Source organism: Oncorhynchus nerka, linkage group LG10, assembly GCF_034236695.1.
Source record: "Oncorhynchus nerka isolate Pitt River linkage group LG10, Oner_Uvic_2.0, whole genome shotgun sequence".
NCBI classification, from domain to species: Eukaryota; Metazoa; Chordata; class Actinopteri; order Salmoniformes; family Salmonidae; genus Oncorhynchus; species Oncorhynchus nerka.
The window spans coordinates 16,254,907-16,326,995 of NC_088405.1; the positions used below are offsets into that span (position 1 = coordinate 16,254,907).

General features: G+C 43.3%; 2 protein-coding genes across 6 annotated transcripts in view; both read right to left on the reverse strand.

Moving 5' to 3' along the window:
- LOC115117071 (lysyl oxidase homolog 4-like) overlaps positions 1-3,318 on the reverse strand; it is a 59,502-nt gene extending 56,184 nt beyond the window's left edge. Inside the window, exons 1-2 of the mRNA XM_065023056.1 lie at positions 3,119-3,318; positions 1,378-1,722 (exon numbers count right to left, since the gene is read on the reverse strand). Of these exons, the coding sequence (XP_064879128.1) occupies positions 1,378-1,702 (325 nt within the window). The 5' untranslated portion in view covers positions 1,703-1,722; positions 3,119-3,318. The remainder of the gene's footprint in view (positions 1-1,377; positions 1,723-3,118) is intronic.
- A 14,799-nt stretch (positions 3,319-18,117) lies between these two features.
- On the reverse strand, positions 18,118-51,379 carry zgc:123010 (uncharacterized protein LOC641500 homolog). Of its 5 annotated transcripts, none has more exons than XM_029645517.2 (15): positions 51,182-51,379; positions 35,534-35,616; positions 34,868-34,945; positions 34,708-34,764; positions 34,315-34,518; positions 33,919-34,035; positions 25,302-25,347; positions 25,078-25,168; positions 23,634-23,775; positions 23,365-23,469; positions 22,300-22,426; positions 22,093-22,126; positions 21,748-21,928; positions 21,515-21,630; positions 18,118-20,764 (listed from the first exon to the last, which is right to left on the reverse strand). In XM_029645517.2, exons 1-15 carry the CDS (start codon positions 51,237-51,239, stop codon positions 20,629-20,631), a joined length of 1,575 nt encoding a protein of 524 aa, XP_029501377.2. In that variant the 5' UTR covers positions 51,240-51,379; the 3' UTR covers positions 18,118-20,628. The 5 variants fall into 5 exon arrangements, with proteins under 5 accessions (XP_029501377.2, XP_029501376.2, XP_029501378.2 ...); XM_029645516.2 differs by having other exon boundaries at positions 34,868-34,951; positions 51,182-51,378; XM_029645518.2 differs by having other exon boundaries at positions 22,336-22,426; positions 34,868-34,951; positions 51,182-51,377.
- Between the last annotated feature and the right edge of the window lie 20,710 nt (positions 51,380-72,089).

Sequence of the window (72,089 nt, forward strand, 5' to 3'; positions counted from 1 at the left end):
GTGGGACTGGGAGCCTGTCTCCCCAGCTTCTGTAGGCCTCCAACACCCAACTGTGGGACTGGGAGCCTGTCTCCCCAGCTTCTGTAAGCCTCCAACACCCAACTGTGGGACTAGGGAGCCTGTCTCCCCAGCTTCTGTAGGCCTCCAACACCCAACTGTGGGACTGGGAGCCTGTCTCCCCAGCTTCTGTAGGCCTCCAACACCCAACTGTGGGACTGGGAGCCTGTCTCCCCAGCTTCTGTAGGCCTCCAACACCCAACTGTGGGACTGGGAGCCTGTCTCCCCAGCTTCTGTAGGCCTCCAACACCCAAGTTTACATCACCAATTACATCACCAAAATAACCCTGCAGTGAATGAGCTGAGCCTGCCACCATCATAAAGACACAAAGAAAACTTATGGGACTTCACTGCACTCCTCATTACAGTCGCTGCCTGGCAGGCTGGCGTGGCAATATACGGCCTGAGAGGAACATTTGTTTTAGAGTAATGACAGCCTTGCCCTGCCAGCGATGTGCTACACTTGCCTTGTTTTATAGACATGCTTTATTTCCAACTTTAAATTACAATTAAAGGGAAGGGTGAGTGAACCGACAAGGCAGTAGCTAGGCTAGCTGTCTAGCACTGCCATCCTATCCTCGGATAGGCTACTGCTGTTGTGAAATATCTATTCACTAATCATGCCTGCCAGTAAAAGTCAAGTGCTTTAGAAACTGAAAGGTTTAGGAACTGAATTTTAGTTAGAATGCAGGCGCCCTCTTCACAGAATTGGAAAGATAGGCCTATGGATTAAAGTTCACCCAAATTACTCAATTATATATTGGCTTCCTTACCGTGTAAGCAGTCTATGGATGAGGAATGACAGCAATCCATGCTTTGGTTTAGTTTCCCTGGTTCTGTTTCCACATGCTAACATTTTAGAATTTGTGTCACAAATCCCACAGATCGATATGAGCTTTTTCTGCACATCATGTTCATATTATCTATAACTGACTTTGTTAAGCTTCACAATAAATGTTTGATACTTGCAGATGATTCGGACATGATGCGTGAAAAATGCTAATATCGGTCCAATGACTTGAATGGGATTAGTGCAACAAATGCTAAAACGTTAGCACATGGAAACAGTGACAGGGAAATTAAAGCATGTATTCCTGTCATATGTTGTTCATAGACTGCTTACAGGGTAATTTTGTAATTTGTGTAATTTTGGTGAACTATCCCTTTAACATGTGACAGCCATATAAAAATAATGGAAGCTGACTGTCTTCTTTTAATGTACCTTTCGATTTTAAAGAGTATATTATCTGTATTACATTACAGAAATAAAGATGCGTTTTGATCATTGCGAAAATGCAGAAACTGCTCTGGAACGCTTACCATCACCCTCTCCATATTTGGCACTGTGCGCCCACGTGATGCCGGTCTGAAAGCCCAGCTCGCGGCAGACGACTTTGGCTAGTTTGATATCCACTTCGTCGTCACACACCGTCCCCCACGTGCTGTTGTGAAGCACTTCCACGCGACCCTCGTTCAGTCCCCGGGCGAAGTTTCCCGCCAGGCGCACCTTGGAAACCGGAGCGCGCGCGGTCCTGCTGCGTGGTGAGGATGACGACCATCGGCGGGGTTCCGAAAGCGCGGAGGAGGAGAGGAAGAGGAGGAGGAGCAGAGAACTCAAGCAGATGAGGAAGATGCGATGCATCATGTCTGTGTATGGAGTGTCGTCTAGGAGATAGAGAGAGAGGGATTGGGTTAGTAGAGTCATCAACATAATTGACTGAAGGTAATCAGTTGTTTATTAATTGAGTAGATTTGATAGTGTGATCAATAGTATTTTATTGAGAGATGATTCATCCCAATTCAATATTTTGCTACCCTAAAAGAAGAGGCATTCTTTTGGCTCATAACCAGCAGTGGAATTGTAAGGGAGTAAGAGAAGAGATGGCTATCTTCAAACAGGCCAATACTGACATCATCTGGACAGAGTTGGCCTATTCTGTCCTATTCAGAGCTGGAAGACAGGTAGGCTACAGGTAAGTGGACAGGTTAGTCTCTCTCGCTCTCAAAATACATTTGAACAACATAAAAATAAGCTTAATCCAAAGTTTACAGATACAATGAAGAGGACCTGATAGAAACCAGTCTGATATGAGCAGGATATGATGAAACTCTTTGTCGTTCCAGACATTAAAATCTGAAGTTCAACCACAGAACCATGGTTGCATTTCACATAGACATATAATTAGTCTAGAAATATTTCAGTTCTTAAGTTCTTTCAGCCCCAGATATGTACAAGTATCACCCTGGAGCTATTGAAACGTATTTCACCCCTTCACAGACACAGCGAGACAGGCAGGCAGACAGACAGACAGACAGGCAGGCAGGCAGACAGGTGGGCAGAAAGACAGGCATGCAGGCAGATGGACGGACAGCATTGCATAATACTATAAATCGACTAAATAACTCCACAAATGTTTGAGACATTCACTGTATCCTCAGAAACACATGAGAATACACTAGATCACATTGAGTTGCACAGAAGCCATAACTTTCTTTGTGTAATTACATATCAGAATACAGAATAGAGCTATTATCATAAAGGATGATAATTACATTTGGAACAAAATTCCGCATTTGAATGAAACGTAATCTTAAAAAATGGATGAGGTTGATGTTCATCAAATCATGTTTATTCTTTAATCAACTAATCCAGAAAGAAGCAACCACTCACGTTTAACTACCTGATCATCCCTGTATGAGAAGACACAACCAGATAAAAGCCAACATGTCAACTTAACATAAATGACCTAGACTAATATATTTCTCTGAAAATGTGTATTTGAATTATACATCAAAAGCACTGCAAGGTCAATAAAAAGGGAATAAAATGAGAATAAAAGAGCAGGAGAAGGTACAAGTCTGTCGTTCTGCCCCTGAACAAGGCAGTTAACCCACTGTTCCTAGGTCGTCATTGAAAATAAGAATTTGTTCTTAACTGACTTGCCTACTAGTTAAATAAAGGTGAAATAAAATACACCTGATAGAAAGCTAGAGAAACACATGTCCTACACGTCCCAGACCGGGAGAGGAGAGAGTGACTGAGTAAGGAGGAGGGACTCACCTGATAGAAAGCTACAGACACAGCTGTCCTACACGTCCCAGACCGGGAGAGGAGAGAGTGACTGAGTAAGGAGGATGGACTCACCTGATAGAAAGCTACAGACACAGCTGTCCTACACGTCCCAGACCGGGAGAGGAGAGAGTGACTGAGTAAGGAAGTGTGCCTGCTAGATGAGGTCTCTGGTCAATCTTTCTCTTTCTTCTCCTGCCTCCCTCATTCCCTCCCACATTTCTTCTCTCTCTCTTTTTAAGAATTTTCCTGCTCACTCAGAAATGCTGACACACACACACACAATTGTTTAATTGCATTTTGATTTAACTATAAACATAGTTTGGGGTGTGTGTGCATTTTAAATGGTGCTGTTGGGAAATAATGATCTGTTTTCAGATACTGTCTGTGTATAATTTCACTGTTGTACATACTCCCACACATCTCTTGTACCAATAGAGATAAAATGTAGTCACATGTAACAAATAAAGTCTCTTCTCACAACCCACTGCATCTCCTATAAACTCACAGGGAGACAAATCTCACTTGATAGACGGTGAAGTGATGAAACAGTTCAGTTTGTATCCTTGATTTTTCCCGATCACATGAATAACAATCTGCAGTACGGGAGGAGAGTCAACAGTGGATCTGAGTCATCTTTCAAACAAAAACATCCAGGTTGAATGACTGTAAATGATGTCTTACGCCTTCTTAATGGGTTCAACTAATGCAAAAGTATTCCATCCTCCGTGTTCTGTATTGACAGCATGGTGCTGTTGTCTCTACGGGGAGGAGAGATAGGATTCTATCTTAATAATGTCAAAAACAATCCAAACGTTTTATCTCAGAAACATAATGAAATACTGGGGTAATACCTTTGACATGAAAGAAGAATCCGTGTCTGTCCTTTGAATTTATTAATCAATTTAACCATTCAAATAATTCAACATGAGAGCGTATATGTCCTGTACATTCAAGACTGATTATGTGTCATGAATGAATGAATGAATAAATGAGTGAATGAACCTAATCATCAAATCATTCACATTTAGAGTCACATGTTTCTGCTAGTGACACCATCAAATTCTCTTCTCTGATAGGCTGACGGTTGCCTTTACACAACCTCGTTCCAGAATGTTTTACACAACAAGTCTTCGAGGAGGCCAACATGATGTAAGTCTGTGTGTGTGTGTTGTGTAAATGCTACCAACAGGAAGTTGCTATGTCAGGAATAGTTCCAAAATGTCAAGTTCCAAGTATCCCAAAGAAGCTGCGTAAACCACAGGGTATATATTTCCTTGTTGAGCCCAACCGCAAACCAGCGTTTTAAAATAGGCCCAGCCTCCTTGTCTCTCTCTCTCTGCTAGTGTAAGGGTGGTAGTCAGAGATGGGAGTATTGATGAGGGTATAGAACCAGTGAGGAACGTGTGATACGTGAGAGGTGGATTTCTAAGGTCACTTGCCCTCACTTCACTGTTTACCTAAGTGTGGCCGCAATTTCCTGATAAAGCAGGAAGAATAAAAAGCTGTTGTTTGACTCTTTGACTTCAAATTGCAAGGTTTTGATAGACAATTGGAATCACAGCTGTTGTCTTTTATACAGCGTAGTAGGCGTATATCTTCTGTATCTAAGACTATGCATGTCGTTTCCAAGGGAGACATCTCCATGGGATTGTTCAGTCAATCATCATGTGTCTTTATAAGTTAGGGATTCTTCTGTTCTTCCCCTATGAATGATACATTTTCTAGAACTAATTTGTATATTAGCTTTCACCCTTACACTGTATGACATACAGCATGTCTTTATGGCTTCTATATGTAATACAGCAAGTTAGTCTGTTCTGGGATCAGTTCAGTGTTCAGTAGATCACGGTTGTGTTCATTAGGCTATGCAATGGAAAATGTTTTAAAACGTTTTGCAATGGAAACAAACGTTGTTTGTGTTTCCTATTGGGCATTTCCGATAAGAAGTCCCACAGTCCCTACCTGTTTCAGTAAATGTTCTTCTATTTGGTCCCTTCTCCAGGTGTCCAGGTTTGTTTGTCTGCTTGTTTGGAAAGGTGTTTATTTGATTTCTTACAGAATTAGCCACCTGGAATATTCTGCCCCTGACTGCTGTGTTGATAAAGGTATTTCAGTGCAAGCACAAACCTCAGAGCTCCATTTTGAGAAGGACAGGGTGTATTCATAGGATTCATATTCTCATCGGCGATGACCGTAAATTCACAGGTAGACAGACACAGATGGCATGGCTCTACAGATTTCTAAAATATTTATAAAACAGATGTTTTCATATAAATTTCACACAAAAAACACATGTTTCCATTGTAAAACATTTTCCATTGCATGCCCTAATGAACACAACCGTGATCTACTGAACACTGAACAAAATGTAAATTGATGGTACCATGTTTCATGAGCTGAAATAAAAGATCCCAGAAGGTTTCTGTATGCCAAAAAGCTTATTTCTCTCAAATTTTGTGCACAAATGTTTACATCCTTATAAGCATTTCTCCCTTGCCAAGATAACCCATCCACCTGACAGGTGTGGAATATAAAGAAGCTGATTAAACAGCATGATCATTACACAGGTACACCTTGTGCTGGGGCAATAAAAGGCCACTAAAATGTGCAGTTTTGTCACACAATGCCACAGATGTCTCAAGTTTTGAGAGAGCATGCAATTGGCATGCTGACTGCAGGAATGTCCACCAGAGCTGTTGCCAGAGAATTTAATATTCATTTCTCTACCATATGCCACCTCCAATATAATTCTAGAGAATTTGGCAGTACGTCCAACCGGCCTCACAACCACAAACTACATGTATGACTTTGTGTGGGTGAGCGGTTTGCTGATGTCAACATTGTGAACAGAGTGCCCCATGGTGGCTGTAGGGTTATGGTATGGGCTACGGACAATGAACACAATTGCATTTTATAGATGGCAATTTCATTGCACAAAAATACTGTGACAAGATCCTGAGGCCCATTTTTTTTTTTAAAGGTATCTGTGACCAACAGATGCATATCTGTATTCTAGTAATTTGAAATCCATAGGTTAGGGCCTAATGAATGTATTTCAACTGACTGATTTCCTCATATGAACTGTAACTCAGTAAAAATCGATGAAATTGTTGCATGTTGAGTTTATATCTTTTTTCAGTATATTTTTGATTCCGTTTTAGTCGATGTGTCTGTGTGTGTGTGTCAAAGATAAAAACTCAGTGGTTAGGATGTGTGGTGAAGGATGGATGCAGCAGGGAGAATGTGTAACCACTAACCAGGGGGAGAAAGATAAACGTAGATTACAGTAATATTGAATGCGTGGGAAAAAATCAACTGCAAGAACACATGCCGCCTAGGGTAGGGTGTGTGTGTGCACGTGCCTGCCTGCATGCATGTCCCTGTGACTGTGTGAATCTAGAACCAGCAATCTAGTTGTTTGTGCCAGCCAGGCAGGCCGGGACAGGGTGTGTGAGACTGGATGCTTGAGTGGCGGTCCCTCCCTGCATGGCCGGTAAACCAACACCGGAATAACCTAACGTAGCAGCAGTGGTGGAAAAAGTACTACATTGTCATACTTGAGTAAAAGTAAAGATATCTTAATAGAATAAGACTCAAGTAAAAGTCACTCAGTAAAATACTACTTGAGTAAAAGTCTAAAAGTATTTGATTTAAAAAAAATACTTAGGTATCAAAAGTAAATGGGATTGCTAAAATGTACTTAATTAAAACTATTCAGTTTTCACCTGAAATGACATACCCAAATCTAACTGCCTCTCGCTCAGGATCTGGAGCAAGGATCTGCATATTATTGATACCATTTGAAAGGAAACACTTTCAACTTTGTGGAAATGTGAAATGAATGTAGGAGAATATAACACATTAGATCTGGTAAAAGATAATACACAGAAAAAAACAGGTGTTTTTTAATATTTTTTTTGTACCATCATCTTTGAAATGCAAGAGATAGGCCATAATGTATTACTCTAGCCCAGGCACAATTTAGATTTTGGCCACTAAAATCTAAATTGTTTATCAGAGAGGTTTATCAAAGAGATCACACTGGAGGAACAGGCCCCTGTCAGAGAGATCACACTGGAAGAACAGGCCCCTATCATAGAGATCACACTGGAAGAACATGCCCCTGTCAGAGAGATCACATGGAAGAACAGGCCCCTGTCAGAGAGATCACATGGAGGAACAGGCCCCTATCAGAGAGATCACACTGGAAGAACAGGCCCCTATCAGAGAGATCACATGGAAGAACATGCCCCTATCAGAGAGATCACACTGGAAGAACAGGCCCCTGTCAGAGAGATCACACTGGAAGAACAGGCCCATATCAGAGAGATCACACTGGAAGAACAGGCCCATATCAGAGAGATCACATGGAAGAACATGCCCCTATCAGAGAGATCACACTGGAAGAACAGGCCCCTATCAGAGAGATCACACTGGAAGAACAGGCCCCTGTCAGAGAGATCACACTGGAAGAACAGGCCCCTGTCAGAGAGATCACACTGGAAGAACAGGCCCCTATCAGAGAGATCACACTGGAAGAACATGCCCCTGTCAGAGAGATCACATGGAAGAACAGGCCCCTGTCAGAGAGATCACATGGAGGAACAGGCCCCTATCAGAGAGATCACACTGGAAGAACAGGCCCCTGTCAGTGAGATCACACTGGAAGAACAGGCCCATATCAGAGAGATCACATGGAAGAACATGCCCCTATCAGAGAGATCACACTGGAAGAACAGGCCCCTATCAGAGAGATCACACTGGAAGAACAGGCCCCTGTCAGAGAGATCACACTGGAAGAACAGGCCCCTATCAGAGAGATCACATGGAAGAACAGGCCCCTATATCAGAGAGATCACACTGGAAGAACAGGCCCCTATCAGAAAGATAGGAAAATAGGGATAGGGAAAGCAGCCAAATATACATGTCCGGGACATGTAGCTTACAAATTGGATTAATAACTCATGATACATTTTGAAGGACGTATAGTATTATACATCTTTCTCTGTTACCAGGTTGCTTGTTGCGCTATGACAACAAAGGAAAATGACAGGAAGAATTTATGTTAGCAGTTAAGGGAACTAACAACAATGGTTAGGATAATTTACAGTTAAGGTTAGAACTACAATGACAAAGGTTAGGTCATTTAGGTAGCAAGTTAGGTGAATTGGGTTAAGTTTAGAATAAGGGTTAGGGGAAAGGTTAGCTAAAATGCTACTGTTGTCACCGACGTGACTCGAACATGCAATCTTTGATTGCTAGACGGTCACAGATTACGCCCACCCATCCTCCCCAACCAACCTCCCTACTTTCGTCTCTGTCTAAAGTAACTAGACCATTAGTAGGTATCATACATCTTGGAGGTGCTCAGAAATACGTAGAGAGAGAGATAAAGAGAGAGAAACATCTATGAAGACAAAGAGGAACTGACTGTGTGAGCAGTGTATGTGTAGCTAATGTGCCTGACCTAAAGATTGGAAGAGGAGGTTGCAGAGTGTGTGTGTGTGTGAGAGAGTGAGAAAGAGAGAGCGAGAGACACACACAGTCTTTAAGGGTATAGTTGCTGTGGCTGAGCTCTCTCGCCATCTCCACCTCTCTAATTACGCAGCCCGGCCCTGCTCTGCCCTTAGCCACAATCAGCCAAGGCAGGCCAGAAATACATGCTCTCTCTCGCTCTTTCAGATACACAAAAGCATGCACACGCACACCTTTGTTTAAAAAAAATTGGAATTAGGGTATGCAGTTGATTTCCCCCATGCTTTTAACAATACTGTAATCTGTATGTCTGTCCTTCTCCACCTGGTTAGTGGTTACATACTCCCTACTGCATCCACCTCACATACTAACCACAAACTTTTATCTGTGACAAACACACACACACACAATCCATCCTCCATCACGCATACTAACCACCATACGCTTTTATCTTGCTTACATACACATTCCTCCATTGTTTCCACTCAGCTTCCTTCTGTGTGTGATGATATGGCCACCATATAGCACATCTGATCATCAGCAGCTCTGAATTCGAATAGTGAGTGTCACAGGAGTGACTTAAACCAAAATGTCAATGTCTTTTCTGGAAAACTAAATATACAAGGTATATATAAACGCTCACTCTCCCTTCAGTTTGTGTGGAGTTTAGTATTAATAGATTTTACTACGCCCCCTGGTGTTAAGCAAGCTAAACCACACTCTGCGAACATAAAATAAACTCAGCAAAAAAAGAAAGGTCCTAGCACTGTCAACTGCGTTTATTTTCAGCAAACTTAACGTGTAAATATTTGTATGAACATAACAAGATTCAACAACTGAGACATAAACTGAACAAGTTCCACAGACATGTGACTAACATAAATGGAATAATGTGTCCCGTAACAGAAGTAACAGTCAGTATCTGGTGTGGCCACCAGCTGCTTTAAGTACTGCAGTGCATCTCCTCCTCATGGACTGCTCCAGATTTTCCAGTTCTTGCTGTGAGATGTTACCCCACTCTTCCACCAAGGCACCTCCATGTTCCTGGACATTTCTGGGGGGAATGGCCCAAGCCATTCCGGGCTCTTCGCTGGCCATAGCAGAACACTGACATTCCTGTTGTGCAGGAAATCATGCACAGATCGAGCAATATGGCTGGTGGCAGTCATGCTGGAGGGTCATGTCAGGATGAGCCTGCAGGAAGGGTACCACATGAGGGAGGAGTCTTCCCTGTAACGCACAGTGTTGAGATTGCCTGCAATGACAACAAGCTCAGTCCGATGATGCTGTGACATACCGCCCCTGACCATGACGGACCCTCCACCTCCAAATCGATCCTGCTCCAGAGTACAGGCCTCGGTATAACGCTCATTCCTCCGACCATCACCCTGGTGAGAGAAAAACCGCAACTCGGCAGTGAAGAGCACTTTTTGCCAGTCCTGTCTGGTCCAGCGACAGCTAACGTTGTTAGCAGTGATGTCTGGTGAGGACCTGCCTTACCACAGGCCTACAAGCCCTCAGTCCAGCCACTCTTGCGGACAGTCTGAACACTGATGGAGGGATTGTGCGTTCCTGGTGCAACTCGGGCAGTTGTTGTTGCCATCCTGTACCTGTCTCGCAGGTGTGATGTTCGGATGTACCGATCCTGTACATGTGTTGTTACATGTGGTCTGCCACTGTGGGGACGATCAGCTGTCCGTCCTGTCTCCCTGTAGTGCTGTCTTAGGAGTCTCACAGGACGGACATTACAATTTATTGCCCTGGCCACATCTGCAGTCCTCATGCCTCTGTCGTGTCTTTGGCTATGCCGGATTAAGTGAAAGGACATGCTATTCTATAAAATAATTTTTCCGTAATTAATATTACCTGATTGAGATAATCATGTAAATGTAATTAACTAGAGAGTCGGGGCACCACGAACAATTATATTTATAGAGCTGTTATCTTCCGAATAAACTCTTAAAGACCTAGTAATATTTTACATCAATAGCAGTCAATATTAATCCTCACCTTAATTCAGTCTCATCTGAAAGTTGCAAATTCTTGGTTATCTGCATGAACCCTGTCTAACAAGTTGAATCAGCAATACGAAATTGGGTTGAATTATTTATTTACTAAATACCTAACTAATCACACAGAATTACACATACACATAATTAAGTCATAACTTGATTACAAATTACGTCATAAAGGAAACGTCCCTAGTGGGCGGAACAGATATGACAGCTGGTTACGCAAAAGAAAGGGCTGGGTTTGAGTGAAAGAGCGGGAAGACTGAGGAACAAAGGGCGAAGCTGTGCTATCGTAAATACAGAATCTTATGAATTCTAAATTACCGCTCATTTGGAAAAGGAAAATGCAACAAATATTTACTCTGAGCTGCGCTTCGGTAGGTTGGTGGTAGATGGAAGGCCGTGTTGCCCAACCGAGTCCTTTGAAGAATGTCTCTGCTGGTAAATTGGATACATTGTATTAACATTGTTGTGTGGTAAACGGGATACTCTGTCTGTTCCTTCCTAACCTGCGTTTGCAGCTGCTGTTGCTAACTCAACGGCTAGGAGGTATCACTTCTGTCGTGAATAAGAGTTCAAAGTTCATACCATTCGCAACCAAAGCTCACGCTGATGTTGGCTTCATTCTGTGGTTATTATCTGAACCATTCTGACATCGGACCGTCGTCTTCACATCCTCGGAACAAAAGGTTATATTGTCGTCAAGGCTTTATATAGGAAGGGAGAGAAGGGCGTGTTTGAAAAGTTGTATAGCCCATGCCCCTCGACAGGGACGGGCCGCTAGCTAACGCCCACCGTCTACATAGCTAGCTACATAGCCGTCTCTGTATCAAAGATAATTGTGTAGATAATTGTGTAGTCTAGAGCGATTTTCTAGGTTACCTAGCCAGCTATTGTCATTCTTTTAACACAACGTAACGTAATCAACACTGCTAGCTAGCTAGCCAGCTAGCCCCTGAATCAACAACGCAGCCAGCTATTTGTCGTCCTTAACGTAGGAGACACTGCTAGCTAGCCAACAGCTAGCCAACGTCTACCGATTAGAACTCAACAACCCGGTCGCATTCCGCCTCGCTCCACAGGTAGTATCACATTTTCATTTCATTTCATTACAGTACAACGGTTTGATTTGTTTGATCGTAGCTAGCTACATAGCTAGCTACATAGCCGTCTCTGTATCAAAGATAATTGTGTAGTCTAGAGCGATTTTCTAGGTTACCTAGCCAGCTATTGTCGTTCTTTTAACGCAACGTAACGTAATCAACACTGCTAGCTAGCCAGCTAGCCCCGAATCAACAACGCAGCCACTGCCAGCTAGCCTACAAAGTCAACAACGCAGCCACTGCCAGCTAGCCTACTTCAGCAGTACTGTATCATTTTTAATCATTTTAGTCAATGAGATTCTTGCTACGTAAACTCAACTTTCTGAACATTCGAGACGTGTAGTCCACTTGTCATTCCAATCTCCTTTGCATTAGCGTAGCCTCTTCTGTAGCCTGTCAACTATGTGTCTGTCTATCCCTGTTCTCTCCTCTCTGCACAGACCATACAAACGCTCCACACCGCGTGGCCGCGGCCACCCTAATCTGGTGGTCCCAGCGCGCACGACCCACGTGGAGTTCCAGGTCTCCGGTAGCCTCTGGAACTGCCGATCTGCGGCCAACAAGGCAGAGTTCATCTCAGCCTATGCCTCCCTCCAGTCCCTCGACTTCTTGGCACTGACGGAAACATGGATCACCACAGATAACACTGCTACTCCTACTGCTCTCTCTTCGTCCGCCCACGTGTTCTCGCACACCCCGAGAGCTTCTGGTCAGCGGGGTGGTGGCACCGGGATCCTCATCTCTCCCAAGTGGTCATTCTCTCTTTCTCCCCTTACCCATCTGTCTATCGCCTCCTTTGAATTCCATGCTGTCACAGTTACCAGCCCTTTCAAGCTTAACATCCTTATCATTTATCGCCCTCCAGGTTCCCTCGGAGAGTTCATCAATGAGCTTGATGCCTTGATAAGCTCCTTTCCTGAGGACGGCTCACCTCTCACAGTTCTGGGCGACTTTAACCTCCCCACGTCTACCTTTGACTCATTCCTCTCTGCCTCCTTCTTTCCACTCCTCTCCTCTTTTGACCTCTCCCTCTCACCTTCCCCCTACTCACAAGGCAGGCAATACGCTCGACCTCATCTTTACTAGATGCTGTTCTTCCACTAACCTCATTGCAACTCCCCTCCAAGTCTCCGACCACTACCTTGTATCCTTTTCCCTCTCGCTCTCATCCAACACTTCCCACACTGCCCCTACTCGGATGGTATCGCGCCGTCCCAACCTTCGCTCTCTCTCCCCCGCTACTCTCTCCTCTTCCATCCTATCATCTCTTCCCTCTGCTCAAACCTTCTCCAACCTATCTCCTGATTCTGCCTCCTCAACCCTCCTCTCCTCCCTTTCTCCATCCTTTGACTCTCTATGTCCCCTATCCTCCAGGCCGGCTCGGTCCTCCCTCCCGCTCCGTGGCTCGACGACTCATTGCGAGCTCACAGAACAGGGCTCCGGGCAGCCGAGCGGAAATGGGGGAAAACTCGCCTCCCTGCGGACCTGGCATCCTTTCACTCCCTCCTCTCTACATTTTCCTCTTCTGTCGCTGCTGCTAAAGCCACTTTCTACCACTCTAAATTCCAAGCATCTGCCTCTAACCCTAGGAAGCTCTTTGCCACCTTCTCCTCCCTCCTGAATCCCCCTCCCCTCTCCCCCTCCTCCCTCTCTGCAGATGACTTCGTCAACCATTTTGAAAAGAAGGTCGACGACATCCGATCCTCGTTTGCTAAGTCAAACGACACCGCTGGTTCTGCTCACACTGCCCTACCCTGTGCTCTGACCTCTTTCTCCCTCTCTCTCCAGATGAAATCTTGCGTCTTGTGACGGCCGGCCGCCCAACAACCTGCCCGCTTGACCCTATCCCCTCCTCTCTTCTCCAGACCATTTCCGGAGACCTTCTCCCTTACCTCACCTCGCTCATCAACTCATCCCTGACCGCTGGCTACGTCCCTTCCGTCTTCAAGAGAGCGAGAGTTGCACCCCTTCTGAAAAAACCTACACTCGATCCCTCCGATGTCAACAACTACAGACCAGTATCCCTTCTTTCTTTTCTCTCCAAAACCCTTGAACGTGCCGTCCTTGGCCAGCTCTCCCGCTATCTCTCTCAGAATGACCTTCTTGATCCAAATCAGTCAGGTTTCAAGACTAGTCATTCAACTGAGACTGCTCTTCTCTGTATCACGGAGGCGCTCCGCACTGCTAAAGCTAACTCTCTCTCCTCTGCTCTCATCCTTCTAGACCTATCGGCTGCCTTCGATACTGTGAACCATCAGATCCTCCTCTCCACCCTCTCCGAGTTGGGCATCTCCGGCGCGGCCCACGCTTGGATTGCGTCCTACCTGACAGGTCGCTCCTACCAGGTGGCGTGGCGAGAATCCGTCTCCTCACCACGTGCTCTCACCACTGGTGTCCCCAGGGCTCTGTTCTAGGCCCTCTCCTATTCTCGCTATACACCAAGTCACTTGGCTCTGTCATAACCTCACATGGTCTCTCCTATCATTGCTATGCAGACGACACACAATTAATCTTCTCCTTTCCCCCTTCTGATGACCAGGTGGCTTAATCGCATCTCTGCATGTCTGGCAGACATATCAGTGTGGATGACGGATCACCACCTCAAGCTGAACCTCGGCAAGACGGAGCTGCTCTTCCTCCCGGGAAGGACTGCCCGTTCCATGATCTCGCCATCACGGTTGACAACTCCACTGTGTCCTCCTCCCAGAGCGCTAAGAACCTTGGCGTGATCCTGGACAACACCCTGTCGTTCTCAACTAACACCAAGGCGGTGGCCCGTTCCTGTAGGTTCATACTCTACAACATCCGCAGAGTACGACCCTGCCTCACACAGGAAGCGGCGCAGGTCCTAATCCAGGCACTTGTCATCTCCCGTCTGGATTACTGCAACTCGCTGTTGGCTGGGCTCCCTGCCTGTGCCATTAAACCCCTACAACTCATCCAGAACGCCGCAGCCCGTCTGGTGTTCAACCTTCCCAAGTTCTCTCACGTCACCCCGCTCCTCCGCTCTCTCCACTGGCTTCCAGTTGAAGCTCGCATCCGCTACAAGACCATGGTGCTTGCCTACGGAGCTGTGAGGGGAACGGCACCTCAGTACCTCCAGGCTCTGATCAGGCCCTACACCCAAACAAGGGCACTGCGTTCATCCACCTCTGGCCTGCTCGCCTCCCTACCACTGAGGAAGTACAGTTCCCGCTCAGCCCAGTCAAAACTGTTCGCTGCTCTGGCCCCCCAATGGTGGAACAAACTCCCTCACGACGCCAGGACAGCGGAGTCAATCACCACCTTCCGGAGACACCTGAAACCCCACCTCTTTAAGGAATACCTAGGATAGGATAAAGTAATCCTTCTCACCCCCCCTTAAAAGATTTAGATGCACTATTGTAAAGTGGCTGCTCCACTGGATGTCATAAGGTGAATGCACCAATTTGTAAGTCGCTCTGGATAAGAGTGTCTGCTAAATGACTTAAATGTAATGTAATGTAATGATTGAGCAGATAACCCAAAGCTCACATTTTAGAAGCTAAAATCACATTTCATCCCATCACGAATAATTTCATATTCAAACATTTAATTTGAACAACAATTCCATGTGAATCCGATAACTCTGATGTGTAGACTTTCCACTGTAGAGTTTGTCATCTTATCAATTGATGAGAATGTCTCAGATGACAACTGAACTGACATCATATTCATTAAGTACCACCGCATATGTTCAATTGTTCAGATTACCAGAATATAGTTAATTTCCCCCCACCTTCTGATGTTCCCAGAATCTCTATGTTAACCAAGGGTTTGGCAAATGTAACATCAGTAGGGTAGAGAGGAAAAAGGGGGGAAGAGGTATTTATGACTGTCATAAACCTACCCCCAGGCCAACGTCATGACACCTCCTTGCAGCATGCCTAAGGCATGTTCACACAGATGAGCAGGCACCCTGGGCATCTTTCTTTTGGTGTTTTTCAGAGTCAGTAGAAAGGCCTCTTTAGTGTCCTTAGTTTTCATAACTGTGACCTTAATTGTAAGCTGTTAGTATCTTAACAACCGCATGTTCATTAATTGTTTACGGTTCATTGAACAAGCATGGGAAATAGTGTTTAAACCCTTTACAATGAAGATCTGTGAAGCTATTTTTTTTTGTGTGTGTGTGTTTTGTTGAATTTTTTACCCCTTTTTCGTGGTATCCAATTGTTTTTAGTAGCTACTATCTTGTGTCATCGCTACAACTCCCTTACGGGCTCGAGAGAGACGAAGGTTGAAAGTCATGCGTCCTCCGATATACAACCCAACCAAGCCGCACTGCTTCTTAACACAGCTCCATTCAACCCGGAAGCCAGCCGCACCAATGTGTCGGAGGAAACACTGTGCACCTGGCAAACTTGGTTAGCGCGCACTGCGCCCGGCCCGCCACAGGAGTCGCTGGTGCGCGATGAGACAAGGATTTCCCTACCGGCTAAACCCTCCCTAACCCCAATGACGCTAGGCCAATTGTGCGTCGCCCCACGGACTTCCCGGTCTCAGCCGGTTATGACAGAGCCTGGGCGCGAACCTAGAGTCTCTGGTGGCACAGCTGGCGCTGTGTTATTTGGATTTTTACAAATGATCTTTGAAAGACAAGGTCCTGAAAAAGAAACGTTTCTTTTTTTGCTGATTTTACTTCCTTACCCACTATCATCAGTCATCCGTGTGTTTACCATACCTTTATCCAGCTTCAGCACCTGTGCATGGCTTTCTCCGCCTCACTGTACCTCTCCACACAGACAAGCACACTTACCTTCAGTGGTCTGCATAACCATATTTTATAGTTGATAAATAACCACAAGTGCAGAATATGTACCAGAATAGGACAGTTGTGTGGTGCCATGAATACAGTGAATAGAATAGGGTGTGTACTTGTGTGAGGAGGATGACTCCACTGGTTAACATACAGTGCATCTGGATAGTGTTCAGACCTCTAGAATTTTCCCATTTTTTGTTACGTTACAGCCTTATTCTAAAATTGATTTTTTTTTTTAAAAATCCCCCTCATCAATCTACACACAATACCCCATAATGACAAAGCAAAAACAGGTTTAGACATTTTTGCTCATTTATTTTTGAAAAATACAAAACTGAAATATCACCTTTACATAAGTATTGAGACCTTTTACTCAGTACTTTGTTGAAGCACCTTTGTCAGCGATTACAGCCTCGAGTCCTCTTGGGTATGACGCTACAAGCTTGGCACACCTGTGTTCGGGGAGTTTCTCCCAATCTTCTCTGCAGATCCTTCAAGCTCGGTCAGGTTTGATGGGGAGCAACGCTGCACAGCTATTTTCAGGTCTCTTCAGAGATGTTTGATCGAGTTCAAGTCCGGACTCTGGCTGGGCCACTCAAGGACATTCAGAGACTTGTCCTGGGATCTCTGTACTTTGCTCAGTTCATCTTTTCCTCGATCTGGACTAGTCTCCCAGTCCCTGCCGCTGAAAAACATCCCCACAGCATGATTCTGACACCACCATGATTCACCATAGGGATGGTGCCAGGTTTCCTCCAGGCCAAATAATTCAATCTTGGTCTCATCAGACCTGAGAATCTTGTTAATCAAGGTTTGAGAGTCCTTTAGGAGACTTTTGGCAAACTCCAAGCGGGCTGTCATGTGCCTTTTACTGAGGAGTGGTTTCCGTCTGGCCACTCTCCCATAAAGGCCTGATTGGTGGAGTGCTGCAGTTGGTTGTCCTTCTGGAAGTTTCTCACATCTCCACAGAGGAACTCTGAAGCTCTGTCAGAGTGACCATCAGGTTTTTGGTCACCTCCATGATCAAGGCCTTTCTCCCCCAATTGCTCAGTTTGGTCAGGCAGCCAGCTGTAGGAAGTCTTCTTCCATTTATTAATGGAGGCCACTGTGTTCTTGGGGACCTTCAATGCTGAAGAAATGTTTTGGTACCTTTCCCCAGATTTGTGCCTCGATGGACAATTCCTTCAACCTCATGGCTTGGTTTTTGCTCTGACATGCACTGTCAACTGTGGGATTTGTATATAGACATGTGTGTGCCTTTCCAAACCCTGTCCAATCAATTGAATTTACCACAGGTGGACTCCAATCAAGTTGTAGAAACATCAAGGATGATCAATGAAAACAGGATGCCCCTAAGCTCAATTTAGTCTCATAGCAAATACTTATGTAAATAAGGTATGTCTTTTTTGTTGTTGTTATAAATCAGCTAAACATTCTAAAAACCTGTTTTTGCTTTGTCATTGTAGGGTATTGTGTGTAGATTTATGAATATGTTCTTTAAAAAAAATGTTTTAGAATAAGGCTGTAACGTAACAAAATTAAGAAATATTCAAGGGTTCTTAATGCACTGTATACCATAACGGCAGGAAGAAAACAGAAAAATTGACTGAGAGGCTGAAATTATTTGAATGAATATATTATGTACAAAAGGACTCTTTGGCAGACTTTCACACTTAAAATATTTTGTCAATTTGGAATGAACAGAGATTACATTGCTTGAGTTAAAAGTTTTGGGGAGTACATAGTCATTAAAAAACACTTTCTCCTGAAATTGGGACTAGAGAGAAATGGACTCATACTAAAACTGGGCTTCGCACATAAATACTTTATTATTAATTTCTATCAAACTCATAAAACATGCATTTGCCCAAATGAGTCAATACTGTCTACTTGGGATCACTGAACTAAGAAAACACACTTCTGTGAGTCTTTTAAAGATAATAGTATAGTGTTTTCTCATGTGACTTTATCCTAATAAGAAGTTCTGATTTCTTTGACCAATCTCTACGAGGCCGAAAACCAGGCAACCACAAAAAAAGCAGAAACTTCCACCACATTTAATAACAATTCTTTCTCTCAACAGTTACTAAACAGATCGGGCTGATTTCCCAAACTAAGCTTAGTCCTGGACTAAAAATCACTTCAATGGAGAATATCCATTGTACTACTACAAACCGGCCCGGAAAGTTCTAGCGTCTGGGGAGTCATCATTTGAATCATATACCAACCAACCACTATGGTCTCACAGGTAAAGCAAATATACATATAAATACGCAAATAAATAGCCTGCACTCGTCTGTACACACAGTTTGAGATATAGAGTAGTGTGGACTAAGAAAAATAACTTTTCCATTTCTAGTGGCAGCTACAGCTCCTCACCACGAGAGGCTTGTTTTGATTCACTGGGTCTCGGAGAAGTTATCCATTTGCATTTGAAGGCTTGAGTGACAGAATAAAGAAACAGCTTACACGTATTGCCAGTGCAGACAGCCTTTGGTTGTCTACAAGCATTCTTTGGTTCAGACTAAATACTGAATGGAAGCCTTGGGTCTACAGAATGGTGAAAATCTGAAGAGGAACACAAAAATGGGAAAGTAGGTGTAGTTCCGTGTCCAAAGCCTCTCTCCTACTGAGTTGAGTGTCACCCTCACTCGGACAGCTTAAAAATGACACAGGGACAGAATGACAGCCTAACGCTGCAGGGACAAACGATAGTGTGAGAAGAGCCTAAGAGGGCTTTACTGCAAAGTGGTGAACCCATTCCTGAAAAGCAACCTCCTACTGTACCATTAGTAAAATCAGACAGCTATAAACCAAAGACGCAGCTAGCTTGGTCTTACATAGCTTCAGCTAGCAAATTTAGACTGCTGAGATGTACCCTCAAGCTTCGGTCTTGCCTACCAGACATTCAGTGACACTTTCCTTTAATGGGACACATTGAGAAGGTGCAAGGTCGAGGGTAGATTGAAACAGAGAGCAAAAAACATATTTGGTTCATTTTACAAAACAAGATGCTTATTTTCCAGATATTTTAAGGGCTGGCGAACTTTAAACAAACCCTAACATAGAAAAAATGTGGTGTCAGTTCTCAGTGTCAAAATCACCCAACTGATTTGGAGGGTGCATTTAAGCTGTTTGCCATCAGGTACAGTGGTCAAATGAAACATGGGTTAATACATTGAAAAACAAGGTTCTCTGTTAAATTGGTTGTACACCTCTCTGCTCCACTCACACATTGCAATGGCCCATTTAGCTAAAGCCAATAGCACAGAGCCCATAGCCCACTGTATTGCAAGCCCTGGGCCATGTTCATTAGGGCATGACAAGGAAAACGTTTGAAAATGTGTGGAAAAGGAAAATTTGTGTTTCATATTGGAGAAATACATGTAGTCGCTCTCTGTTTCAGTCCATTTATTTCCATTTGGTGCCTAACTAACATGCCCATTTTAGGAGGCATGTTACTTAGCCCCAAGGCAGAGTGGAATGGAGGAACCTCTTTCTTAGGGATGAACTGAAACATCAGGTTGAATCTGCTGCAGGCTGGATGGCTGCTGGTTCTTTGGTGTGGTGGTCCGGGTGGTATTGGTTGTCCTTTGGTGTGGAGAGCATGGCCGGGCCTGGTCCGTTCTGGTCTGGTGGTATTGGCATGGGAAGAGAGAGACATGGATGGGAGATGAGGATGAGGTGGAGAGCCCAGTTCCCTATGCCACAAACCCCAGACAGCAATAGTACTGATGTTAGCCATAGGGATAACTGATGCCAGCCGTAGGGCTAGCTGTAAGGCTAGCAAGGTTTTAAGGCTTCAAGGTGTTGAGGTTCGTTGCCATGCAAAACCTAAAGGCCCAGCTGTGGTCAAGGGGGACTGCTGATGTCTTCTGGTCCATTATTACAGTCCTAATGCTCTTCTATTATAGCACTCCTTATGCTGTCCTCCATTTTTATTAGTCTGAACATTCTACTCCATCACAACAACAGTCCTACACTGTCCATTTAATATTGAGTCCATAGTCATAATGGGGTCCCAATTTTATAGAAGGTCAGAATTGAGGAGAAAACATTTCAGGGTAAAGTCTACACCAGTTGTATTGGGTTCATGTGACAAATAAAAATGTATTCGATTTGAAACGGTGCTCAGGGCTGCCAGGGCTTCCTGTCTTTGCCACTCTGTTCGGCAATGTGTTTGTAGCGACACTTGTCCCCAAAATGGCAGCCGGTGGTCCTCCAGAAGTAACACTCGTCTCCGTTCACTGGGCCACAACGTCTGGGACTGGAGAAGGGGCAAGAAGGTTATGAAAATTTTATTTTGGGATGAAATTATACCAAATGTTAAAGTGGGCGACGTAGCTCATTGTCAACAGATTTCCTCTTGCTTTATTTTAAAGGGATACTTCATGATTTTGGCAATGAAGCCATTTCTCTATTTCCCCAGAGTCAGATGAAGCCCTTTATCTACTTCCCTATAGTCAGATGAGGGCTTTTCATATGGATTTTTTAACAAGATGATGCTGTTGAGTACGGCTGTTTGGGAGGCCCAAAGGGGGGCAGTGCCGAGATTGTGTTTTTGAACACCTGTAATCTAGGGCAAAAAAATATTTTTAACATAGTGGCGCAGACAGTCAGCAAGGTGGCACTAGAGGGCACTCTTACATTCTTTGGGTTGAACCCTAAGATTAACTTGTGGAATACATTTTCATGTCTCTGTGTGCAATTGCTAACTAGCATTAGCACAATGACTGGAAGTCTATAGTAACTGCTAGCATACTAGTAGATACCATAGACTTCCAGTCATTGCACTAAGGCTGGTTAGCATTGGCTCGCAAAACTACCTCCAACTTTTTTCATACTGGATCCAGACATAAAAAGGGTATCAATGAGTTCATCTGACTCTGGAGAAGTAAGGGATAACTATTCCACCTTTTGAAGTTTTAGGTCAAGCGCCTGTGTGTGTGGGGAGGGGAGGGGGCAGAGCGCCATTTCACCTTTCACTGATCTCAGCTTTAAAGGGGTGTTTTCTTACCCAGCAGCTGTCTGTTGCAATGCAAGGGGGCTGGTCTTGAGGGGGATGGGCAGAAGCCTCTGGCTGCGATGGTCTGGGTAGCGAACCACCAACCTTGTGTTCTCTATACTGTAGCCCTGTGGGAGAAACACATACTAATACATTAAGGTCAATAGAATATAAAGAGTTTTAAAACATATAGACATACAAAATAAAAAACAAAAAAGCCACAGCATCTTATGAAGGTCACTGACGTTGAGTTTCTCCATGGCCCGCGATGCCATGTTGGCATTCTTGAAGTTGACGAAGGCACAGAACCGCTCGTGGAGAACTCGTATGCTGTCTATCTCCCCGTAAGTTTTAAAGAGGTCCAACAGGTGTTTCTCAGTCAGCTCAGCGGTCACGTTCCCCACCCAGAGAGACACACACGGGGCCCTGGAGGAGGAAGAACAGGGAAGAGACATCACTTATGTCCACAGGCATCAAGTTACAAATACTTGTCCACACCAAATAAGGAAATCAAAAATGTATGTTTTTCTATTTGGGGCCATGACCCCTGACCCTTATTGGGTCAACAAGATTGGCTAATATCCACCTACCCTGGCAAGCCCAATGAGGAATCCTGGCTCACCACTGAGGAAAGAGTGAAGACAACTGAATTAGACACACAAAAAAATGTATGTATGATCTTCTACATTTCAGCAATAGCTCAGAAATGTGTTCCCTTTCCTTCGCATGTCATTTAACTACTTCCTGACATTGCTGCCCTCTAGGCTTAAGAAGAGAAATTGCATGTTTTTCCATACCACTGGCACGGCCTGCACAGTGGTGTGTGTCCTCACCCCTAGAAGCCTCAAGTGAGGTCAGCACAGCCTGTAGAGTGGTGAATCGCTCCAGCAGAGACATGCTCTGCCCCTCCTCAAAACCCAGATCCTAGAGATGGAGACGAGCGTGAGACAGAGTGAGAGGGAGCACTTCAACCTAAAAGGAAGCAATTCCCAAACCTTCCATAACAAAGCCATCACCTAAAGAGAGATTAACCTGGAGAAGAGTCCTTTTAGCAAGCTGGTCCTGGGGCTCTGTTCACAAACACAAACAGACGCCCCAGGACAGCAACACAATTAGACCCAACCAAAGCATGAGAAAACAAAAAAATAATTACTTGAAGAGCGCGCGCGACCGTGCGGGCGGGCGGGCGAGAGAGCCAAGAGAGCGCGCGCGCGACACAGCGGGCGAGAGCGTGCGGGCGAGAGAGCGTGCGGGCAAGAGAGCGCGACATTTTCCCTTTATCTAATATTAGGTTTTTGGTTGAAGATCTGATAACATTCAGTGTCAAAAATATGGAAAAAATAGAGAACGGGGGCAAATACTTTTTCACGGCACATGGAACAGCTGTGGGTCCCAGAGTAGCGGTGTGAAAAGCACTAAACACCAGTCTCTGTCCTCCGCTGCTTTTTCACGGCACTACACATGGAACAGCTGTGGGTCCCAGAGTAGCGGTGTGAAAAGCACTAAACACCAGTCTCTGTCCTCCGCTGCTTTTTCACGGCACTACACATGGAACAGCTGTGGGTCCCAGAGTAGCGGTGTGAAAAGCACTAAACACCAGTCTCTGTCCTCTTTGCTTTTTCACGGCACTACACATGGAACAGCTGTGGGTCCCAGAGTAGCGGTGTGAAAAGCACTAAACACCAGTCTCTGTCCTCCGCTGCTTTTCAGAAAAGAAAGGAGACTAGGAAACAGTTTAGGAGATCTGTAACAGCTATACATTGCCATTTCCCATACGCATCGTGAGCACGTTGGTAGCACATAGCCACGTCTGTGTGCAGGCTTGAACATGTGCATGTGTATTCAAAAATGTGTGTGTTCACCATAAGCTGTAAGACTTTGCAGTTGAAGAGATCATTGACAGCCTCCTCACAGTCTTTATCCAGCTTCAGCACCTGTTCCATGGCTTTCTCCGCCTCACTGTACCGCTACACACACACACACACACACACACACACACACAGGAGGTCAAAACACATCAAGCCTGCATAAGCATATATTATATCATTTGTGAATAATCACTATACGGAGAATGTGCTTCCTATAGAATACAATAGAACAGGAGAGGACAGTTATGCAGTCTGTGGTCCACCTTCATCCCAATGAGTGCACTGCCCTTGCGGAAGTGTCCTTTAGGCCAGTCAGGTGCCAGCTGGATGGACCTCTCAGCATCAGACAGGGCCTGGGGGTACTGCTCCAAACAGCTATAACAGTACGACCGGTTCCCAAAGAACCTGGATGGACGGACAGACAGATAAACACACACACAGAGAGACACACACGGAGGCAGACACACACAGAGGGTAAATTGTGGTTTATTGTCTATGCCGTACTGTACCAATGTATTGATGTCGGCTAGATACAGTCAGCCTCCAGTATCTATGCTGCAATAGTTTTTGTGTCAGGTGCTAGGGTCAGTCTGTTATATGTGGTGTAATTCTCCTGTCTTATCTGGTGTCCTGTGTGAATTTAAGTATGCTCCCTCTAATTCTCGCTCTCTCCCCCTCCCGGAGGACCTGCGGTCTCGAACTCTCAATGCTCGGCTATGAAAAGCCAACTGACCTGTTACACCCTCGACAACCTCTGATTGTTATTATTTGACCCTGCTGGTCATCTATGAACGTTTGAACATATTGGCCATGTACTGTTATAATCTCCACCCGGAACAGCCAGAAGAGGACTGGCCACCCCTCAGAGCCTGGTTCCTCTCTAGGTTTCTTCCTAGGTTCTGGCCTTTCTAGGGAGTTTTTCCTAGCCACCGTGCTTCTACATCTGCATTGCTTTCTGTTTGGGGTTTTAGGATGGGTTTCTGTATAGCACTTTGACATCTACTGATGTAAAATGGGCTTTATATCTATATTTGATTGATTGATAGGACAGCGACACATGCTTTGTTGTTTAGGCTTTGAAATTATACAATGAGTAGGAGGTTAAATTGTAGACTGTCAGTTATATCGGGTGAACCGTTCAGAAATTACAGCACTTTTCGTACAAAGAAATATAAAGTTGAGTATTAGGTTCCATATTCCTAAAACACAATGACTACCTCAAGATTGTGACTCTGCAAACTTGTTGGATGCATTTTCTGTTTGTTTTGGTTGTGTTTCAGATTATTTTGTGCCCAATAGAAATGAATGGTAATTAATGCAGTGTCATCTTGGAGTCACTTTTATTGTACATTTACATTTACATTTACATTTAAGTCATTTAGCAGACGCTCTTATCCAGAGCGACTTACAAATTGGTGCATTCACCTTATGACCTCCAGTGGAAGTGGATAAGAATGTTTCTCAACACTTCTACATGAATGTGGATGCTACCATGGTTACAGATAATCCTTAATGAATCGTGAATAAGTGAGTGAGAAAGTTAGAGGCATAAATATAATACCCCCAAAAAATGCTAACCTCCCCTGTCACAACAAAAAAGGTGTCACTGTCCCAATACTTTTGGAGCTCACTGTAACTAGCGTATTGAGGTCAGAGGCCATGCGGTAGTAAGTGATATAATGCAGACATATAATGGTGTGACATTACCTGTAATCCTTTGGGTCGTATTTGATGGCTTCTGTAAACATAACGACGGCCTGAGAATACTGGCCCTCCTGCACCAGCTTGATCCCTTTTTCTACAGGGCACATACACAGCCAGAGGCTCAAATGTACAAACATCTGAGCATGTTTGCACAGCAAGGTGTGTGTGTGTGCACCCGTATGTGTTTGAGGGTGTGTACAGAGAGTAGTATAAACGCACACACTCACCTGTCAACGAGGCGCTTCTCTTAGTCACAGCATCTGTTCCATTCACCTGAAGAAACCAGAACATGTTCCCAAAAAAGTAAGGCAAATACATTAATTTGTTCACATATTAGCTCCCTAGAGTTTGTCCTACCTAGGAAGATGTTTACTGTCACTGTAACCTGCAGCTCTAGGCCTGGGTTGCTGTTATAACATGCCAATTAGCACTTTGTGGAAAAGTGTTAGATAAAAAGCACGTAGGCCTAGGATACATATATATATAATTTCCTAGAAAGTCAGTCACATCTTACTGATGTATCCCAGGCCTATGTATATATACATACATACACATAAATAAAACTGTTGGTAACCTCTGACCCAGTGACACGACTGACCGTGCTCTAGCCTGTGCACTGAGGCAGTGTATGTGTATCTATGTATGTGTGTGTGAGACTATGCGAGGTCAAACACATAAACGTTCCAATAACTGTTTACCATTCCAGATGCAGAGTTCACCTCATCTTAACCTGCCACGGCCTAAAGATATCAACACGATGGGAGACCAGATAAAAGCCTTTTGCTTATTCATGAAAAGATTGTTGGAGTTAGATGAATAATATTTTTACACAAACATACAGTACCAGTCAAAAGTTTACACCTACTCATTCCAGGGCTTCTCTTTATTTGACTATTTTCTACATTGTAGAATAATATTGAAGACATCAAAACTATTGAATAACACATATAGTAAGATGGTGCCGAAGAGGATGGCTGACATTTTAATGCTCCTAACCAATTGTGCTATTTTGTTCGTTTTCTAGCTTATTTGTTTACTTATTTTGTACATAATGTTGCTGGTACCGTCTCTTATGACCAAAAATAACTTCTGGACATCAGAACTGGGATTACTCACCATGAACTGGAAGAAGCTTTTTCCTTTAACGAGTCTGACGAGAAAGATATACTGCTCTCCCGGGAACCGGCCCAGACCATTTCATTTGCGTGAAGAAAACACGGAGGAAAAGAGGATGCAGATCACGCTGCCTTCTGAGAATCCGTAGGCGATCAGAGTAAACTCCCACTGCCATCAATTCTACTTGCTAACATGTAATGAATAAAATTGATTATCTACGATTATCCTACCAACAGGACATTAAGAACTGTAATATCTTATGTTTCACTGAGTCGTTGCTGAACGACGACACGGATAATATAGAGCTGGAGGGATTTTCAGTGCACAAGCAGAACAGAGAAGCTACGTCTGGTAAGACGAGGGGTGGGGGTGTGTTGTCTTTTTGTCAATAACAGCTGGTGCGCAATGTCTAGTATTAAAGAAGTCTCGAGGTATTGCTCTCCTGAGGTAGAGTACCTTACGATAAGATGTAGACCACACTACCTACCGAGAGAATTCTCATCTAAACTATTTGTAGCTGTCTATTTACCACCACAGACCGATGCTGGCACTAAGACTGCGCTCAACCAACTCTAAGGCCACAATAAAACAAGAAATTGCTCACCCAGAAGCAGCGCTCCTAGTGGCCAGGGACTTTAATGCAGGCAAACAAATCAGTTTTACCAAATTTTTACCAGCATGTCACACATGCAACCAGAGAAAAAAAGAAAAAACCTACAGACCACCTTTACTCCACACACAGAGATGCATACAAAGCACTCTCCCACCCTCCATTTGGCAAATCTGACCATAATTATATTTTCCTGATTCCTGCTTACAAGCAAAAACTAAAGCAGGAAGTACCAGTGACTCGCTCAACACGGAAGTAGTCAGATGATGCGGATGCTACGCTACAGGACTGTTTTGCTAGCACAGACTGGATGAATCCCGGGAACACATTCCAATGGCTTTATCAATAAGTACATCGACGACGTCATCCCCACAGAGACCGTACCTACTAGAGGTCGACCGATTATGATTTTTCAACGCAGATACCGATTATTGGAGGACCAAAAAAAGCCGATACCAATTAATCTGACCATTTTTTTTGTTGTTGTAATAAATGACAATTACAACACTGAATGAACACTTATTTTAACTTAATATAATACATCAATAAAATCAATTTAGTCTCAAATAAATAATGAAACATGTTCAATTTGGTTTAAATAATGAAAAAAACAAAGTGTTGGGAGAAGAAAGAAAATTGCAATATGTGCCATGTAAAAAAGCTAACGTTTAAGTTCCTTGCTCAGAACATGAGAACATATGAAAGCTGGTGGTTCCTTTTAACATGAGACTTCAATATTCATTGTAAGAGGTTTTAGGTTGTAGTTAATATAGTATTTATAGGACTATTTCTCTCTATACCATTTGTATTTCATATACCTTTGACTATTGGATGTTCTTTTGGGCACTTTAGTATTGCCAGTGTAACAGTATAGCTTCCGTCCCTCTCCTAACCCCTACCTGGGCTCGAACCAGGAACACATCGACAACAGCCACCCTCGAAGCATCATTACCCATCGCTCCACAAAAGCTGCGGCCCTTGCAGAGCAAAGGCAACAACTACTCCAAGTCTCAGAGCGAGTGACGTCACCGATTGAACCGCTATTAGCGCGCACCCTGCTAACTAGCTAGCCATTTCACATTCGTTACACCAACCTAATCTCGGGAGTTGATAGGCTTGAAGTCATAAACAGCGCAATGCTTGAAGCACAGGGAAGAGATGCTGGCAAACGCAGTAAAGCGCTGTTTGAATGAATGCTTACGAGCCTGCTGCTGCCTACCATCACTCAGTCAGACTGCTCTATCAAATCATAGACTTAATTGTAACATAATAACACACAGAAATATGAGCCTTTGGTCATTAATATGGTCGAATCCGGAAACTATCATTTCGAAAACAAAACGTTTATTCTTTCAGTGAAATACGGAACGGTTCCGTATTTTATCTAACGGGTGGCATCCCTAAGTCTAAATATTGCTGTTACATTGTACAACCTTCAATGTTAAGTCATAATTACGTAAAATTCTGGCAAATTAGTTCGCAACGAGCCAGGCGGCCCAAACTGTTGCATATACCCTGACTGCAATGAACGCAAGAGAAGTGACAATTTCACCTGGTTAATATTGCCTGCTAACCTGGATTTCTTTTAGCTAAATATGCAGGTTGAAAAATATACACTTCTGTGTATTGATTTTAAGAACGGCATTGATGTTTATGGTTAGGTAAAGTCGTGCAACGATTGTGCTTTTTTCGCAAATTCGCTTTTGTAAAATCATCCCCCGTTTGGTGAAGTTGGCTGTCTTTGTTAGGAAGAAATAGTCTTCACACAGTTTGCAACGAGTCAGGATGCCCAAACTGCTGCATATGTTGCAAGAGAAGTGACACAATTTTCCTAGTTAAAAGAAATTCATCTTAGCAGGCAATATTAACTAAATATGCAGGTTTAAAAATATATACTTGTGTATTGATTTTAAGAAATGCATTGATGTTTATGGTTAGGTACACGTTGGAGCAACGACAGTCCTTTTTCGCGAATGCGCACCGCATCGATTAAATGCAGCTAAATAAACTAGTAATATCATCAACCATGTGTAGTTAACTAGTGATTATGATTGATTGATTGATAGTTTTTTTTATAAGGTAAGTTTAATGCTAGCTAGCAACTTACCGTGGCTTCTTACTGCATTCGCGTAACAGGCAGGCTCCTCGTGGAGTGCAATGTAAGGCAGGTGGTTATAGCGTTGGATTAGTTAACTGTAAGGTTGCAAGATTGAATCCCCGAGCTGACAAGGTAAAAATCTGTCGTTCTGCCCCTGAACAAGGCAGTTAACCCACCGTTCCTAGGCCATCATTGAAAATAAGAATGTGTTCTTGTTTTTTTATCTGCCAAATCGGTGTCCAAAAATACAGATTTCCGATTGTTATGAAAACTTGAAATCGGTCCCAATTAATCGGCCATTCCGATTAAATCGGTCGACCTCTAGTACCTACATATCCCAACCAGAAGCCATGGATTACAGGCAACATCCGCATTGAGCTAAAGGCTAGAGCTGCCACTTTCAAGGAGCGGGACACTAATCCGGACACTTGTAAGAAATCCGCTTTATCCTCAGATGAACCATCAACAATACCGGATAAAGATTGAATGCTACTACACAGTCTCTGACCCCCTTCCAATGTGGCAGGGCTTTGAAAACTATTACAGACTACAAAAGGTATACCCAGACGCGACCTGCCTAGTGACGCGAGCCTATCAGACGAGCTAAATGCCTTTTATGCTTACCTCAAGGCAAGCAACACTGAAGCATGCACGAGAGTACCAGCTGTTCTGGATGACTGTGATAATGCTCTCGGTAGCCGATGTGAGCAAAACCTTTAAACAGGTCAACATTCACAAAGCCATAGGGCCAGATGGATTACCAGGACATGTACTCAAAGCACGCGAGAACCAACTGGCAAGTGTTTTCATTTACATTTTCAACCTCTCCTTGTCGGAGTCTATAATACCTACATGTTTCAAGCAGACCACCATAGTCCCTGTGCCCAAGGAAGCAAAGGTAACCTGCCTAAATGATTACCGTCCCATAGTATTGGACAGTAATTAAAAATGCTTCGAAAGGCTGGTCATGGCTTACATCAACAGCACCCTCCCGTATACCCTAGACCCACTCCAATTCGCATACCGCCCCAACAGAGCCACAGATAACGCAATCGCACAACACACTGCCCTTTCCCACCTGGACAAAAGGAACACCTATGTGAGAATGCTGTTCATTGACTACAGCTCAACGTTCAACACCATAATGCCCTCGAAGCTCATCACTAAGCTAAGGACCCTGGGCCGAAAACACCTTCCTCTGTAACTGGATCCTGGACTTCCTGACCGGCCACCCCCAGCTGGTAAGGGTAGGCAACAACACGTCTGGCACGCTGATCCTCAACACTGGGGCCCCTCAGGGGTGTGTACTTAGTCCCCTCCTGTACTCCCTGTTCATACATGACCAAACACGACTCCAACACCATCATTAAGTTTGCTGATGACACAACAGTGGTAGGCCTGATCACCGACAACGATGAGACAGCCTATAGGGAGGTGGTAAGAGAACTGGCAGTATGGAGGCAGGACAACAACATCTACCTCAATGTGAGCAAGACAAAAGAGCTGATCGTGGACTACAGGACGAACAGGCCCCCATTAACATCAACGGGCTGTAGTGGAGTTTCAGGTTCCTTGGTGTCCACATCATTAATGAGCTATCATGGTCCAAACACACCAAGACAGTCATGAAGAGGGCACAACAAAAGCTTTCCCCCCCCTGAAAAGACTTGGCATGGGTCTCCAGATCCTCAAAAAGGTATACAACTGCACCATCGAGAGCATCCTGACCGGTTGCGTCACCGCCTGGTATGGCAACTGCTCGACATCTGATCGTAAGGCACTACAGAGGGTGGTGCGTACGGCCCAGTACATCGAGGCCAATATTCCTGCCATTCAGGACCTCTATACCAGGTGGTGTCAGAGGAAAGCCCATGAAATTGTCAGCGACTCCAGTCACCCAAGTTATAGACTGTTTTCTCTGATACCGCACAGCAAGCGGTACCGGAGCGCCAAGTCTAGGACCAAAATGCTCCTTAACAGCTTCTACTCCCAAGCCAGAAGACTGATGAAAAATGTATCAAATAGCCTCCGGACTATTATATTGACAACCCTCCCCCCCCTCCATTTGTTTTGTACACTGCTGCTACTAGCTGTTTATTATCTATGCATAGTCACTTCACCCCTACCTACATGTACAAACCACCAAGTGCTATGTTGAAACTGGCTCTCATGAGGACCGCCACAGGAAAGGAAGACCCAGAGTTACTTCTGCTGCAGAGGATAAGTTCATTAGAGTTAACTGCACCTCAGATTGCAGTCCAAATAAATGCTACAGAGTTCAGGTAACACACACACACATCTCAACAACTGTTCAGAGGAGACTGCGTGAAATCAGGTCTTCATGTTCAAATTGCGGCAAAGAAACCACTACTAAAGAACACCAATAAGAAGAGACTTGCTTCGGCCAAGAAACACGAGCAATGGACATTAGACTGGTGGAAATGTGTTCTTTGGTCTGATGAGTGTAAATTTGAGATTTTTGGTTCCAACCGCCGTGTCTTTGTGAAACGCAGAGTAGGTAAACGGAGGATCTCCGTTGTGATGGTTCCCACCTTGAAGCATGGAGGAGGAGGTGTGATGGTGCGATGGTGGTGACACTGTCAGTGATTTATTTAGAATTCAAGGCACACTTAACCAGCATGGCTACCACAGCATTCTGCAGCGATACACCATCTCATCTGATTTGCGCTTAGTGGGACTACCATTTGTTTTGCAACAGGATAATGACTCAACACACCTCCAGGCTGTATAAGGGCTATTTGACCAGGGAGGAGAGTGATGGAGTGCTGCATCAGATGATCTGGCCTCCACAATCAACCGACCTCAACCCAGTTCAGATGGTTTGGGATGAGTTGGACCGCAGAGGGAAGCAAAAGCAGCCAACAAGTGCTCAGCATATGTGAAAACTCCTTCAGACTGCTGGAAAAGCATTCCAGGTAAAGCTTGTGGAGAGAATGCCAAGTGTGCAAAGCTGTCATCAAGGCAAAGGGTGGCTACTTTGAAAAATCTCAAATATGAAATATATTTTGTGTTACTTCATGATTCCATGTGTGTTATTTTATAGTTTTGATGTCTTCACTATTATTCTACAATATAGAAAACAGTCAAAATAAACTAAAACCCTTGAATGAGTAGGTGTGTCCAAACTTTTGACTGGTACTGTATGTCTCAGCTACCATTACACAACAACTGCGTTTCTTGGACATACCAGTCGTTTACAATTCAACCGAGAGTGGCAGAAGTGAAATGTTACAATTGAACATAACAGGCTGCAGGGCAGTGTTAATTTTGTCAACAATAACTATGAAGAAAAATATTAGTCAACTACCTGTTTTTCCCTGATGAAAACTAAATTGTTGTGTTTATATTTTTGTTCAGCATATTTTCATCAACTATACCAATCAAAAGACCTTTTCTTACTGGAAATTGATACATCATTAGACACATGGAATGTATCACAGGACAATCCAAAAAAGAGAAGTGGCAATTTAGAATGATGCACAGATTTTCATTCAATCATCACATCAATTAGTTCCTATTTTAACCAGTTTGAGATGTAAAAAATGCTCCTGAGCACAATTTAACACAGCACTCTAGACTAAGGCGTCCAATTTACCCCTGGTCTCCCCTATTACAGTTAGCCATCAACACTCCTACTACTGACAGCAACCTATTGCCAACCCTCCTACCACAGTAAATAGTTACTGTACCTAACTATCCTTAGCCCCAACCCTCCTACCACAGTAAATAGTTACTGTACCTCGCTATCTTTAGCCCCAACCCTCCTACCACAGTAAATAGTTACTGTACCTCGCTATCTTTAGCCCCAACCCTCCTACCACAGTAAATAGTTACTGTACCTCGCTATCTTTAGCCCCAACACTCCTACCACATTAAATAGTTACTGTACCTCGCTATCTTTAGCCCCAACACTCCTACCACAGTAAATAGTTACTGTACCTCGCTATCTTTAACCCCAACACTCCTACCACAGTAAATAGTTACTGTACCTCGCTATCTTTAGCCCCAACCCTCCAGTAGTTAATAGCCCCAACCTCCTACCACAGTAAATAGTTACTGTACCTCGCTATCTTTAGCCAGTAAATAGTTACAACACCAACCTACCACAGTAAATAGTTACTGTACCTCGCTATCTTTAGCCCCAACACTCCTACCACAGTAAATAATTACTGTACCTCGCCATCCTTAGCCCCCACACTCCTACCACAGTAAACAGTTACTGTACCTAGCTATCCAGCCCCCACACTCCTACCACAGTAAACAGCTACTGTACCTAGCTATCCTTAGCCCCCACACTCCTACCACAGTAAATCGTTACTGTACCTAGCTATCCTTAGCCCCCACACTCCTACCACAGTAAACAGCTACTGTACCTCGCTATCCTTAGACCCCGACCCCACACTCCTACCACAGTAAATAGTTACTGTACCTCGCTATCCTTAGCCCCAACACTCCTACCACAGTAAACAGCTACTGTACCTCGCTATCCTTAGAACCCGACCCAACACTCCTACCACAGTAAATAGTTACTGTACCACACTATCCTTAGCCCTGACACTACCACCAGAGCAGACAGTTAGCCATCAACACTCTTAGTGCAGACAGCAAGTAATCACCAACACTGCTATAACAGCTATCAAACAGCAAGCTTTTACCAACTAACTAGCTACCTAGCTATCCTTAGCCCCAACAACACTTCTACAATGCAGTGACTTCTAGATGGCAAGATATCCTATGTCTCACAGCAGACAGCACAGCAGACAGCTGTGCTGACACCTATCATCAACACTCCTACCACAGAAACATCTTTATCCCCAACAACACTTCTACCAGTGTAACTTCTAAGTAGCTAGCTAGCTGGCTAGCTATCGTTGCCACAACAACTCTTACAGACAGACATCAACAAAACACCCATCTAGCTAGATATCCTGGCTAGCACCACTCTTACCATAGCAACTAGCCAGCAAGGTAGATATCCCAAAGCTCATGGTCCACTTACCTCTCTGGTTCTGCCCTCATTCTCCTTGGACTTGCGCCCAGGTTTGGTCCAGCCTTTTGGCCTGATGTGGCTAGCAGCGTTGGCAAAGAATGCACTGCTCACATCCCACTCCGGTTCCTACAGTAGAGAGACAAAAATAAAGACATATGTGTGAGAGAGAGAGTAGTTTACTAAAAGGTACCCATCAGTGTGTATTAAGACTCCTCAAGTAGAGACGGCTCCCCTAAACTAGCCTGGGTAGCTTCCCAGACTGTTTCTTGACTCAACAACACTACATAATTGGCCTGGTTCCACCTCAGTTTGTGCAGTCTTTACAATTCCTATAGTCATTGTTACAGACAGCATAAACATACCTGGGACCAGGCCATTGCCAAGATGGAGTCAATCTATCCCTACCTCTTCAGAGTGTCGTGCAGCGGTCTTCTGGGGTCCTTTAGTCCCCGAGGGGGCTGGGGATGGGGCGGGAGGCTCCTTGGAGCAAGGAATGGCTGCTCTATCCTCTTTTTCTTCTTCTTGCTCCTCCTCCTCAAGCTCAGAATCGCTCTCCTCTGCTTCCTCCTCCTCAGATTCACCACCATCATCATACTCATCTTCAGCGTCCTGGTAAACACACACAGTTAGAGAGAGCATATTATAACCTAGCTGGAATGCCAACTGTCCATTCCTTTTTATAACAACCATTCATTTCTATACAAACCATTCCTTTTTTCGATTACTGCAAATTAGGGTGCTAATCGTCATATGATTCAGATTAATTTAGAAGACATGTAATATTGGTTTGTAGTTTACCTGCTCGGTGCTCTCAGGCATCTTCACCTGCTCCAGCTTCTTGCGCTCCCGTTGACGCTGAGAGAAACATAGAAACAGCATCACGCATCAGGAATACACATGACTATGTTGTTCACTATGGCTCAGGAGGAGTAGGTGTGTGTGTGTGCGTGTTGCTCACCTTCCTCTTGGCTCTGCGTCGCTCCACTCTGCGTTTGGCCTTCTCCTCCTCACTCAGGCTGTCCTCCCCACTGATGTCCTGTTCCTTAAAGACATTATTTGGTACTACTGTATACTTTCTAGCCAGTAGTTCTGAAAGTAGTGCTCACGAACCGTAAGGGGTCCTCGAAAATTGCATACTACGTCACATTTGTGCAGATATGTGTACCACATCATTGCTCTCACTCTACTGTGTGTGCGCAACACTTGTTGGCTGTCACTCAAATGCTGAGGGACTGAAGCTCATTGGCTTAGAAGTCAAATTGCTAGGAGGCTGGTAGCTGTGGGGGAAAATGTAGGGAAAAATGATGCAGCCCAGCTCCCAGAAAAAGCGTTGCTTTGAAACTAGGGATTTCGTGGCTAATTGAGGTAAGACAGTAATTCTGCTCATAGATTATGCATGTATGAACTACACATTGGCACATCCAGCACAAAGCGGGAGGTTAAAGTCATCGCCTAAGTTCCAGAGCATGCCATTTAACTTTAAGACCACAATGCTCTGTCAAACATACATTGTCCTTCAGTGTAACATGTCCTTACCTCTGATTGATAGTATCACATTATTTTCAGGAAAATCATTCGTATGGAGATTCCTGCCAAAAATATGATTTGAAGATGATAACCGTACCTGAGACAGTGTGACGTCATCGGTGGGGTCAGGGGTCACTGCGCCACACTCCATCTCCTCCTGGCCCTGGGCACTGGGGGCTTCTGGGCAAAAAACAAAAACATACGAGTGTACAAAACATTAGGAACAACCTAATATTGAGTTGAACCCCCATTTGCCCTCAGAACAGCCGCAATTAATCAGGGCATGGACTACAAAGAGTTGAAAGCATTCTACAGGGATGCTGGCACATGTTGACTCCAATGCTTCCTTTCCTCAGTTGTTTCAAGTTTGCTGGATATCCTTTGGGTGGTGGACCATTGTTGATACACACGGGAAACTGTTCAGTGTGACAAACTCAGCAGCGTTGCAGTTCTTGACACACTCAAACCTGTGCGCCTAGCACCTGCTACCATACCCCATTCAAATGCACATCAATATTTTGTCTTGCCCATTCCCTCTGAATGGAACACATAGATAATCCATGTCTCAAGGCTTAAAAGTCCTTCTTTAACCTGTCTCCTCCCCTTTATCTACACTGATTGCAGTGGATTTAATAAGTGACAAAGGATCATAGCTTTCACCTGGATTCAGGTGGTCAGTCTATGTTACAGAAAGAGTAGGTGTTCCTAAATGTGTACATCAGGGTTCTATTCATACGTTGCATGCTCAAAGAGGTAAGCCAATCAATGTCTGTAATAGAGAATTGGTTGAAACCTAGCTAACATTAACAGAACTGTGTGGTCCCTGGCTTGAACCAGGTCACGGCTTCGCTGACATCGGATTCAAGTCAGTCTGTCACGCACATAAGTCTAACGACTGAACAGTTCCTTCTGCAAAAGGAGAACTGAGAATACATATTTTTTTAAATATTGTTTATGGTCAAAGCCTTAAAACAGGGGTGTCAATTTAATTCCATGGAGGGCCTAGTGTCTGCTGGTTTTTGTTTTTTATCCTGTCAATTAAGACCGAGACAATTAGATGAGGGAAGTTCCTTACTAACCAGTGACCATAATTATCAATCAAGTCCAAGGGAGGAGCGCAGAAACTCTGCCCTCTGTGGAATGAGTTTGACATGTGTCTTACACTGACAGGATTCAATCTTCTGTGTTTTACATTTCAAGCTCTGAATTCTGATGGACCAAAACGAGGATTTTTTTTAAATGAAGAAGTGAAACAGCTGTCAAGAGGTGTACATGTGACTTCTCTAGAAATACAGCGCATTCGGAAAGTATTCAGACCAATGATTAAATTGTTTTTTTTCCCATCAATCTACACACAATACTCCATCATTTGGCAAATGTATAAAAAAATACTAAACTGAAATATACATAAATATTCAGACCCTTTACTCAGTACTTTGTTGAAGGACCTTTGGAAGCGATTACAGCCTCAAGTCTTCTTGGGTATGCCGCTACAAGCTTGACACTCCTGTATTTGGGGAATTTCTAACATTCTTCTCTGCATATCCCTTTCAAGCTCTATCAAGTTGGATGGGGAGCGTCGCAGCACAGCTATTTTCAGGTATCTCCTGAAAATAGGATGTTCGATCGGGTTCAATTCCGGGGTCTTGCTCGGCCACTCAAGGACATTCAGAAACTTGTTCCGAAGCCACTCATGCGTCGTCTCTGCTGTGTGCTTAGGGTCATTGTCCTGTTTGACGGTGAACATTCGCCCCCAGTCTGAGGTCCTGAGCGCACTAGAGCAGGTTTTCATCCAGGAACTCTCTGTACTTTTCTCTGTTCATCCTGACACCCAGTCCCTGCCGCTGAAAAAAAATCCCCACAGCATGATGCTGCCACCACCATGATGCACTGTAGGGATGGAGCCAGGTTCACTCCAGACGTGACGCTTGGCATTCAGGCCAAATAATTAAATCTTTCATCAGACCAGAGAATCTTGTTTCTCATAGTCAGAGTCCTTTAGGTGCCTTTTGGGCAAGCGGGCTGTCATGTGCCTTTAACTGAGGAGCGGCTTCTGTCTGGTCACTCTACCATAATGGCCTAATTGGTGGTGCTGCAGAGATGGTTGTCCTTCTTGAAGATTCTCCCAAGTACACTGAAGCTCTATCAGAGTGACCATCAGGTTCTTGGTCACCTCCCTGACCAAGGCCATTTTCCCCCCGATTGCTCAGCTCCAAGGAGAGCTGGCCGCCCGGTGGTTCCAAACTCCTTCCATTTGATAATGATGGAGGCCACTGTGTTCTTGGGGACCTTCAATGCTGCAGAAATGTTTGGGTACCCTTCCCCAGATCTGTGCCTTAACACAAACCGGTCTCGGAGCTCTACAGACAATTCCTTCGACCTAATGGCTTCGTTTTTGCTCTGACATGCACTGTCAAATGAGGGAGCTTATATAGACAGGTGTGTGCCTTTCCAAATCATGCCCAATCAATTGAATTTACCACAGGTGGACTCCAATCAAGTTGGAGAAACATCTCAAGGATGATCAATGGAAACAGGATGCACCTGAGCTCAATATTGAGTCTCAAGGAAAAGGGTCTGAATACTTATGCAAATAAATGTGCAAACTTTTTTTTAAACTGTTTTCGCTTTGTCATGTTTTTTTTCTTCTTCTTTCATGTATTTTAGAATAAAGCTGTAATGTAACAAAATGTCTGAATACTTTCCAAATGCACTGTATGCCTGGCTGTGACACCAATCTGTGCCTTTCCACAACTTTGTCCCAGAGTTTGTTTTTTTAAGATCCTTGGTGCTCATGATTGAGTGTTTGCTTTGCAAGTCACTACTAGCAGACAGAACCTACAGGAACTGCTGAATGAATCCTGAAATCACGTGAATCAATACAATTTAACACAGGTTGAGGCCAATAAACTTGGTGTGTGATTCTGAATATGATTGGTTAGCCCTGAGCTAATTTAGGATTGCTATTACAAGGTGGGTGGATGCTTACAGTAAGCAACCAAGCTATTCCATTTATTGATTTTCAAAAGAATACATCAAAAAATGTCACTTGTGCGGTAGGATGTGTAGATCAAAGGGTGTTAAGTACACTGCTCAAAAAAATAAAGGGAACACTAAAATAACACATCCTAGATCTGAATGAATGAAATTTTCTTATTAAATACTTTTTTCTTTACATAGTTGAATGTGCTGACAACAAAATCACACAGAGTCATTGTGCATAGAGTTGTATGGTTTGTTAAACTTTTAAAATCAATGGTTTTTGTTTGGTATACATTCTAAGTGAAAAATCTGTCCTTCACTGGGCAACAAAAACCATGGTTATGCACTGGGCAACAACAGACAGTTGACACAAAACAGAGTTCAGTGGTTAAACAGTACGTTCCGTGGTTAAGGAGTGAAACTGATTGTTGTGGAATCATGTGTCATTTGTCTAGTCTAGACATTACATCTGTCTGGTCTAGTGACATTTGCCTACAGTTTGTCTGAGGGGAGACAATAGGCAAACTAAAATAACAGGAGGAAATGAGCTCCGATGGGATGGGTTGACATGGAATCTAGAGGTCGACCGATTAATCGGAATGGCCGATTAATTAGGGCCGTTTTCAAGTTTTATAACAATCGGTAACAGGCATTTTTGGACGCTGATTATATTGCAATCCACAAGGAGACTGCGTGGCAGTGCAGACAGCAAGGAGCCATGGTAAATTGCTAGCTAGCATTAAACTTATCTTTTAATAAACAATCAACCTTAACATCATCACTAGTTAACTACACATGGTTGATGATATTACTAGTTTAACTAGCTTGCCCTGCGTTGCATATAATCAATGCGGTGCCTGAAATGGTGTCACTTCTCTTGCGTTCAGTGTAAGTAGAGTCAGGGTATATGCAGCAGTTTGTCTTGGCTTGTTGCGAACTGTGTGAATACCATTTCTTCTTAACAAAGACCATAATTAATTTGCCAGAATTGTACATAATTATGACATAACATTGACGGTTGTGCAATGTAACAGCAATATTTAGACGGTTCAGTTTTTCATTGAAAGAATAAATGTTTTGTTTTCAAAATGAGTTTCCGGATTTGACCATATTAATGACCTATCTGTGTGATTCTTCTTTTGATAATTAAGTCTATGATTTGATATTTGATAGAGCAGTCTAAACGGTGGTAGGCAGCAGCAGGCTCGTAAGCATTCATTCAAACCACACTTCCTTCCGATTGCCAGCAGCTTTTTGCAATGCTTGAAGCACAGCGCTGTTTAGGACTTCAAGCCTATCAACTCCCGAGATTAGGCTGCCAATACTATAGTGCCTATAAGAACATCCAATAGTCAAAGTATATGAAAGACAAATGGTATAGAGAGAAATAGTACTATAATAACTACAACCTAAAACGTCTTACCTGGGAATATTGAAGACTCATGTTTAAAAGGAACCACCAGCTTTCAAATGTTCTCATGATCTGAGCAAGGAACTGAAACGTTACCTTTTTTACATGGCACATATTGCACTTTTGCTTTCTTCTCCAACACAGTGTTTTTGCATTATTTAAACCAAATTGAAAATGTTTCATTATTTATTTGAGACTACATTTATTTTATTTATGTATTATATTAAGTTAAAATAAAAAAAGTATTCATTGTTCATTCAGTATTGTTGTAATTGTCATGATTACGTATATACAGTGGGGCAAAAAAGTATTTAGTCAGCCACCAATTATGCAAGTTCTCCAACTTAAAAAGATGAGAGAGGCCTGTAATTTTCATCATAGCTACACTTCAACTATGACAGACAAAATGAGAAAAAAATCCAGAAAATCACATTGTAGGATTTTTAATGAATTTATTTGCAAATGATGGTGGAAAATAAGTATTTGGTCACCTACAAACAAGCAAGATTTCTGGCTCTCACAGACCTGTAACTTCTTCTTTAAGAGGCTCCTCTGTCCTCCACTCGTTACCTGTATTAATGGCACCTGTTTGAACTTGTTATCAGTATAAAAGACACCTGTCCACAACCTCAAACAGTCACACTCCAAACTCCACTATGGCCAAGACCAAAGAGCTGTCAAAGGACACCAGAAACAAAATTGTAGACCTGCACCAGGCTGGCAAGACTGAATCTGCAATAGGTAAGCAGCTTGGTTTGAAGAAATCAACTGTGGGAGCAATTATTAGGAAATGGAAGACATACAAGACCACTGATAATCTCCCTCGATCTGGGGCCCCACGCAAGATCTCACCCCGTGGGGTCAAAATGATCACAAGAACGGTGAGCAAAAATCCCAGAACCACACGGGGGACCTAGTGAATGATCTGCAGAGAGCTGGGACCAAAGTAACAAAGCCTACCATCAGTAACACACTACGACGCCAGGGACTCAAATCCTGCAGTGCCAGACGTGTCCCCCTGCTTAAGCCAGTACATGTCCAGGCCCGTCTGAAGTTTGCTAGAGAGCATTTGGATGATCCAGAAGAAAGAGGATTGGGAGAATATCATATGGTCAGATGAAACCAAAATATAACTTTTTGGTAAAAACTCAACTCGTCGTGTTTGGAGGACAAAGAATGCTGAGTTGCATCCAAAGAACACCATACCTACTGTGAAGCATGGGGGTGGAAACATCATGCTCTGGGGCTGTTTTTCTGCAAAGGGACCAGGACGACTGATCCGTGTAAAGGAAAGAATGAATGGGGCCATGTATCGTGAGATGTTGAGTGAAAACCTCCTTCCATCAGCAAGGGCACTGAAGATGAAACGTGACTCGGTCTTTCAGCATGACAATGATCCCAAACACACCGCCCGGGCAATGAAGGAGTGGCTTCATAAGAAGCATTTCAATGTCCTGGAGTGGCCTAGCCAGTCTCCAGATCTCAACCCCAGAGAAAATCTTTGGAGGGAGTTGAAAGTCCGCGTTGCACAGTAACAGCCCCAAAACATCACTGCTCTAGAGGAGATCTGCATGGACGAATGGGCCAAAATACCAGCAACAGTGTGTGAAAACCTTTGACCTCTGTCATTGCCAACAAAGGGTATATAATTGAGATAAACTTTTGTTAATGACCAAATACTTATTTTCCACCATAATTTGCAAATAAATTCATTAAAAAAAAATTCCCTCATTTTGTCTGTCATAGTTGAAGTGTACCTATGATGAAAATTACAGGCCTCTCATCTTTTTAATTGGGAGAACTTGCACAATTGGTGGCTGACTAAATACTTTTTTGCCCCACTGTGTGTGTGTGTGTGTGTGTATGTATATATATATATATATATATATATATATATATATACACACACAAATAAATAAATAAATAATATAATATATACATTAAAAAAAAAACGTTTTCTAGATCTGTGTCTAAGGGTAGCCTCTAAGTGAAACATGTGTAAGCACAGGTGTGGGAGTTCTGTAGAAACAAATCAATAAATACAAGCCATTTTTACATCAGCAGATGTCACAAAGTGCTTATACAGAAACCCAGCCTAAAACCCCAACAGAGTTTGTGTGAGCCTAGTAAATGGTGGGACAGGGTGAATGTGAGTTTAATGATGATGCAGATCATGAGATCTCTGAGTGTAAACACAGAGACGAGAAGAAGGCGGGTGGGGACGGTTGGTATCCATATATAGAACATCTGCTAAGATCAAACCAACACACATCAAAATCGTATTTATCGGTCTCTGTACTAGAGGCCATAATTAGTGCTGGTGTTTTGCTTGGCTGGTATTTAATTGAGGAAATCTGTTAGAATGTATTCCCACGCATAAGAGAAATATTTGACTGTATACAAATGTCAGCAAGTTTGAAATTATTATGTTTTAGTCAAATGCTATATTTGTTTGTGCTTCTTGCCGTAATTTGCATTTTACAAATGATTTGTAATTAGATTCAGATCGCTAATGTGTTTTTTTTCTCTTTTTCTTGAGCTGAAGGTCAGGGGGCCGGAACATACAGTAGTTGATGATCCCTGCTCTGGGCTACGGCCTTATCAAAACAGAGCCATCGTTTCTAAATGACATCAAATGGCTGAACAGGGACAAAGTCATCCAACAATATGTTCTGGGAGGGCAGGGAAGGTCTGGGGAGCTGGCTGACCTGTGATGTCACAGCCTCATCTTGACTAGGGCCCGCAGAGTCCCTTCCCTGAGCCGAGTTCAAACTTCTTAGGGGAGAATGGAAGACATTTAAAGGGATAGTTATATGATAAATGTATATATTTATGGTCTTCTAACCTCAAAAGGAGCTCAGTGAAAAGTAGTCAAAGGTATATATCTTTTCTTTCTTTTTCTTCTTCAGAAAGCTGTTCCTGTAATCTAAATGGCCATGATGTCAGTGGGGTACAAGTCCATTGATGAATATAATACTAGAGTGGCTGTCGTTCTGCCACTGAACAGGCAGTTAACCCACTGTTCCCAGGCCGTCATTGAAAATTAGAATGTGTTCTTAACTGACTTGCCTGGTTAAATAAAGGTAAAAAAAAATAATAAAAAAATGTCATAAGTTCCCCTCACATGCTGATTTCCTATTGGGCTGCTAGGGGTCAAGTCAGGGCCACTGTGTCAGTTCATTCACCCTGGAAGACACCAGGACAAATATACAGGTAATGAGATACAGATACAGTGGGCATGTTCAATAGGGCACAATGTAGCAAAATGTTTCCAAAATGGAAAGTGAACAGGTGGGATGTTTAGATAAAACACTGGATTGACATCTATACATAGACCTGTACACTGTTGAAATTTCCATCTCCTCAGTGTGGAAGATCTGTGGCATTTCTTGGAGTAGTTCCCACGCGCACACATGCAAACACCAGCGGTGACTAACTATCCGTCTGTGACTCACCACCAGACCATATAGGGATGGAGTAAATCTCAGCATCTGGTCCCATCCAGAAACCCTGAGATCTGAGAGGACAGGATAGACATAGACTAAACACTAGGAAATATGGTAAAAACTCCACCCAGTCCTAATTTTATGTCAGTGTCCGGCCTGCTACTTAAATGGCAGGATACGCATGTTCTTACTGCACCGTCTGAGTACCCATTACCTGCTAAATCATACTGTTCCTTCAATCCCCATCATAAAGGAATGTTCTCTGTCCAACAAATTATCCAGATCTGATGCCAATAGCAACAAAAGATCCAGTGTTTACCTCTTGTAGGAAATTAGTGGTGCTGAAAGGGGATTTTGCTGACACAAGAATGTAAAATATACAGTATATCATCCCAAACTATGGGAGGCTAGCTACACCATCTAGCTAAATATGATACTCAGCCTCCCTCGTCATCGCTATTCACTCACTACCCAAATCAGAGCTCTCTGACTCTGCCCTGTCCTGGAGAGCTATGCCTACTGTATGCAGGCTTTCGTTCCAGCCTAGCACTAACAACCCCAGCACTCATTTTGGACTCATCATACTCTATAATGGTACCTGCTAGACATTTGCATGACTGAAATCATCTAACATCTCAGATCACAGGTGTGTGAGAAAGCGCAAAATTCTACCATCTCAAGATTGTTGGGTCGTTCCTCCACAAAAAGCACCAGAAAGAGGATTGACTGCCACCATCTCAAGATTGTTCGGGAATCATGTCTGTAGTTAGAAAAAGATTAGATTAGCATTCCTACAACATTTTGTTGAAATATAATTTGATCTCTGAGAAATTAAGCTAATTGATTTCTCCCAAATTGGCCATTTTAAATTATTGGATTCATATAAAATAAATAGGGTATATAACATCCAATTTGGACCAAAATAAATAAATCTAACAATGAGCAAGATATGAGGATTCCAAAGAAAAATGGTGAAAAGCCACCCACGGAACCCCACCCCAAAAAACCAGTATATATTATCAGTTCTCTATGTTTGACAAGTAGTATTGAGCTGCAGCTTAGAGTCGTATTTCTTTATCCTATGTAAATTGGAGTCTTGTCTCTGTCTTTTCCGTTTTGCGTCGGACCTCAGAAAAACTAGCTGTTGCCATTGACGTCGGCTAATGGGGATCCTAATAAAATAAACAATGTACTGTACCTACCTACGTAATAACCACGTCATCAAGTTACAAAGAAAAAATACAAATACCAAAAAAGGGGAACAGGGCTGCAAGCTACACTTTCTGCAACTGGAATCAGGCCTAGACAAAGAGATCAGAAACCAGGGGATTCAAAGAGCTACTTTGTAAACACAGCTTTTACATTGAACCTTTATTGAACTAGGCAAGTCAGTTAAGAACAAATTCTTATTTACAATGACGGCCTACCCCAGCCAAACCCTAACCCAGACGACACTGGGCCAATTGTGCGCCGCCCTATAGGACTCCCAATCATGGCCAGTTGTGATACAGCCTGGAACCGAACCAGGGTCTGTTGTGACGCCTCCAGCACTGAGATGCAGTGCCTTAGAGCACTGTGCCACTCGGGCTACCCAACAAGTTGTTGCGAATTTAGAGCGAGAGTAAAGTTAGTGATCAAAAAGAAAAGAGGGACAGCATGTCAGTATTTAGCACAAATGAGAAGGGGAAAAGTATTTTGTCTCTGTCAATGGAGGCTGCTAAGGGGAGGACGGCTCATAATAATGGCTAGAACGGAGCGAATGAAATGGCATCAAACGCATGGAAACCATGTGTTTGATACCATTCCACCTGGTCCACTCCAGCCATAACTGGGGAAGAGGGGCTCCTGGTAAAGGTGCCACCAACCTCCTGTGCTCTCTGTGTATCATGTTATGTAACTAATCTCTGATATCGACAAGAGAAAGAAAAATTGTCAACAAAAAATGTTGAGGGAAACTTTGTAGAAAGTTTAAACATTTCGAAAATGTTATGTGGTTCCCGCAATTTGGTTGGTTGGGGCAGTTGTGGGTTTGATTCCCACATGGGCCACAAACGGAATACCGTAAAACTTAAAATAATAGCCCAGGTGTTTGCTTAAATCACTGAACACAACAGGGCCCTTTTTGAGCCAGGCATCTAGCATATATTTCTTTAATTCACACAACCTTTTGCATAGTTAAATTGTTTATTTCCAGCATTTTAATCAATTTATTTATTTTCTGCACTAATGCATTTACACACTGTAACTAGGTTTCCATCCAATGGGTGACAGATTTTCCTTGACACCCAAAAGTACTTGTTACATTTTGAATGCTTAGCAAGACAGGAAAATAGTCAAATTCATCCATACTGCCTCTGATCTGGCAGACTCACTTGTAAATGGTGTGTGAATGTTGGAGCGTGCCCCTGGCTATCCCTAATAAAAATGTGGCTGGTTTGCTAAATATAAGGACTTTTTAATTATTTATACTTTTACTTTTGATACTTAAGTATATTTTAAACCAAATCATTTTGCTCAAGTAGAATTTTACTGGGTGACTGACTTTTACTTGAGTCATTTTCTGTTAAGGTATCTTTACTTTTACTCAAGTATGACAGTTGGGTACTTTTTCTACCACTGCCCATGTGTAAATGTAACTGGGAGGAAGTGTAGTTTGTTGGCTGGATGCACACAGTCATAAGGATCTGTGCAAACCTGCTACAGTAATGGCGTTTTCACACATAGTTTGACTATTTGTTACATTGTATTATTTCCATTTGGTCCGGTTGAAACTAAAATTCCTAAATAAAACTGTGTCCAAGCAAGTCATTTGTTTTATCGTCCAAAAATTCTCACCTTTTGGACCTAGACTTTGCCCCGATAATGTACTGGGCGTACAGCCCAGTACATCACTGGGGCCAAGCTTCCTGACATCCAGGACCTATATACTAGGCAGCGTCAGAGGAAGGCCCAAAAATGTGTCAACGACTCCAGTTACTCAAGTCACAGACTGTTCTCTCTGCTATTGCATGGTAAGCAATACAGGAGCACCAAGTCTAGGACCAAAAGCATCCTTAACAGCTTCTACCCCCAAGACTGCTGAACAACTGATCAAATGGCCACCCGGAATATTAACATTGACCCCCCCCCATTTGTTTTTACACTGCTGCTACTGGCTGTTTATGATCTATGCAGTCACTTTACAAATTACCTTGACTAACCTGTACCCCCACACATTGTCTCGGTACCGGTACCCCCTGTATAAAGCCTCGTTATTGTTATGTACATTTCTTGTGTTACTTTTTTTTTTTTTTTTTTTTAACTTTTGATTATTTCGTAAATATTTTCTTGACTCTATTTCTTGAACTGCATTGTTTAAGGGTTTGTAAGTAAGCATTTCATGGTAAGGTCAGCGCATGTGACAAATAAAAGTTGATTTGATTTGAAAAGGTGCCAACAAGAAACAGTGTGTATTTCCTAGGGGAAAAAAATGATGACAGATCACCAGATAAGGAGACGGTGATGAGACACCAGTCCGTTTTAGAGTAATGGAGGACATAACCACTAGGGCTGGGACAATACCAGTATCAGGATACTCTTTAGTATCGTGACAAGGAAATAAAACACAAGGTGGTTTAAACTTCTTTAGGAAAACAGCCCTAATGTTGCAAACAAACATCATTATGCTATCATCCAGTCACATTTATATATTTTCCAAGCTATTAGCACACAATCTTTTACATAGAGTAGGTTTTTAAAGCACCAAAGAGTTCTCTGCTTCATGTTTTCATGTTGTTATCATAACACTGTTTAGAATATCTACATAAGTTCAGCTATTGCATTTTTGTCATATTACACTGTAGGTTACTCAGTATGAGAAGAGTGTCATCCTCGTGCATCTTACATCTGTCTGTAGTTATTGAACTCTGCCTGCTGGACCCATGAGACAAACTCTGTCATATGGAGTGTCATACACTCCACCCCTCCTGCCCCCTGACTGCACCTGTCCATAACCTGTAATACATTACACTGATGGAAGGGATGTATCACTCACTGGTGACCTGAAGACAGAGCCTCACCCAGAGAGGTGTGCATGTCAGTATGTTAGATAGTCAAATAATCCTTAGATTTGGGCAAATAGACCATAGAAATGCCATTCTAGTTCTGGTTAGAGAGCTGAAGTTATGCTCTAAACACAACTGATGTTATTTGTTAGGTAAAGTGAAGGCATACAGTCTATATAAGCACAACAATATGATATTTACAGCAGAAAATGTTTTGTCTTTGTAACACAAACACATCATTAGATTTTTTTGTTGATGCATCTACACTCAAGTTGGGTGATGTTCAATGTCCACATGTAGCCTGCACCAGTAGGGAGATTAGTTCTAGGATTTGTTTCCCGGGAAAGATCTAACAGTGGACATAAGGAAAGACTAAACTTGCCAGTTATAGAATATTGTGTAGGTGAGCTGACTGAAGACCATGGGCATTCAACTGGCAGTAGTTTATATCGTTTCCACGGTAACATGTATTTATTTACATGATGTTATGAAATGTTGAAACTAAGTTGCAAGCTACTTTTGTAGCAAGTGTGTCTTATTTAACACATTACAGACACTAATTCTTGCCATAACTGATTTGACAGAGAAATATAGCTGCAGCTGGCTACCATTTCACCAAGCTATGCTAGCTAACTGCTGTCAGGTTGGCTAAATAGAAGGTCTTTAGCCTACATGTTGAACCTAATTAGCTGACAATCTTGAGATGGTGAGTCAGTCAGGAGGGGAGAAGTCCTCAAATTCAAAACTGAATTCTCTCCATAGACGGGTTGGTTGTTTAGCAACAACCGAAGTGTGTGCACTATGGGACAAAACAGACAGGGTTGGCTTAGATTGTTGACAACATGTAAACTAGATTTTGTCTCCAAATGTTTATTGAATGCATAAATACATTTGCACAATGAGCACTTGTTGTCTCTCAAATAGATTGTTAGAGTTTAAAATGTAACCATATTACAGTTGACATGAAATCAGTCAGACACACCAAAGGAACACCCACATTAAACCACAGCCCAAAGACAACTCGTTTGTCTTCAATCATGGCCATGAGCATTTTTTTGCGAGCATTGATGAAAATAATTTGGTTATGGAAATTCAGGTGTTTCAGACGTTTGAGGCTGCTGTACAAACACTGAAAATAAAAGATGCAACATTGAAACTTAAGAACGGAAAGCATAGCAATGCATAGTGACTATGCATAGATGTTGTTATCATCTACGCAATCGGAATGGCCGATAATCTGTATTTTTGGACACCGATCATGGCCGATTACATTGCACTCCATGAGGAGACTGCGTGGCAGGCTGTGACTACCTGTTATGCGAGTGCAGCAAGGAGCCACGGTAAGGTGCTAGCTAGCATTAAACTTATCTTATAAAAAACAATCAATCTTAACATAATCACTAGTTAACTACACATGGTTGAGGATATTACTAGTTTATCTAGCTTGTCCTGCGGTGCCTGTTTATTCATCATTGAATCACAGCCTACTTCTCCAAATGGATGATTTAACAAGCGGATTCGCGAAAAAAGCACTGTCGTTGCACCAATGTGTACCCAAACATAAACATCAATGCCTTTCTTAAAATCAATACACATGTAGATATTTTTAAACCTGCATATTTAGTTAATATTGCCTGCTAACATAAATTTATTTTAACTAGGGAAATTGAGTCACTGCTCTTACATTCTGTGCAACAGAGTCAGGGTATATGCAGCAGTTTGGGCCGCCTGGCTCGTTGCGAACTGTGTGAAGACTATTTCTTCCTAACAAAGACAGCCAACTTCGCCAAACGGGGGATGATTTAAACAAAAGCGCATTTGTGAAAATTGCACAATCATTCCACGACTGTACCTAAACATAAACATCCGGAAACTATCATTTAGATAGCCTTTCTTAAAATCAATACACAGAAGTATATTTTTTAAAACCTGCATATTTAGTTAAAATAAATTAATGTTAGTAGGCAATATTAAACTAGGGAAATTGTGTCACTTCTCTTGCGTTCATTGCAAGCAGAGTCAGGGTATATGAAACAGTTTGGACCACCTGGTGCGTTGCAAACTAATTTGCCAGAATTTTACATAATTATGACATAACATTGAAGTTTGTGTAATGTAACAGCAATATTTAGACTTAGGGATGCCACCCGTTAGATAAAATATGGAACGGTTCCGTATTTCACTGAAAGAATAAACGTTTTGTTTTCTAAATGATAGTTTCGGATTTGACCATATTAATGACCAAAGGCTCGTATTTCTGTGTGTTATTATATTATAATTAAGTCTATGATTTGATAGAGCAGTCTGACTGAGTGGTGGTAGGCTGTTTAGGACTTCAAGCCTATCAACTCCCGAGATTAGGCTGGCAATACTGAAGTACCTATAAGAACATCCAATAGTCAAAGGTATATGAAATACAAATGGTATAGAGAGAAATAGTACTATAATAACTACAACCTAAAACTTCTTACCTGGGAATATTGAAGACTCATGTTAAAAGGAACCACCAGCTTTCATGTTCTCAGCAAGGAACTTAAACGTTAGCTTTTTTACATGGCACATATTGCACTTTTAATTTCTTCTCCAACACTGTGTTTTTGCATTATTTAAACCAAATTGAACATGTTTCATTATTTATTTGAGACTAAATAGATTTTATTGATGTATTATATTTAGTTAAAATAAAAAGTGTTCATTGTTCATTCAGTATTGTCGTAATTGTCATTATTACAAATATATACATGTAAAAATCAGCCGATTAATCGGTATCGTTTTTTTGGGGGGTCCTCCAATGATCGGTATCTGCGTTGAAAAATCATAATCAGTCGACCTCTAGTACATATTACCTCAACTAACTGGTGCCCCTGCACATTGACTCTGTACCAGTACCCCCTGTATATAGTCTCGCCATTGTTATTTTACTGCTGTTCTTTAATAACTTGTTACTTTATTTATTATTCTACATATTTTTGTTTACTTCATTGTTGGTTAGGGGCTCGTAAGTAAGCATTTAACTGTAAGGCCTTTTTCGGCGCATGTGACTATTACAATTTGATTTGACAAAGAACAGTTCTACCGCTTCTTAGACTTGCTTTCAATGAGAATGACAGGTCTATAACATTTACATTTACATTTAAGTCATTTAGCAGACGCTCTTATCCAGAGCGACTTACAAATTGGTGCGTTCACCTTAAGACATCCAGTGGAACAGCCACTTTACAATAGTGCATCTAAATAACACTCTTCTATGTGAATTTTGTCTGGTTGCTACACATTGCAGCTTTAATGCATTGGGTTCTGGAGAGCAAGGCTATGCCATGTTTGAGCAATTCTTATCAGTTGTGCTTCATTAAAGTGTTTTTGGACGAGGCGATGAGAGGAAGTGTTGCTCTAATAGCCAAGCCGTCATAGGTATGCATTCAGATTCCTTCATTCAGTAAGATATGCAAATGTGCAAAATCCCTGTGCTGTTCTCAGTATAGACCGACATACTTTAATGAAATATAGTTGACACGTTACAACTATTTTTGTGGGCCATTAAACAATCCACATCATGAACACTCAGAAGTAAATTCGTGTAGCAATCGTTAATGTACCAATGTAGCGTCGAAAAAGCTAGCGGGAGAGTGGCAAGCGTAGCCACTTGTTTGAATGTATTTGAACTTCTAATCATAAACAAGCAACAAAAGCGCCGAAGTATGTTATTGCAGATTCGTTATTATATCAGTGTAACTCCAAACACTCCCTTGAAATGTTTTGTAATCCTAGTTCAAAGGACAAATCAACTTTTTTTTTGCAGACTAACTGTTAACGAGTTGAGAGGAAAGTTCGAAAAGAGTTGTAAAAAAGTGGAGATTTCTTACCGCTCCCAAGCCCCAACAGCCTGTAAATATCCCATGTGAACCGCATGACACCGACCATTCAGCATTATCGACTCAAATACCCGTTAACAAAACCACACACATTGTTACAAAGTAAAAAACGCTTATAACATGGGGACCTTAGCTGTCTCAGATCTGCGGGAATTTGGGAGGTTTGGTCAGGGCTTCCTGGGCGTCATGAGTCGGCATATTTGGTTCGTTGGAGGTACCACCCAATGCCCACGTCTTAAAGAGGCAGTTCACGACTAAATCCCAAATTTATATTCGTTTTCACATATAAATAGAATCTAGAAGTGTACGTATGTTCCCTTCAATCTGTGCTGTAATGTTTTGCGTTAACTCTACTGACATTACAACAAATAGGCCTACATTCCATTCCATGAGCCACATCAGTTAGCATAATTTGAATGAACATTCTACATGACAATTCAGCATCAATTGATATAACATCCCAAATTTCCATGGAAATGATTTCGCTTTCAATAGATACTATAGAATGTTATTTTTTTAAATAAAAGTGTGGTGGCCACTATTTAGTGTACGATACTCTCAACCCCTGATAGTTACAACCTAATTTACATGGACCAGTGGGATTCCCAAACCTCACCTAAAGTTTTGACAGTAGCCTTTCAGTTTAAGATGTTTTCATTTGGACCAAAATATTATATTGACATCTTCACAGAAAAACCGACAGACAGACTGTCATTTCAGCTGCATTTTTACAATTTAGACATTTGGTTCAAAGTTCATAAAATATATTTTTTACAACATTTGTAAACAATAGAGGTGGAGTTTTATTCACATTACAAAGGATTGTTCAAAGTATATTCATTCACAAAACATATTTTATTTATTTAACTAGGCAAGTCAGTTAAGAACAAACTATTATTTACAATGACAGCCTACACCAGCCAAACCCAGACAACACTGGGCCAATAGTGCGCTGCCATATGGGAATCCCAATCACAGCCGGTTGTGATACAGCCTGGATTTGAACCAGGGTGTCTGTAGTGACACCTCTAGCACTGAAATGCAGTGCTTTAGACCACATGTTTAAATGTCAATGTTTAACATTTGCAGCAGATGAATCGTGTGTGTGTGTTACAGCTGGGACGATAAATTAAAAATGATCGACACCGACCATACTGATCACTTATCACAGACATTTTTCTGATATCGTTCATTACGATAAGTAGCCTGTGCTAGCGAAATGTGAAATTTGAAATTAAAAAGTTAGCTAATATGGGTGATTGTTACTGGGGACAATTGATGGCTACAACCATCAAACTAGTAGTAGTAGTTTAAAGGATGAGAAAAAACAAAACTGTGGTGCACATTAATGTTATAAACGTATCATTCTATTTATCATTATCACATCAATTCAGACAAAATATTGCGATATGAATTTCTGTCCATACCACACAGCTTTAGCATGTGTGTGTGTGTGTGTGTGTGTGTGTGTGTGTGTGTGTGTGTGTGTGTGCGTGCATATGCGTGTGTCACTCAGAGAGTGCAGTCTTTTCTACCATTATAATTAGGCAGAGAGCATCTGAGTTTGAGCTTTTGTTCAGTCATTTTTGTTCTATTCCAGAATTCAACTCCTTATAGTGTTCTATTTCAGATTTCAACTCCTTATAGTGTTCTATTCCAGAATTCAACTCCTTATAATGTTCTATTCCAGATTTCGACTCCTTATAGTGTTCTATTCCAGAATTCAACCCCATCGTCACACCCTGATCTGTTTCACCTGTCTTTGTGCTTGTCTCCACCCCCATTCAGGTGTCGCCCAGCTTCCCCATTATCCCCAGTGTATTTATACCTGTGTTCTCTGTTTGTTGCCAGATTGTTTTGTTCGTCAAGCCTACCAGCGGTTTTCCCCTTGCTCCTGTCTGTTTCTAGTTCCTGTTTTCTAGTTTTCCCAGTTTTGACCATTCTGCCTGCCCTGAGCCTGCCTGCTATGCTGTACCTTGTCACATCACACTAGATTATTGACCTCTGCCTGCCCCTGACCTGTTGTTTTGCCTGCACCAGTTTCTAGTAATAAACTTTTGTTACTTCAACACTGTCTGCATCTGGGTCTTTCCTAAAATGTCATACCCTTATAGTGTTCTATTCTACAAATCTAGTTTGCTAAGAATTGAATTAGCAGCCCTTTTGAATGTCATCAGTCGGAATGAGTTGAATGTTCAATAAAATGCATGTCATGGTGTCATGTCGTACCATGCAAATGGATGGAGATCTATGTGGATGTGAGATCATTCCTCTAGAAAGAGACATCAGTGAGAGTGTTTGTTTTAGCTCAGCATGGTTACCGGGTGGGCATATTTTGTACATCATTAGTCATTATTCTTATCCTAAAGCGCAAACTCCGCCCAAACGGTGAAGCGAGCTATAAAGCACCTACAGCTGGGAATTTAGTGTTGAGGCATTGGCATGGACCACCTCCCTATTTCTCCATCACTCCCTCCAATCAGAGTGGGTTGGTAAGGTTTCAGCCACGTTTCAGGTCAGTTATGGCAGTCAGAGCAGCATTCCACCCCAGAGAACCCATCACTCCACCACCTGAGGAGGAAATCACACACGCCTTTCCAAACGCCTGAAGGTACCACGTTCATCTGTACAAACAACAGTACGCAAGTATAAACACCATGGGACCACGCAGCCGTCATACCACTCAGGAAGGAGACACGTTCTGTCTCCTAGAGATGAATGTACTTTGGTGCGAAAAGTGCAAATAAATCCCAGAACAAAAGCAAAGAAGCTTGTGAAGATGCTGGAGGAAACAGGTACAAAAGTATCTATATCCCCAGTAAAACATGTCCTATATCGACATAACCTATAAGCATATACTCTAGATCTACATACTGTGCATTCATTCACCTACTTGAGAATGGAACACACACATCTAAGAACACACACTCACTCAAGCCTTTTCTCCTGTCACAGAGTACACAGAACTGTGTCCATTCTAGTAATTCTATATATGTGTGTTGCATATGAGAACAGCTGCACTAACAGCAATTACATCTCCCCATTAATCCAATCTCTTATCTGAAAGGTGCCGTATATTGGAATCGCTCCACCATTTCCTGGTTGCTAAATTTCTAATAGTTTGCCTAATTTCTATTTATGTGACAAAGCAAGCAATCTTTGTACCATCTAAAACGCTGTGAAATATATTTTCAATAACCAAAAATATTATATTTTCAGCTGTTTGTGTACAAAACCGAAAGTAAAAGACACAAAAACAAAAACAAAACTTAAGTACGGGAAGCATAGAAATAGCACACATAGAACATATCTACCACTCCTGAGGCTTTCTTTCAATGAGAATGACAGATCTATAACTTACATTTCTATGTGAATGTAGATGGGTTGCCCAAAAAGGTACATATTGTAGCTTTAAAGAATTGTCTCTTACAATGTCCAAAGCTCCAAAAGTGATATTACTGTACACGTCCAACAATATGGTGCCAAGTGTAGAACACACACACATTCTCACACACACACGCACACACACACACACACTAGGATGACTTGGAGCTGGCACCGGATAAAACGCCAATAAACCATTTACGACCAATTACAAACCTGGATGGTAGCCGCTGCCACACAGGTAAAGTCCTTTGGTAGACGGTAGTCTGAAAGGGAGGGCAAAGGTCGAGCGAGGTAGAGCTGATCCAATGACATCGCTCCGTGGAAGATATTCTGTAAAGGATAAAATAACATACTACATAAACCCAAGTCCAATTTCACCCTTCTCCCTATAGTGCCCTCTTGTTCAAACCCCCTCAATGATCAAAGCATTCTATTGGCGTGAGCATGTGCTAGGGAGAGTTCCCACCATATTTCTTACACCACTCCATCCTTTTGAAACTTTTAGCCATGCAAGTAGAATAGGGAGTTTCTGATTGTGTGGATAGGCTCTATGCCTAGATACATGGTGAGTATACGAGTGCACACTTCAGGAGGAAGGATAAAATATATAAATTTAGGGAACGGAGGAAACAATAAGGGTTTAGAGCATAACTTTGCTAACCACACTCATTTAGGCATGACTAAGAATACAGGGGCTTTGTTTCACTCATCCCCGTCTCTGAGGGATTCCCCTGACGGGGAACTGAGAGAGTGAAAAGAACAGAACTGAGTGAAAAAAGCAGAAATGGAATTGAGTCTCTGAATGAGTAGAGGAGATTGAAAAAGGGAACGTTAGTTCTGTTGATAACATCTTGATTTATACAGTCAAGATAGTACTGTAAGTCCAAGTCTATTACTAACTGCACATAAGTCCTTAACTCTTAGCATGGAAATCCCGTTAACTTCTTGGTGACAGGGGGGCAGTATTGAGTAGCTTGGTGCCCAGAGTAAACTGCCTGCTACTCTGTCCCAGATGCTAATATATGCATATTATTAGTAGTGTTGGATAGAAAACACTCTGAAGTTTCTAAAACTGTTTGAATTATGTCTTTTAGTATAACATAACTCATATGGCATGTTGAAAACCTGAGACCAATCCAACCAGGAAGTGGGAAATCTGAGGTTTGTAGTTTCATTTACAGTGGGGCAAAAAAGTATTTAGTCAGCCACCAATTGTGCAAGTTCTCCCACTTAAAAAGATGAGAGAGGCCTGTAATTATCATCATAGGTACACTTCAACTATGACAGACAAAATGAGAAAAATAATCCAGAAAATCACATTGTAGGATTTTTAATGAATTTATTTGCAAATTATGGTGGAAAATAAGTATTTGGTCAATAACAAAAGTTTATCTCAATACTCTGTTAATATACCCTTTGTTGGCAATGACAGAGGTCAAACGTTTTCTGTAAGTCTTCACAAGGCTTTCACACACTGTTGCTGGTATTTTGTCCCATTCCTCCTTGAACATCTCCTCTAGAGCAGTAGATTTATAATGCTATTTGTGACTTTTGTTGACTCCACAATTTGGCGAGTAACTGTATGGCTTGCTTTTGTGGCTGAACGCTGTTCTCAGATGATTGAATATTGTACTTTTGCAGATTTCTGTTGTTTTGAATTTGGCGCCCTACAATTTCACTGGCTGTTGGCGAGGTGGGACGCTAGCGTCCCGAACGATCCCAGAGAGGTTAATGGGATCAAATTTGACAACATCTGGTGAAATCGGAGCGCACCAAATTCAAAATACAAAATCGTAATATTAAACATTCATGAAAATACATAGTTTAAAAGATTAACTTGTTGTTAATCCAGCCGCTTTGTCAGATTTCAAAGAGGCTTTTACGGCGAAAGCATACCATGCGATTATCTGAGGACAGTCCCCCGCATACAAAAGCATTACAAACATTTTCCAAACAAGCAGAGGTGTCAGAAAAGTCAGAAAGAGCGATAAAGTGAATCACTTACCTTTTAAGCCATCCCAAGGGTCCCAGCTACACATCAAATGGTCCTTTTGTTCAATCAAGTCCTTTTATATCCCCAAAAAGTGTGTTTAGTTGGGGAGCTTGATTCAGTAATCTACCTGTTCCACTAGTTGGGGAGCTTGATTCAGTAATCTACCTGTTTCCCTCGTTCAAAATGCATACAAATGAATCCCAAAAGTTACCAATAAACTTCGTTCAACAAGTCAAACAACATTTCTTTAACAATCCTCAGGTACCCTAATATGTAAATAAACAATTCAATTTAAGACGGAGAATAGTATGTTCATTACCGGAGATAAATAATGAAGTGTGCGCCCTCATCCACGCCCTCATCCACGCGCGACACAATACTACAGTCAAAATGGGAGACACCTGGAAAAACTACAAATTCTAGCTCATTTTTCATAAAACAAGCTTGAAACTCTTTATAAAGACTGTTGAAATCTACTGGTAGCCATAGGAACTGCAATATGGGAGGAATTACTTTGATTTTCTCATAAAAAAGGATTTGGATGGGCAGACACCTCAAAAAAAAAATTCTGGATGGATTCTCCTTGGGTTTTCGCATGCCTTGTCAGTTCTGTTATACTCACAGAAATGATTTTAACAGTTTTAGAAACTTCAGAGTCTATCAAATACTACCAAGTCATAGCTTCTGGGCCTGAGTAACAGGCAGTTTACTTTGGGCACGTCAGTCATCCGAAATACTGAATACTGCCACCGGCCCTCAAGAAGTTTTAATGCACTTTCAGAGTCCATTCATCGGCTTTGTGAAAGCAGCACTGTAAACCCATCAGTAGTTTAAGCATGCAAATACTGAAATACTACAATATTAACCTCCAACATATGATAAACACTTACACAAATACTGCAGACCCAAGTGCTTGAACTACTTTGAATATCAGATATGAACTTTGATTCTGAAGGACAGTATAATGGTAACTGTTGGCCTAAGCATTAACTGTTCAATGCCATTAGTTATATGCTTTGTTCTGTTCTCTCTCTCTCTCTATCTCTTTAAAGGAAAGCAGAAGGAGGAAGGGAGCCGCTGCTATACAAATCACTTTCTGGTCCAGAGCCAGTGGTTTAGCGGTATGCAAATCCATCGCAGTGGAACACTATCTACTCTATATTTCTGTACACACAGACATATTCACACACACACCCCTCCATTTAGGCCAGATATCCTCTCCAGGTCAGAAGGAGTCAGGATGTCTTGCCAACAATGGGTGATTTGAACCCAGGGGCGTACTGCTCAATCCAACTAAATGCTACAAAGATACACAGGCACACGCAGATATTTGATCACGTTCTGTGACAATGTATGTGTTGCTGTCTATTCACTTAAGTTATATAGCTTTAGTGACCACTGCTCTAAGAGTGTGTGTGTGTGTGTGTGTGTGTGTGTGTGTGTGTGTGTGTGTGTGTGTGTGTGTGTGTGTGTGTGTGTGTGTGTGTGTGTGTGTGTGTGTGTGTTGTAACCAGAGTCTGGGAAGGCCTCTCTGTCCTGGTCTGTCCACACTCTCCTTCCGTCCAAACATTATGGAGAAAACTGGGTGAACAGTGACACTAAGTGACAGCCAGGGGGAGTCAGAGTAGGGTCAAACACTGACGGAATGGTCATCTAACCTGGGTCTGTAGGGGAGAGAAGAGGGAGAATGTGTGTGTGTGTGTGTGTGTGTGTGTGTGTTCCTTTGTGCAAAGGAATGAAGCAAAAGTCTCCTCCTTCGTAAACGGAAACTCTCGAGCAAATCCCTCCCTTCCGTAGATTTCACTCATGTTTATAATGGCCAAAAAGCACATTTTTGTTTCATTCGTTTTGACAATACAGCCAATTTTGACATTGTGGCTGTGGAATCTAGTGGAAACGATTTATCATCTGCATACAGGCTTGAAAATTACTGCATCAGTTTAAGCTCCGCCTTCGCCCAATCCTGATCCCTCCAAATAATCCACGACGAAAACCAAATACCAAACCAGAGCTACTGGGTACCGCTGCTCCTAATCACATATTTCTGCATGAGCCTTTACAGATTCTCTCATCTGCCAGAGATATATATTGTTATTATATTAGGATTACAGTAAGAGGACACACACAGTATATTACACGTCTGAGCACAATATGTATATTATATAATATCATATTTTTAGTACTACTTTTGTCTTCCTGATTGAAATGTACACAGGCTATTGTGTTTTCTGATTCCTGAATTAAGTTTGGTCCATAAGATTTCTGCATTTGAGCTATGGAATTTTTAGCTTGTTCTCCAAGGTCATAGTCTCGCATTGCCAGACTCTGGAGTCTCACACTCACTCTGACTGGAGATAAAAGTTCCTTCACCTTCTTAAACAACTCTGGAGGCAAATAATCAAGTTGTATTGGATGAAATGTAATGTCACCATTGATGAGGTGTGTCATGCTATGTTACCTGTAAGATACTGCATTACCTGAGGGTTTTAAAAGTGACGTAGGGGGTAGGGATGGACAGCAGCACTCTGCTGTGGATCACTGTGCCATCCTTCAGACATTACCGTCTTTTCGATAAGTAGTCTCACCAACAGCACAAAAGGGGAAGCAGGTTTGATGTTGATGAATACACCTGTGTGCCAAATACACCAGATATTGTTGTTGTTTGGGGAGGCCAGGGGGAGGTGCTCATTTTGGAAGTGGGCTGCTCATTGGACGCCTACATGGAGCAGGCCTTTGCAGAGAACCTGCTTAAATATCAGCCCCTAGAGGCATGCTGGGACAGCCTGGGGTGGAGGTGCAAGCTGGTGGTTCTGATATTTGGCAGTCTCAGCCACGTTACACAGGCTTGCAGTGTGTGGCCTCCAGACTGCAGGACTGACAAAAACTAGGGCAAAGCAATTTGCTAGGTACTGCTCTGTTTCAGCTGTCATTGTTTGGAGAATGAGGTGCTTTCTGTACTCTTGAGTGCCATGCATACATGATGGACCTTTGAAATTTTGGTGGATACAAATAAAATATTTAAAATGTGTGTGTGTGTCTCACCCACTGCCTGTGCTGTTAGGGCTGGTCATAGTTCATATCACAGTATCTGTAGCCAGTGTGACTATAAGCGGCTCAGGATCTGAGAGTTAGGAAGACATACATGTAGTATAGATATTCAGCAAGGCACAGAAGATTCTGTAAAGCTTTTACAACATGGAGACAATTAGAATGACATAAGGAAGGGTTAGACAGCAACGTCAAAAATCTTATTCAATATTCTAGCTTTATAGCCAGCTCTGATTCAAACCATCGGATCAGGATCTGAGAAACATTGCAGAACACAGGGGTTTACACTGCAGAAATTCAGTCTGAATGGAGCCCAGATCTAACTGAGAGACGGAATCAAATATCCTGAAAATCACATTGTATGATTTTTAAGTAATTAATTTGCATTTTATTGCATGATATAAGTATTTGATCACCTACCAACCAGTAAGAATTCCGGCTCTCACAGACCTGTTAGTTTTTCTTTAAGAATCCCTCCTGTTCTCCACTCATTACCTGTATTAACTGCACCTGTTTGAACTCGTTACCTGTATAAAAGACACCTGTCCACACACTCAATCAAACAGACTTCAACCTCTCCACAATGGCCAAGACCAGAGAGCTGGGTAAGGACATCAGGGATAAAATTGTAGACCTGCACAAGGCTGGGATGGGCTACAGGACAATAGGCAAGCAGCTTGGTGAGAAGGCAACAACTGTTGACGCAATTATTAGACAATTGTCAAGTAATTATTTAATCAGTGTTCATAAATTCCAATTATATTTATCTTTTTTGTAAAGTTCTGGTCTTAAATAAAACAGACAGAATTCCCAGCTCACAATTTATCAGATCCCAATTTATTTGCGAGAGCTCTCAAGTTTTGACAATTACATTTCTTCTTATACCATCCTCAACTACGCACATACACACCAACAGGGATTTTCTCATGAGTCTAACCACAGTTTATAACCCCTCAGCTGACAGTTCCAGGCTCCCCCAGACACTAACACTGGAGGAGCCCTCCCTGTCCTCTCCTATCTCCACATACATTCCTTTCTTCCTAGGTACATGTCATATAACCCCTTCCTAATGAACAAACAATATTTAATACTACAAGAAATACAGGGTAGAATTATTGCCAGTTATAGTGCAGTATACCTCATCTAGTCATTATTGATTAAAAAATCCCATAACAATCCACCCTTTGACTAAATATTATACTCACTAGCACACATCTATTCTTATTAGATAACACTCCACACTTTGACTAAATAGTAAGGATTACACATCTATTGTTCTCCAAAATCAACCCAGCAAATATCAATATATGTATTTACATTGACTGCTCTGGGCCTACAGTGTACATCAGAATCATAACTCTTCTTATCAGGATTTTCGTTACAATCTTCATCAAAGAAACAGTCTACACATTGAAACAAGTAACCATCTAAATTTCCTAAATATCAAATATGGTCTCCTCGTGAGTGAAAGACACGGATTCATCTACTAGGTCCAGAGCCATGTATTCATCATTCCACTGGTCAGAGTTTAGGATTGGTCCGTATATCACCATCTGTTGTCATCGAATACTCCAGAGTCCTAGAAATTACTACCTTTCTCACAACATCCACACAAAACTAACACATTCACACAGGTGAAGGTTGCCCAAAACACAGTGATCATGACATTTTTCCATTTTCCAAACATACTGTCAACCCAATTAGTCAGAGAAGTATCCACCCTTGAGTTCACTGCCAACTTGTGAGATAGGGTGGTTAATCCAGCCAAGGCCTTGGTCACTGATCCATCTGGAGCTGTGTCATCGGGCTTTAAATTACCCCCATACACCCCCCCCACCCCTTTCAGCCAGTAATATATCCAAGACTATTCTATTCAGCCAAGCCATTCATTACATCTCTGGTATAATTGATGAAGTGCTGTTGATTACAATAAATATAATTGATCCAGTCCACATTCTTATTGAGAGTGGACCACCAGAAACTACTTGACTCTAATCCTGCTAGGATCTGATTTCTTGCTTTGAACTCATCTGGCACCCCCCTGGAACACCAATTCTATCAATGTAAACTGACTGAGCACTCCTTCCTTCTCTTCTACCGGGCTCTGGGTAAGGGTAAAGAGCATGCCTACTACTGGTCCAATTGGTAGACAATTTTTGGCCATAACGTCAGTCCCCCACACAACCACCAGATGTCAGCCCTTGGTGTAACGGCGTTCTTCGTTTGTTGAAGGAGAGTCGGACCGAAATGCAGCGTGTTGGTTACTCATGACTTTAATGAATGAAATGCAGTACATGAAATAACTCAGAAATACAAAACAACAAACAGAACGTGAAACCTAAATACAGCCTATCTGGTGAACTACACAGAGACAGGAACAAACACCCACGAAATACCAAGCGAAACTCAGGCTGCCTAAATACGGTTCCCAATCAGAGACAACGAAAGCACCTGACTCTAATTGAGAATCGCCTCAGGCAGCCAAGCCTATACCACACCCCTAATCAGCCGCAATCCCAAATAATACAAACCCCAATACGAAACATAACATATAAACCCATGTCACACCCTGGCCTACCCAAACATATGACAAAAACACAAAATACAATGAACAAGGCGTGACAGAACCCCCCCCTAAGGTGCGGACTCCCGGACGCACCTCAAGAGCATAGGGAGGGTCCGGGTGGGCGTCTGTCCATGGTGGCGGTTCTGGCTCGGGACGTGGACCCCACTCCATTAATGTCCTTGTTCCTCCCCTTCGCGTCCTGGGATAATCCACCCTCTCCGCCGACCATGGCCTAATAGTCCTCACCCAGATCCCCACATAACTGAGGAGCCGCTCGTAACAGAGGGGCAGCTCGGGACAGAGGGGCAGCTCGGGACAGAGGGGCAGCTCGGGACCGAGGGGATGCCCGGGACCGAGGGGATGCCCGGGACCGAGGGGAAGCCCGGGACTGAGGGGAAGCCCAGGACTGAGAGGAATCCCAGTACTGAGAGGAAGCTCAGTACTGAGATGAAGCTCAGACAGGTAGTAGGCTCCGGTAAATCCTGGTTGTCTGGCAGATCTGGAAGAGACTGGTTGTCTGGCAGATCTGGAAGAGACTGGTTGTTTGGCAGATCTGGAAGAGACTGGTTGTCTGGCAGATCGGGAAGAGACTGGTTGTCTGGCAGATCTGGAAGAGACTGGTTATCTGGCAGATCTGGAAGAGACTGGTTGTCTGGCAGATCTGGAAGATCATGGCTGACTGGCACTTCTGGCGGATCCTGGCAGACTGGAGGCGCTGGGCAGACTGGCGACGCTGGGCAGACTGGCGACGCTGGGCAGACTGGTGACGCTGGGCAGACTGGGAGCACTGGCGGCGCTGGGCAGACTGGGAGCACTGGCGGCGCTGGGCAGACTGGGAGCACTGGCGGCGCTGGGCAGACGGGAGACTCCGGCAGCGCAGGAGAGGAGAAAGGCTCTGGCTGCGCAAAACTGGCGGGAGACGCTGACAGCGCAGGAGAGGAGACAGGCTCTGGTTGCGCTGAACAAGCGGGAGGCTCCGGCAGCGCAGGAGAGGAGACAGGCTCTGGCTGCGCTAAACAGGCGGGAGACTCCAACAGCGTAGGAGGGAAGGAAGGCTCTGGCTGTGTTGAACAAGCAGGAGGCTCCGGCAGCGCAGGAGAGGAGACAGGCTCTGGCTGCGCTGAACAGGCGGGAGACTCCAACAGCGTAGGAGGGAAGGAAGGCTCTGGCTGTGTTGAACAGGCGGGAGACTCCGACAGCGTAGAAGGGAAGGAAGGCTCTGGCTGTGTAGAACAGGCGAGGCGCACTGAAGGCCTGGTGCGTGGTGCTGGAACTGGTGGTATTGGATCGAGGACACGCACAGGAAGCCTGGTGCGGGGAGCTGCTACCGGAGGACTGGTGTGTGGAGGTGGCTCTGGATAGACCGGACCGTGCAGGCGCACTGGAGCTCTTGAGCACCGAGCCTGCCCAAGCTTACCTGGCTCGATGCCCACTCTAGCCCTGCCAATAGGAAGGGCTGGTATGTGCCGCACCTGGCTCTGCACCCGCACTGGAAACACCGTGCGCTCCATAGCATAACACGGTGCCTGCCCGGTCTCTCTAGCCCAACGGTGAGCACAGGGAGTATGCGCAGGTTTCCTACCTGGCATAACTATTCTCCCTTCTAGCCCCCCCCAATAATTTTTTCGAGCTGCTTTTCCGGCTTCCAACCGCGTCGCCGCGCTGCCTCCTCATACCTGCGCCTCTCCGCTTTAGCCGCTTCTATTTCTTCCTTGGGACGGCGATATTCTCCAGGTTGAGCCCAGGGTCCTTTACCGTCTAATTCCTCCTTCCATGTCCAAATCTCCAAGTGGTGCAGCCTCTCCCACTGCAACTGCTCTTCACGATTAACAGGGAGAGTAGGCTCAGGTCTGACTCCTGACTCAGCTACTCTCTCTCTGCGCTCTCCCCCGTTACTTTCGGTTTTCGCTCTGCGTCGCCGTGTTTTCCTTTTTGACTCCATTAGCCTGTAGCCCTCTTCGCACTGCTGAAGCGAATCCCAGGCGGGCTCCTGCACTCTCTCCGGGTCGGCCGCCCACCTGTCGATTTCCTCCCACGTCGTATACTCCATGCTTCTGCTGTCCATAACGTCGTCCTTTAGCTCCTGCCAGTTTACACGCTGCTCGGTCCGTGAGTGGTGGGTGTTTCTGTAACGGCGTTCTTCGTTTGTTGAAGGAGAGTCGGACCGAAATGCAGCGTGTTGGTTACTCATGACTTTAATGAATGAAATGCGGTACATGAAATAACTCAGAAATACAAAACAACAAACAGAACGTGAAACCTAAATACAGCCTATCTGGTGAACTACACAGAGACAGGAACAAACACCCACGAAATACCAAGCGAAACTCAGGCTGCCTAAATACGGTTCCCAATCAGAGACAACGAAAGCACCTGACTCTAATTGAGAATCGCCTCAGGCAGCCAAGCCTATACCACACCCCTAATCAGCCGCAATCCCAAATAATACAAACCCCAATACGAAACATAACATATAAACCCATGTCACACCCTGGCCTACCCAAACATATGACAAAAACACAAAATACAATGACCAAGGCGTGACAGAACCCCCCCCCCTAAGGTGCGGACTCCCGGACGCACCTCAAGAGCATAGGGAGGGTCCGGGTGGGCGTCTGTCCATGGTGGCGGTTCTGGCTCGGGACGTGGACCCCACTCCATTAATGTCCTTGTTCCTCCCCTTCGCGTCCTGGGATAATCCACCCTCTCCGCCGACCATGGCCTAATAGTCCTCACCCAGATCCCCACATAACTGAGGAGCCGCTCGTAACAGAGGGGCAGCTCGGGACAGAGGGGCAGCTCGGGACAGAGGGGCAGCTCGGGACTGAGGGGAAGCCAGGGACTGAGAGGAATCCCAGTACTGAGAGGAAGCTCAGTACTGAGATGAAGCTCAGACAGGTAGTAGGCTCCGGTAAATCCTGGTTGTCTGGCAGATCTGGAAGAGACTGGTTGTCTGGCAGATCTGGAAGAGACTGGTTGTTTGGCAGATCTGGAAGAGACTGGTTGTCTGGCAGATCTGGAAGAGACTGGTTGTCTGGCAGATCTGGAAGAGACTGGTTATCTGGCAGATCTGGAAGAGACTGGTTGTCTGGCAGATCTGGAAGATCATGGCTGACTGGCACTTCTGGCGGATCCTGGCAGACTGGAGGCGCTGGGCAGACTGGCGACGCTGGGCAGACTGGCGACGCTGGGCAGACTGGCGACGCTGGGCAGACTGGGAGCACTGGCGGCGCTGGGCAGACTGGGAGCACTGGCGGCGCTGGGCAGACGGGAGACTCCGGCAGCGCAGGAGAGGAGAAAGGCTCTGGCTGCGCAAAACTGGCGGGAGACGCCGACAGCGCAGGAGAGGAGACAGGCTCTGGCTGCGCTGAACAAGCGGGAGGCTCCGGCAGCGCAGGAGAGGAGACAGGCTCTGGCTGCGCTAAACAGGCGGGACACTCCAACAGCGTAGGAGGGAAGGAAGGCTCTGGCTGTGTTGAACAAGCAGGAGGCTCCGGCAGCGCAGGAGAGGAGACAGGCTCTGGCTGCGCTGAACAGGCGGGAGACTCCAACAGCGTAGGAGGGAAGGAAGGCTCTGGCTGTGTTGAACAGGCGGGAGACTCCGACAGCGTAGAAGAGGAGACAGGCTCTGGCTGCGCTGAACAGGCGGGAGACTCCAACAGCGTAGGAGGGAAGGAAGGCTCTGGCTGTGTTGAACAGGCTGGAGACTCCGACAGCGTAGAAGGGAAGGAAGGCTCTGGCTGTGTTGAACAGGCGGGAGACTCCGACAGCGTAGAAGGGAAGGAATGCTCTGGCTGTGTAGAACAGGCGAGGCGCACTGAATGCCTGGTGCGTGGTGCTGGAACTGGTGGTATTGGATCGAGGACACACACAGGAAGCCTGGTGCGGGGAGCTGCTACCGGAGGACTGGTGTGTGGAGGTGGCTCTGGATAGACCGGACCGTGCAGGCGCACTGGAGCTCTTGAGCACCGAGCCTGCCCAAGCTTACCTGGCTCGATGCCCACTCTAGCCCTGCCAATAGGAAGGGCTGGTATGTGCCGCACCTGGCTCTGCACCCGCACTGGAAACACCGTGCGCTCCATAGCATAACACGGTGCCTGCCCGGTCTCTCTAGCCCAACGGTGAGCACAGGGAGTATGCGCAGGTTTCCTACCTGGCATAACTATTCTCCCTTCTAGCCACCCCCCAATAATTTTTTCGAGCTGCTTTTCCGGCTTCCAACCGCGTCGCCGTGCTGCCTCCTCATACCTGCGCCTCTCCGCTTTAGCCGCTTCTATTTCTTCCTTGGGACGGCGATATTCTCCAGGTTGAGCCCAGGGTCCTTTACCGTCTAATTCCTCCTCCCATGTCCAAATCTCCAAGTGGTGCAGCCTCTCCCACTGCAACTGCTCTTCACGATAAACAGGGAGAGTAGGCTCAGGTCTGACTCCTGACTCAGCTACTCTCTCTCTGCGCTCTCCCCCGTTACTTTCGGTTTCGCTCTGCGTCGCAGTGTTTTCCTTTTTGACTCCATTAGCCTGTAGCCCTCTTCGCACTGCTGAAGCGAATCCCAGGCGGGCTCCTGCACTCTCTCCGGGTCGGCCGCCCACCTGTCGATTTCCTCCCACGTCGTATACTCCATGCTTCTGCTGTCCATAACGTCGTCCTTTAGCTCCTGCCAGTTTACACGCTGCTCGGTCCGTGAGTGGTGGGTGTTTCTGTAACGGCGTTCTTCGTTTGTTGAAGGAGAGTCGGACCGAAATGCAGCGTGTTGGTTACTCATGACTTTAATGAATGAAATGCGGTACATGAAATAACTCAGAAATACAAAACAACAAACAGAACGTGAAACCTAAATACAGCCTATCTGGTGAACTACACAGAGACAGGAACAAACACCCACGAAATACCAAGCGAAACTCAGGCTGCCTAAATACGGTTCCCAATCAGAGACAACGAAAGCACCTGACTCTAATTGAGAATCGCCTCAGGCAGCCAAGCCTATACCACACCCCTAATCAGCCGCAATCCCAAATAATACAAACCCCAATACGAAACATAACATATAAACCCATGTCACACCCTGGCCTACCCAAACATATGACAAAAACACAAAATACAATGACCAAGGCGTGACACTTGGCCACTTAATCTTACTGAAATTCCCAGAGTTCAACCAGCCTGTCAGATCACTCATAGTCTCATCAGTAGTAACACTCTCAATCCTATTGCATGTACTCACTTCCCCTACTTCCCATTCGTGTGTTATGTAGTGAGCCATACAATAATAATATCCTCCTGTAACTGTGATAGGAGGAAAGTCTGGATGTAATTGGCACCTGGGGACACAGATATCATATATCAATGCAACTGTCATTGTTCAGCTCCCTGCCCTCTTGAACAGCTTTACCATACAGGCCATTCCCCTGGGTGTATCAATTCCATCAAATGGAAAGGGAATGGTTATGAACTGAGGTTTTGCTGAGGCGCAGGCCTAACATTCTTCTTTCGCTACTGATCTGGCTTTATACTGAATCCATTCTAACCATAGGTTAGAATCCCCATAACCAGTTTCCACCTCAATTACTTCCTTAAAATCTTTCATCTGAACTATCCACACCGGCCCTTGGCTCTGGACAACTCCACGGTCAGTATCTGCTTTGTCTGGGACTCTGCTTGTATTCTGGCTGACTATTAGAGCTATCATCCGCTCTAACTTCTTCTACCCGGAATGGCACTAGGTTATCAACTGAAACCCTTACTTTCACTACACTCCATCTTCTTCCATACTGAGTATGTAGATTTATGTAGCCCTCTCTCTCGGTGTGTGCTATAACCTGTTTCCATGAACTACACAGGGACTTGCATAGATGTCTTCCATAATGGCTGCTCTTAGTCCTAGACTGCCAAGGAGTCAGAGACCCCATTTGGTCTACATAGAACTCCACTGAGACATCCTTCCCAATCCCACTTTCACTTCCTGTTTATCCAGATCAAGTGATCTCTTATGCTTGGTTAATACAAAATCCTCATTGGCTAACTATGTGTCAAATTACCCTCTTTGGCCTTCTCGGGGTTCAAGGTGTATCAGGAATATGGCCCCCACGATCAGACAGCTCAGGATGGCCAGCACACCTGTAAAGCCCCACCCTTTCCCGGAAAACACATCAGCAGCCAGGGGCCAGACACACTTCCCACTTCTATGAACAAACAAAGGGATGAAATAACGGGATTAGGGAGTTTTCGTTAGAGAGATGACCCCCGGATCCTGTTGATTCCAGTTCTCCTCTCCAACACTGTGATTGTTCGACAGTGTCAATGTTTCCTACCCCTTTGCAGTGCGATATGAATCCATATCGTAGCACATATCGTAGCTCTTTCAGCTATTCTCACAGCAAAGGCTATCACCAGGAGTCCTTGGTATGGCCCCTCCCAATGCGGTTGCTTCCCGTCTATTCTCCTCAGGGACTGGATTGAGTGAATCACCTTCTCCTGTAATACACCTGTAGTGCATAAAATCTTGGACATACAGGTTTGGTTAACCTCTTGAAGCTAGGGGGCACTATTTTTATGTTTGGAAAAATAACGTTCCCAAAGTAAACGGCCTATTTCTCAGGACCAGATGCTCGAATATGCATATAATTGACAGATTAGGATAGAAAACACTCTAAAGTTCCCAAAACTGTAAAAATATTGTCTGTGAGTATAGAACTGATATTGCAGGCAAAAGCCTGAGAAAAATCCAATCAGGAAGTGACTCTTATTTTGAAACCCCTGTGTTCCTATGCATCCCTATTGCCCATTGAAAGGGATATCAACCAGAATCCTTTTTATATGGCTTCCCTAAGTTGTCAACAGCCTTTAGACATAGTTTCAAGCTTTTATTTTGAAGAGTGATTTGTGCGCAAAAGAGAGAGGTGGCCATTGTTACTCCCGGTCCTAGTGAAAAGCCAACTGTCCCGGTTGATATATTATTGAATAGATATAATCAATCACCTTGAGGATTGATTATAAAAAACGTTTGACATGTTTCTGTGTACATTATGGATATAATTTGGAATTTTTGTCTACGTTGTCGTGACCGCTCTTCCCGGTGGATTCCTGGGCATAACGCACCAAACTAACGGAGGTATTTTGATGTAAAAAATATCTTTATGGAACAAAAGGAACATTTGTTGTCTAACTGGGAGTCTCGTGAGTGAAAACATCCGAAGATCATCAAAGGTAAACGATTAATTTGATTGATTTTCTGATTTTCGTGACCAAGTTACCTGATGCTAGGTGTACTTATTGTTTTGCTATGCTATCGATAAACTTTCACAAACGCTTGTATTGCTTTCGCTGCAAAGCATAACTTAAAAATCTGAGACAACAGGGTGATTAACAAAAGGCTAAGCTCTGTTTCGCTATATTTCACTTGTGATTTCATGAATTGGAATATTTTCTAGTAATATTATTTGACTGTTGCGCTATGCTATTCAGCGTTGCTGATGACAATTATACCGGATCCGGGATGGGTGGTTCTAAGAGGTTGTTTAACAAACAGTTTCTCATTTGTTCTATATGTTTATATCTTTAACTTCTATGCCTACTTGTTAGCTATTTATTTATTTATTATTAGTTTCTTATCCAATAGGCCACATCCTATCCTAGACCACAACTTACCTGGCTCTGCCCAGGTATCAAAACCTTCACAGCCAATGTTTAAAAACAGAATCCTGAACCTCTTCCTCTTCCTCACTAGAGTTTATTCCCCCGCTCCCCATAATTTGTCCTACCTCAATTCCACTTTTTCCTCTGTGGTTCAAACTATAATTATGTCCAAGAGCTATAAACTCCATTGTAATTAATTTTCCTTTAAACCAGTATCTCAAATGACCACAAATTCATTATCCAAATGGCCCTCCCCTGAGGCTGATCAGACCACAAGAGAAAGCCATGATAAAGGTCAAAGGTTATACCACCCTTTATAATCATGTTCCATACCATATTAGACATATTAAAGAACCCTTTATCTAAACAAAAATTAACTTGTGTAATTAAAACTCAGAAAATAAAACTCCTAATATTCCATGTGAGTGTACCCCTTTAAGATTTCCTCAATGTTTCATGTAACTCATTCAGTCTTTCTCCAAATACTTTTTAGGAATACACTGCCATTAGACCCACACAACTGTGATAAACGTGCACTGTCCCTTTAAAATAAAACAAACTCAGCCAGCAATAAACTTTGCGGGCCTGTCATTGTTCCCCGTAATGAAAACAGATAACGTTTAGAATACATTAACCTCTTGTTCAAATTCACTGGTGTTACCTAAACAATCAAACCAAAAATCAATAACCCGGAACTATCACAAACATTTACGATTCAACTATTCAGACCTCCCTCTCTTATAACCAAATATAGCCCAGTGAATGCCACCAATCAGTGATGGCCACCTAGCAATTCTGTTGCTAGTTTTAGCATCTTTTCAGACTACCCTGACGATATTCAGCTTTTATCAACTTTGGAACTTTTATCAACTTCAGAAAGGTGACTCAGAGCTATAATGCATGCATTTTCCTTCTAATTGACACAAACAATTTTCTCTGTCACCCTCAGTCACAACATCATTGCCATGGCGGCAAAAGTGCATTGTGAGGGATGTCAGTAACAGGCGCTCAGCCCGTGCCCAATTCGCAGCGACTTTCAACGAATTGCAAATCATTGTTGGCTGTCTGCAGCAGCAGTAGTACGGGTTCGATAAACCAAACCCAATTTATCTCAAATAGAACCTTGAATAGAACTTACAACATCAATCAACATCTCTCAATCAAAATTGTACTGCCAGAAGTACATCAAAAGAGTGTACCTGAACAACGGTCAAATCAATTTGAGTAACATTATTGTGTATCCAACGTAATGACGCAGTTCTACGTTATTCCATACCAAATCAACCAGCCACTAGCAACTTAGCCTGAAAACTAGTAGCCAACACAGCACCTAACTCTCTTATTCCTGACTCTAGGCAAAAATATATCCCCTATTTGGATTAATTTTGCTATAATTCTATCGTCAAAGTAAATCAAACTTGCCCTACTCCAAAATTTAAACATACCATGTACTTCGCTAAATTTATAAGAACATTTCGATGGGCACAAATCTATCCTAATTGTCTCTTCATTATTATTTTGAATTCATTAGATTTAGGTAACTGTCTCTTCTTTGATTCAGCATTTTAATTACGACTCCATTCCCAATACATTATTCAAACAGATAATTTAGGCAACAGACACCGTCTTGCATCGAAATTCGTTTCGCTATTATTAAAAAAAAAAAAACATTTAGTCACTCAATTTAACCTAAACAATCTATTAAAAAGTTAAATTTATATCTTATACAAACACAAGCGATCATATCTTTCCAGGCAAAACATACAAATAGTTTAATTACAATCAAAAACTCTGATTTTAGTCAGAGCATTTACCGGGAACCGAACCCGGGCCTCTCGCGTTGCAGGCGAGAATTCTACCACTGAACGACCAAAGCTATTTGGATAACCAAGACTCTCCGCAAATAAACCCACTTTACATTTGTCTGTGTTTGTAACGCCGGCACTGTGACAACAAAAATAGCCCTAAATTAAAAACCCAAGCTTTTTCTCAGTGAGGATTCTCATTAATCTCGCTCTCTTCTATCAAAATTTAGGAATAGTTACTATTGTGACTCTTGATAAGTTATTAGGTCTCACACGTGAGCGAATTATCGTTTCTTATGACTCTTGACTTGTTATTAATGAACCTATCTCACACGCACCTCATTTTTCCCTTGCTGATATCCTTCTTTAAACTTACTCTCACCCTTTCTCTACTCAGTAATGTCGGTGGTTGTCTCCTACTCGGTCATCGCAATTAAACCATTTTCTATCGTCTGATCCTGTCCATTT

Coding starts and splice junctions, on each gene's coding strand:
- zgc:123010 (XM_029645516.2), bottom strand. CDS start 51,239: ATGGTCGGTGTCATGCGGTTCACATGGGATATTTACAGGCTGTTGGGG. Junction 23,470..23,633: donor GTGCACTCATTGGGATGAAG/GTGGACCACAGA, acceptor GTGTGTGTGTAG/CGGTACAGTGAGGCGGAGAA. Junction 22,127..22,299: donor CTGTGCAGGCCGTGCCAGTG/GTATGGAAAAAC, acceptor CTCTTTCCTCAG/TGGTGAGCCAGGATTCCTCA.